Source organism: Musa acuminata, chromosome BXJ2-8 (genome assembly GCF_036884655.1).
Source record: "Musa acuminata AAA Group cultivar baxijiao chromosome BXJ2-8, Cavendish_Baxijiao_AAA, whole genome shotgun sequence".
In the NCBI taxonomy this organism is placed as follows: domain Eukaryota; kingdom Viridiplantae; phylum Streptophyta; class Magnoliopsida; order Zingiberales; family Musaceae; genus Musa; species Musa acuminata.
This window is the reverse complement of record NC_088345.1, coordinates 9,537,917-9,598,864: the sequence shown is the minus strand read 5'-3', so window position 1 is coordinate 9,598,864 and position 60,948 is coordinate 9,537,917. Positions and strand designations below refer to the sequence as shown.

The 60,948-nt window shown below is 41.8% G+C and overlaps 1 protein-coding gene and 2 long non-coding RNA genes across 3 annotated transcripts; all 3 read right to left on the bottom strand.

Moving 5' to 3' along the window:
• Positions 1–6,449: 6,449 nt before the first annotated feature.
• Positions 6,450–10,323, bottom strand: LOC135619110 (uncharacterized). The gene is made up of 2 exons (XR_010489313.1): positions 8,733–10,323; positions 6,450–6,752 (listed from the first exon to the last, which is right to left on the bottom strand). It is a non-coding gene; the product is annotated as an uncharacterized LOC135619110 (long non-coding RNA).
• A 5,977-nt stretch (positions 10,324–16,300) lies between these two features.
• Positions 16,301–17,260, bottom strand: LOC135620123 (uncharacterized). Its single transcript, XM_065122799.1, has one exon. It carries the CDS (start codon positions 17,258–17,260, stop codon positions 16,301–16,303), a length of 960 nt encoding a protein of 319 aa, XP_064978871.1.
• A 37,361-nt stretch (positions 17,261–54,621) lies between these two features.
• Positions 54,622–55,517, bottom strand: LOC135618364 (uncharacterized). Its single transcript, XR_010488987.1, has 2 exons — positions 55,382–55,517; positions 54,622–55,243 (listed from the first exon to the last, which is right to left on the bottom strand). It is a non-coding gene; the product is annotated as an uncharacterized LOC135618364 (long non-coding RNA).
• Positions 55,518–60,948: the final 5,431 nt, after the last annotated feature.

Genomic DNA, 60,948 nt, shown 5'->3' with positions numbered 1-60,948 from the left:
GCCTTTTAGATTAGTGGATCTCTATCCAATAATCTCTCATGGGCTCTTATTAGATCTCGTCCATGGGATCCAATAATTCAAGGGCTTATTGGATATCCAATAAGACAAGGGCTCCGTCGGATATCTCATATCCGAACCTCTACTCATCGCAATGCCTACCATATGTGTGTGACCCTCTAGGCCCAATATCGAGCTGGCCGTTAGTCATACCTGTCAGAACTCCTTCTAACTCAGTGAATTATTATCTCTGTAATAATTCACTCGACTCATCGACTACGGACATACTAGGCTACTACGCCGTAGTCCCCAGACGATACAAGGGAATCCAATCCATTAGACTTGTTTGTCCTCAATTACCATGTACCTATAGTCCCTCATCCATCTAATATCCCAGAGACTGTATATTGAGCTTGGTGCTGTCAGACCCATACGGTTTCTACTCGAGTCTCGCTCTAATTGGATTCTCTCAGAGAACTCTTTCTCTCTCAATCTGAATGACCTTGGCTAAGGATTTGTCTGAGTAAGAATACACGGGATATTCCTCTCATGATACCGAGAGCGGATGATCCTCTAACGACACTTAATAGCCCTCGTAAGGTTGGCTGCCACTCCCAATAACTGGTTGTATTAGATTTGAAACTTCTAAACTTATAAGTTCGGTATCAAAGAGTGGAGTACTCATACAGGACATCCTTGGTGTCTCAAGTCTAAGGACCAAATACCCTACCAGGACTACGGAATCACTATCTGACAATAAGGCATCAACCATTCGGTATTCTGTGAGTGAATCAATCAGTGAACTTATTCTCCAATGAGCACCTGCACTATATCCTTAGTGTCGCCACACGAGCAGCTATGAGATCGGTTCCCTCCATCATATGGATGGGTATATAGTACACCAATCTATCAAGTTATCTCGATATCCCACTCAAGTAACCTATGACTAGGATTATTTAAGGACTGTGTTTAAAGGCGAATCGGTCTCATTATCATGATATCATCATGATCCGATTTCGGTTACACAAATCTACGGACATCACAATATATATGCATATATGCAACAAGCAATATAAAGTGATAAAAATACCAAAATATAATAAATAAAAAGAATACTTATCATGTCACACGTGCAATCACTCACATGATTAGCTTTCAAAGCACCTATTGTTGGGAAATCATGGGGGCGACATCACATGCGCAACGGAAGAACAAGAAAACAAAATCCCCGATTCCCAAAAAGATGTTCGTCGTCGTGCGAAGATTGGTGCGCAAAAATCCGCAAAACATGAAACTGCGTATAGAGTAGATTGTGTTACCTAGGGAGATCGTATATCCCTGTTTCCTTGCATATCCTTAGGAGAGGGTGAAGGAGGTCAAGCGTCCTCCTCTCTAGCGGTGATCCACACAGCAGGGTTGCGACGACGCTCCTCAAGACTCCAGGCCTACTCTGAGGTGGAGAGGAAGAGGATAATAGGAAAGACAAGCAAAGGCTCTAGCCTATGAGGCTCTGAATCCCTCCTATTTATAGAGGTCCCCTGTCAAACCCTAATGGGTCCTCCCCTAGTGGGTATTGGATCTGCATCCAATAAGACAAGGGCTCCGTCGGATATCTCATATCCGAACCTCTACTCATCGCAATGCCTACCATATGTGTGTGACCCTCTAGGCCCAATATCGAGCTGGCCGTGAGTCATACCTGTCAGAACCCCTTCTAACTCAGTGAATTATTATCTCTGTAATAATTCACTTGACTCATCGACTACGGAAGTACTAGGCCACTACGCCGTAGTCCCCAGACGATACAGGAGAATCCAATCCATTGGACCTGTCTGTCCTCAGTTACCGTGTACATATAATCCCTCATCCATCTAATATCCCAGAGACCGTATATCGAGCATGGTGTTGTCAGACCCATACGGTTTCTACTCGAGTCTCGCTCTAAACGGATTCTCCCGGAGAACTCTTTCTCTCTCAACCCGAATGACCCTGGCCAGGGATTTGTCCGAGCAAGAACACATGGGATATTCCTCTCATGATGCCGAGAGTGGATGATCCTCTATCGACACTCAATAGCCCTCGTAAGGTCGACTACCACTCCCAATGACCAATTGTACTAGATCTGGGACATCCAAACCTATAAGTCTGGTATCAAAGAGTGGAGCACTCATACAGGACATCCTTGGTGTCTCAAGTCTAAGGACCAGATACACCACTAGGACTACGGAATCGCTGTCTGACAATAAGGCATCATCAACCATCCAGCATTTCGTAAGCGGATCAATCAGTGAACTCATTCTCTAATGAGCACCTGTACTGTATCCCTAGTGTCCCTACACGAGCAGCTATAAGACCAGCTGCATCCATCATATGGACGGGTATACAACACACCAGTCTATCCGGTTATCACGATGTCCCTCTCGAGTAACCTATGACCGGGATTATTTAGGATATGTGTTTAAAGGTGAATCGATCTTATTATCGTGATCTCATCACGATCTGATTCCCATTGCACAAATCCAAGGACATCACAATATATGTATGCATTTATGCATAAATAAATAAATTATTTCTTAAAAATATTTTCGTCTGTTATTGTGTTTTAGCCTATTGTAGTATTTTTAACTTGTTATAGTATTTTAGCCACCGTAATAAAAACACTATAAAAATTACTCGAAAACATCATAAATAATCTAAATGAACTCGTAACCTTAAAAAAACTAACTATAAGCCTAAAAATGTTATATTGTAATGATTTATAAATAATGACAATCAAAGAAATATAATATGATACCACTTGTAGTATTTTTCAATAATGTTTATAGCATTTTCAGTACCTTAATAAGATACTATAAATGAGCCAAATGAAAATACTGTAATAATAAAAAAATTGGTAGAAATTTTTTTAAAGATATTTTAGTTATTTTTTAAATTGTAGGTACTGTTTGAAAAAAACAAAAGAGGGAATATCTTTTCTGAAATACCCAACATATGAATATTTTTTAGAAAAATTATCCATATATATATATATACATACATATACACACACACATATATATATATATATATATATACATACATATATACATATATATATATACATATATATAATGTTTTGGTATTATCTTCTTCCTATGGATTCAAGAACATAGTGAATGTCATAGTTCTCTCTCTCTCTCTCTCTCTCTCTCTCTCTCTATAGGACATTGATCAAAAGATCCAGACATCCATTACATGTTGTTGTGAAGCTATCCATGACACAAAGTAAATACTTGAAAGCATTTGCTCTCTCCACCGAACAAATTTGACATATCCTATAGTGTAGTAGCAGATAACATTTAAGGGCAGTAGGGCTTTATGTGTGCTTACAAAGATCACCAAACATCCTTCGGTACTCATCGATCGATATCTAGTGGTGTGAATCTGCTGACATGCCCAGAGTGTGTGCACATCATACTTGTTGTTCTTAGCATTATTATTACTATTATTATCATTGGCATTCTTTTATAGCACCAAAAGGATAGCCAAATTATAGATCTACAACAGCTTTTCCCTTCTTCTCTCTAGTACTTTTGATGTTCTTCTTGATCTTCTCATTGCTCATTCTAAAGACAACTTTATTATCATCAAGCATGTAGCCCTTTCCCTTAACCCCTTGAAGAGAGAAATCCAAGAGATTCTACTCGAGCCTTCTACTTTTAACACTTGTTTTGGAGATGATCATGACCAAACCAAATGTGAGAATAAGTGCAAATGGGATCTTCATTGTTGATAACCTGCAACAAAACAAAAATTGACCATTTCAATACTAAGATCCTAATATATAAACAAATTTCAAGATATTTATAAGAAAAATAGGTTGGAAATCTTATAGTACCTTTCGATGATGCCCATATGTCTTATGAAACATAGGTTGCATAAGATAATTATCACACTAATTATATATGTCACATGCACCAATGAGACGGGGGAGGATAATAATTATGTCGCAGATGGACAAAATTAATTGCAATCGATACTACATTAATGTAACTATGTCTAACTTTTTATGTTTCTAAAAAAGTTAAGATATATGTTTCTCTCAAATTTCTTTTCGATAAAGATTATTGTCTAATTCTCTACTGACAAAATAATATCTATTTCTACAACTCTACTATCATTTGCCAATGTGCTCCATTAGTTTAGAGATGACCAAGAAAAACGACCCACCACAAGTATACTTATCTTGTAATCCAAATAGGAAAGCTTCTTTGGAAAAGAACAAAGACAATTAGCATGAACTTAGTCAATCTAAAATGATAATGATCAAAGGCTCCATTGTTCTATATACCATGAAAAAAATATCATGTGAAGTTCCTAACTAATAAAATGAACATAATTGTCCAATTATTACATTGTTGTTGTTCATTGCTTTGAATTAATGAAGCATCAAAGTAGTAAGCATAACCAAGCGTAAGTATATACATCATTATAATGATTAGGTTGGCTAAACTGGTGGCTGTCCAAAGATAAGGTCACATTGCTCGTGCAAGAGTCTACAATGAACCCCTCTAAAGACTTCAAGTCATGACTAACTTATAATTGTTTTTTAGCATACATTATGGACCATGCTTGGACTTGTTTTTGATGAATTAAATGATTTGTAAATCTAATTAATGGACAATCCCAATATTGCTTCGGTATTTGGCATAGAAAAACATCAAAACAATAAACCATAGAAGAACTATGGAGGAATCATTAGAAAGCAAACTATCTTGTTTCTTACGCCTTGATTAAGTTCATTATTTTATGTACTTGTTATGTGTTTTGCAAATGTTCTATGTTCTCATGCTCAACCTTTATTTGTATATCATGTTCGTGACATATGATTTATCTTTATGCTCATACATAACTCTCATGGTTCATAATAGCCATCAAACATCCTTCATCATAAGTCCATCCATAAGGTTATTTTGGTAAATAAAGACAAGGAGAGAGAGAGAGAGAGAGAGAGAGAGAGATATGCCCCAACATTGTTAGATAAATGTAGGGTTTGCCCCACAAAATAACTCTAGATTTTACATGTAACATATGCACAAAAAGAAACATTGCCTATAACATCATGTATACTGAATTAACTAGCTGCTACCTACTTGTGTATCATAGATTAGAAGACCGACAGGTGGTCTTCCTTTTGGCCATTTGCTCACAATTTTCATGTAAAAAATTGCAAGTGATTTGGAAAGGAGCGGTCTGACTTTGTAAAGGACCGACAACTAAAAATTTTAGTGAATGCCTCATAGCTATCTATCACTCTTAGGAATTGGTACTATGTGGACAGTACATAAAACAAGCCAAGCCAGCCATGGACATTTTATTTTATGTAGTAGTTGTTGTGGAAAACAACCGTATGCCGTGGCCTCGGGGCCGACACGGCTTGGTTCGGATCTGAATGCGCGGGGATCGGGCGTGGCGCTCCTCGATACAGTCGGGGTGGCTTGTCCGGCGGTCCGGATGGGACGTGGCGCGGGGGTGAAGTCTTACCGCTTCTTCGGGGAGGTGCGACCTCGCCTTCATTCCTGCACACAGGTCGGGTCGAAAGCTCGGCCCGACCCCTCCGATGATCAAGTTAGCGATGTGGAGAGGGTTTTGGAGCAAGAGATGCCTCCGTGCCAGTGTTGGGTGTCTGTCCCCCTTCCCCGCTTAGAACTCGGGAGTATTTATAGGGTAGTTTAGTGTTACCTGATGGTCCTGCCTGTGGGAGGCAGGATCGTACCTCTGATGGCGTCTGACATTTCTATTGACGTTGCGTGGGGAACCGACTCGCCGTAGGGTATGGGCGAGGGTCGGTCATTGTCCTCCTCTGCCTTCGTCCAGCGCGCGGGGTCAGACAGCGATGAAGTCATCGTCTGAGAGCGGATGACGTCAAGACGCGTCGAGTCATCATTATAGCTCTCTTCCTTGGGCAGAGTGGCTCCCAGGTGAGATCGACGTTGTGACACGTCATGTCACCATTATTACCCCTATCATATTTCCCCCCCGGAAGAAGCTATGCGTTGGTTTTGGCCATTGGGGGAGTCCGAGGCATGGCTTTGTCCCTTGGCGTTTGCGACATTCTCAGGTGGCATGAGGTCGGGCTCGTCTTGAGCGGGGGAGTGGGAGTGTAAAACCGAGGGCGACGTAGGCAGGGTGGCCGCGCCGGCATGTCTCGGGAAGCATTGGACCGAGGAGCTCGGCGTAGGCGGGCTGGCTGCGTAGGTGCGTTTTCGGGCATTATGCGGGTGAAGGTGTTGTCACGCCCCTCAAAATATCCATGATTTTTAAAATTTTCGTCACAGACCAATCCAGGATCCAAACTAACGTTTGAGGACACTGAAAACATTCTATTCATATTCACATCCATAAAACCTGTGCAGTTTATAATCATATATCACATCACTCGATAATTCACATTTATGACAACCCAAGCCAACTTGACAAACATGAACAACATTTATAAATCCACAAGCTAAATAAATTATACAATCAGAACTCCAACTATTCACCACAAGTTCATATCACCATAAATTAGACTTAACATTCTGAAATTCCAAATAAGAGAGATCTCCTAACACTTGGACACAGTATATCTATTTCGGTTCATCGACAACATTTCATTATATACAAGACATACTTATACAACAATATCGTAATAACCAACCAGACTTGCCCATTATTCTGAATAGCTATCCACTGCCTCAGCCCAAATCAAACATCTCGAAGAGTGACAAGCTGACCTGAAAGATTTATATAACAACGGAGTGAGCCAAAAACGGCTCAGCAAGTGACAAAGCATATTCAGAACAAAAGGAACGGTTTCAAACGAGTAAGGTATCATAATGCAAGGCAGAATACAAGAATTCTCAAGGATACCATCTCAATAGATACCAAATCATACGTATCATGTCATTCAAAACATATTTGATCCATAACGAATGGGGCATAGAGTAATTGGAACATATCAATGGCAGATAGGACATTTCAGAACATATCAGTTCATAGCAAATGGAGCACAGAGTAATTGGAACATATCAATGGCAGATAGGACATTTCAGAACATATCTGTTCATAGCAAATGGAGCACAGAGTAATTGGAACATATCAATGGCAGATAGGACATTTCAGAACATATCAGTTCATAGCAAATGGAGCACAGAGTAATTGGAGCATATCAATGGCATATGAAATGTTCCGGAGCATATCAACGGCATATGGAACATTTCGAAGCATATCATCAGTGAATGAAGCATTTCAGAGCATATCGAAAACAAATATCGTACAGAAGCTCAAATGTCGTCTTTGACGTTGCAAACATATCAATCTTATCCAAAGCATGTACAGAAACACATAACCAAAGCTCTGGATATCATATCAAACATACAGAAGGTGTAGTGGGATCTCAGTCAGAATGTGATTCATCCATTTCTGAATGACCACCTGACAAAAGTCTCCCACGTCTGGGAGCTCCATCCACCCACGTCTAGGTGAAGTCAAAGGGGCCGGCAGAGCATCGCAGGCTCTAAGCAATATCCCACAAAGCGGGGCCCCACAAAGCGGGCAAATAAGCGCATACCAGAATATCCCACAAAGCGGGACCCCACAAAGCGGGCAAATCAGCGCATACCCTTTACCATTTCTGGCAAAGGTCCAGACAATCCCACAAACACCAGAGTACAAAAGGGCAGTACGAACAATAAATAGCATATATCGGAAGCACACGCGGAACAACAAACGTACATGTGCCTTTACGAGTCAAATATGATGCAAGGAACAAATCTCTCACAAATGTATTCAGATTTGGAAACGAAATGAAAGCAAGAGCATTCAAGGATTCCAAACAATCATATATAGCTCAATTCAAATAAGAAGGTTAGATAAATTCAATGTCAAAATGAATGAACTGGAATAGGCACATATCGGGAGCAAATGCGGAACAATGGAATATACATGTGCCTATATGGGTCAATACGATATAGCATAAACGTTCCACAATGGTTTTCAAGAATGCAATAATTTTAAGGACAAGAGTATACAAGAACTCAAAGTAGTAATATAAAGCTCAATTGAATAAGAAAGCTAAAGGATATCAACTTCCAAAGGAATGAAACCAGAATATGAGAAATCGACCAAAGCTCGATTTCTGGCAGAATACAAGAGGCACATTGAACAAATGATTCAAACTATCAATCGTGCTCCAATTTACTCAGAAATAATCATTGGATAATACTTTCAGATAAGACAGGCTTCATAGGAATTGAACCGTCCAACAGAGAGAGTTACAAATAATTTGGTAAGCAAGTGTCGTAGAACAAAATCTCTGTTGGCAGAATTCATAATGTCAGATTCAACAGATAACTGGGCAGGTGTTTGGATTCCAAATCTTTCAATCCATATATCAAAGAAAGGTCTACGAGTCTAGTTTCCAATGAAATCAGTTTTGAACAAATCAGAGTTTCCAACAAAGACTTATAGGCAGCTCGGTATCAAAAGGTCAGAATCTCAAAAGTTGCACAGATTCGAATCGTTACGATTAAACAGGAGATATAACAAATGCAAGGCTAGAACAATTCAAAGTTCCTCATATTCAAAGCAAATGTAGAGATAAAAATGGCAGTGAGGAAGATCAGGATACTTGCAATAAGACATATCAGAGCAATTATAGGAGAAACGATCAGGGAACTTGCAATAGAAAGGATCGAAACAAGTGGGAAACTTGCCTTTCAAAGATTTCGATCCGAAGATCCAAAGAAGGTGCCAGCCCAAATCCTTCTACTTTTCCTCCGTGTCCTCTCTCTGTTTCGTTTTGTGCTCCCGTTTTCTTCCTTTCTTCGCAACTACACCACGTGTCGAACATCGAGGCACAGTCACCTGCTCTCTCTTACTCTCATTCCTTCTTTTTCTTTCCCAAACGCAGCTGCCACAGCCGCCGCCGTTGCCGCTGCTACAATCGCAGCCCCTTCCACCGCACTACCTTCCTTCCTCCCTTCTCTCGCAGACATAACTGCTGCATACGCAGTCGCTACCGCTGCGGCCGCAATCCCGTCCGCAGCCCCTTTTTCCCCTTTCCTTTCCTTTCTTTCCCAGCTGCAACTGCCGCAGTCGCAGTCGCAGCCATGGCCGCAGCCACCACAACCGCAGCCTCTTCTTCCTCTGCTACTCTATTTCCTCTCCTACTTCTCTTCCAACTGCAGCTGCCACTGCCGCAGCTGCCACCCCTTCTCCTCTTCCTCTCTTCTTCCTCTCCTTCCCTTTCTCTTCTTCTTCCTTTCCTTCTCTTTTTTCCCAGCCACAGCTGCAGCTGCCATCGCCGCAGCCGCAGCCCCTTCTCCTCTTCCTCTCTTCTTCCTCTCCTTCCCTTTCTCTTCTTCTTCCTTTCCTTTTTCTCTTCCTCTTTCCCTGCCATAGCTGCAGCTGCCACAACCGCAGCCGCAGCTACTTCTTTCCCTTCTCGTCTTCCTTCTCCTTCCTTTCTTCTTCTTCTCTCCCCGCTACAACTGCTGCAGTCGCGGCCGCAGCCACGGCCGCAATCCTCTCCCTCCTCCCCTGCTCATCTTCCTCTTCTTCTTCTCTTCCAGCTGCAGCTGCCATCGCCGCAGCTGCAGCCCCTTCTTCCCCGGCGTCACACACACCCTCTCCTCTGTTTCCTCTGCAGGAAACAGAGGTATCACACCTCTTTCTCTTCCTCTTCTTCTTCTTCTCCTCTTCCCCTCTTCCCTTTTCCTCCCCAAGGCCACACATCTCCTCGCTGCAGCCTTGCCGCAGCTATCTTCTTCTTCTTCTTCTTCTTCTTCTTCTTCCCTTTTCATCCTCAACGCCCCACACATCCTCTCCTCTGTTTCCACCTGCGGGAAACAGAGGTGCTGCAGCCCTGGCTGCTGCAGCTGCCTCTCTTTTCCCTCTTCTTCTCCTTCTCTTCTTCTCCTCTTCCCTTTTCCTCCCCAAAGCCACACACCTCCTCGCTGCAGCCTTGCCGCAGCTATCCTCCTCTCTTCTTCTTCTTCTTCTTCTTCTTCTTCTTCTTCTCTTCTCCCTCTTCTTCCTCTCTTCTTCTCCCCACGCCCCACAGCTCCTCGCTGCAGCCCTCGCTGCAGCCACCTCCTCTTCTTCTTCTTCTTCTCTTCTTCCTCTTCTTCCTCTCTTCTTCCTCCTCTCTTCTTTTCCCTCTTCTTCTTCTTTTCTTCACTCCTCATGCCCCACCGCTCCTCTCTGTTTCTCGAAGAAACAGAGAGTGCGTGGGAGGCGGTGGGATAAAACCGAAATTTTCGGTTTTTCTTTATTTACTTCTTTTTACAACTTAACAGTTTAGTCTTTGAAATTTCTATATTTACATATAGGTCCTCCGATTTATAAATAAATCTTTATTAATAATTTTTAAAAGCGAGGGATATTACAGGTGTGGCCTCGGGCATTATGCGGCCGAGGATGTGGCCTCGGGAGTTACGCGACCGAGGAGGTGGCCTCGGGCATCATGCGGCTGAGGATGTGGCATCGGGCGTTACACGACCGAGGAGGTGGTCTCGGGCATTATGCGGCCGAGGATGTGGTCTTGGGCGTTACGCGACCAAGGAGGTGGCCTCGGGCATTATGCGGCCGAGGAGGTGGCCTCGGGCATCATGCCGCCGAGGGGGTGGCCTCGGGCAACATGCAGCCGAGGAATGACTTTGTTCTGGCCAGCGATTGATCGTTTAATCGTGCGCGGGCGCGGGCGGCCGGGTTGCTTTTTCCTGGGGAAGGTCAAGGGGCCGCCCCTTTTGGGAGTCGCCGGCTTTCGAGGCTGATATGATTAGCGCCTCCGTACTTTGCACCGCGCTGTAGTTAGCTGCCACGTCAGGCTGCATTTATGGTGAAGTGACGTTTTCGTCTTCGCAGTGCACTTCGGGAAAGGAGGGGTTGCCGTTTTGGCGGGATGCAGCCTGTTTATAAGTAGCATGGGGCAAGCCCCTTGATGGTCTCATCTATTCCTACTCCGCTGCTTCGGACATCACTGTCTCGTTTGCGTCGATCGTTCTCCTCTTCTCACTAAAGGTCAGTAAGGATAGTGTCCTCTTCCTCCTCCTCTTCATTCTCTTCGACTAGAGTTGAAAAAATGGTGGTTGTGTCGAATCCAAGTTTGTCATCCGACGAAGAAGCGGCCCAGGCTCTCGAAGCCCTGATGTGGCCACACGACCACGACTCAACTGTGAGCAAGTCATTGCTTAGTCGCCTTCGGGATCTCTATAGCATCCCGGAGGAGTATGTTCTCCTGGCTCCTGAACCGGGCCAACAGTTGTACGATCCAATTCCGAGGGGTTTCGCCCTCACCATCGATGCTTTTGAGGCCGGGCTACGCCTCCCCCTGCACCCCCTCATAACCTCTTGTATTTCACGGTGGCGCATCTCACCGTCTCAGATGGCGCCCAACTCCTGGCGCTACATCGTGGCATTCCTGGGGGAATGCCACTATGCCAATATCACCCCGACCCTGTCCCTCTTTCTTTCCTGCTTTCGTCTTTCCAAAGGGTCGGGGGGCTATTATCTGTCCGCCCGAGTGGGCTTTCGAGTTAGTGGGGCTCCCTCCAGTAATAAGGGGTGGAAGGAGCGTTTCTTTTTCATCAGCCGCTCATAGGACTAGGGGTTCGGGGTCCGGTGGGCAGCGCGTACGATAGACAATGCTACCCCGGCTCTGGACGACGCGGAGCGCCGAGAGCTCCGAAGGCTTAAAGAAATCCTCCCATCCTCACAAGCTATCCGGAGTATGTCCGAGGGGTGGTTGGTCGAGGCGGGTCTTAGCCCGGTGCCTCGAGGTATGCCTTAAGGAGGGTAGTGGTTGGTCTTCATGTTTTTTGGCATTCTGACTGAGTTCCGTTTCTTCGCAGAGATGGTGAACCTTAATGCCGTGCGCGGGAGGAAGTCTTCATCGGTCGCGGCGAGGGTTGGCTCGAGGGAGACCCCGGTGGACGTCGAGGCCGGTCTCCCCCGGAAGAGGGCTAGGGTTTCCTCAGGAGAAGCCTCTGGAGAGATCGTGGTCCAAACGACGGAGGCCGTTACTGTGCCGGCGGGCCACGCCGGGGGAAGCTCTGAGGTGGGCACCAGTAGGGATGCCGCGATGGAGGCTCCTCGAGGGCCCTCCGTCCGTGACCTTTGTCGTCTGCCGACGGGGGGGGGAGGATGAACCCTACCAGATACGGGTGGTGGGCAGTCTCCCGCGAGGCGAGGCCTCCGATCCACTGGTGGCCCACTGGTAGGGCCTCACCTGAGGTAGCCGGGTGTGGGCCGAAGGGGATTCTGCCGCCGAGTTCATCCGCGGGGGGCTTCATCCCGACATAGCTTGGGACTTGTATACGTTGTCCTCCGAGGCCCTCCTCGGCAAGTCTGCGAAGTCACTGCTATGGGTGAGCGTTATCCCGCCCTTTTATTTACACGTGCCCGGATAGTTTTTTGACTCGTTTGTCTGCAGGGTAATCATTATGCCGCGGCGTTGATGGACCGCGTTCGCGATGTGGGGTGAGTCATCATCGCCCTGAGTAGCCGAAACGTCGAGCTCCGGAAGCAGGTGGTCGAGCTCTGCGCCGGGGGGGGTCCTGAGGCGGTCGCGGCAGCTGAGCAGCGTGCCGCAGATTCGGATGCGGAGGCAGTGCGCCTTCGTTCCGAGCTTCAGGTGTCCGAGGCGCGAAGCTCAGAGCTCCAGACGCACTTGAGGGCGGCTATTACCGAATCTCGCTCGGCGAGGGCAGATTCGTTGGAGTTGATCCGCCGCCTAGAAGAGGCGCGCGCGGAGGCGCAGGAGGCTTCCGTGGCCCTCGACGCCGAGGCCCGTCAGAGGTCGGCAAAGGATAAGAAATTGATCGAGGACTACAAAGGTTCCTCGGGCTTTCAACTTGGCCTTGTTCGGACTGGGCGGGTCTCGTACGAATACGGGATCCGGATTGCCCTTGCCCGCTTTAAGGGGCACTATCCTGACCTGGAGGTTGCGGAAGACCCCATCGACTCCTTTCCTGAGGACATGGGTGTCGACATGTCGGAAGAGGTGCCTTTTGACGACAGCCCCGATGCTCCTGAATAAGTTTTGTTTGCGTTTGTACTTTTTCTTTTTGTTGGAAGTTTTGTCATGTAATGGGTTTCTTGAATGAACGCGGTTTTCCTCCCTTTCTCCAATTTGTCTGCTCGTGTCTTCTGATGTTGCGATACAATTATGTCTCTTAGTCAAGTCTCTGCTTACGGAAAGAACTTTTTGAGGTTTTGCGCATTCCAAGTTCTTGGCAAGGGGCGGCCCATCATCGTCGCAAGTCGGAATGTACCTACCCTGACAACTTCGGTCACCCGGTAAGGGCCTTCCCAATTGGGAGCCAACTTGCCGCGCACCCGGGTCGGATCGCTAATCTCGGTCCTCCGTAGGACTAGGTCGCCCAGTTTGATGGGTCGGGGTCGTACCTTTCGGTTGTAGATCCTTGCGACGGCCCTTTTATAAGAGAGGGCCTTTATGTGTGCGTCGGCGCGTCGCTCCTCGAGCAGGTTGAGGCTGGCTCGAAGCCCTTCGTTCGAGACCTCCTCGTTATAGCCTCCTGTCCGGAGGGTGGCAAGGGCTACTTCGGGCGGTAGGACAGCTTCGGTTCCGAACGCGAGGCTATAAGGGGACTCTCCGGTCGCGGTCTTGGGAGTGGTGCGCAGCGACCACAAGACGCTCGGGAGTTCGTAAGTTCTATCGATCGGGCCGCGGGCACCCTTCTTTTGAGCCCGTCTAGGATGGACCGATTGGTTACCTCTGCCAGCCCGTTCGTCTGAGGGTAGGCCACCGAGCTGAACCGTAGCTGGATGCCGTGGTTGGCGCAGAACTCCCGGAACCTTTTACCGGCGAACTGAGGCCCGTTGTCGGTAATGATGGTTTTGGGCAATCCAAACCGAGTCACCAGGTTCCTCCATACGAATTTTTCTATTTGCCTCTCTGTGATCGTCGCCAATGGTTCTGCCTCAACCCACTTTGTGAAATAATCCACGCCCATGACGATGTATTTTCGTTGCCCCGAGGCCGGGGGGAAAGGGCCGAGGAGGTCCAAACCCCATTGCGCGAACGGCCATGCGCAGTCGATGGGGGTGAGCGGGACCGCGGGCTGTTGGGGTATGCGGGCGTGTTCTTGACACGAGCTGCACCGTTGCGCATGGGTCTTCGCGTCCCGGCGCATGGTCGGCTAGTAGTAGCCTTGGCGAAGTATTTTGTGTGCCAGGGTCCGCCCGCCAACGTGTTCCCCGCAGATCCCCTCATGGACCTCAGCCAGGACTGTCTGAGCTTCATCGGGTTCCAAGCATCGTAGGAAGGGGTATGAGAAAGACCGCTTGTAGAGCCGTTCGCCCACCTCGGTATACCACGCATGCGTGCGACGCATGCGCCGAGCCGACACTTTGTCGGGTGGAAGAGTTCCGTCCCGTTTGAAGCACAGCAATTCTTGTATCCAGGAGGTAGGCGTGTCACCCGAGGTCGCCGCTACGATTTCGATGGCGCGGGCAGGTAGCTCCTCGATCTCGGGCCGGACTTCGGAGGCTGGCTTCGATGCCAGTTTAGCTAGCGTGTCGGCATGCTCGTTTTCTCCCCTCGGGACGTTAGATAACGTAAAATGAGGGAACTTGGTGGCTAGGTTCTTTACCTGTGCCAGGTACTTCGCCATGGTCGGGTCACGAGCCTCGTATCCTCCGCCGAGTTGCTCGGCTACCAGCTGAGAGTCGGTGAGGACGCGGATGGCGATCACCTGCATCTCGAGGGCCAGCCTAAGTCCTGCTAGGAGCACCTCATATTCCGCCTCATTGTTGGTGGCCTGGAACTCGAAGCGGAGGGAACGCTCGAACGTCCGCCCGTTGGGAGCTTGCAGCACCAGCCCCGCGTCGGCGCCCTTTGAGTTGGCCAATCCGTCGACGTGCAGGACCCAGGCCTCGGGAGGTTGTTGGAGACCTTTGTCCTCGATCTGAGTTAGTTCTGCGATGAAGTCGGCCACGGATTGGGCCTTGATGGCGGCCCTGGGCACGTATTGTATGTCATGCTCACCGAGCTCCACCGCCCATTTGAGAAGACGTCTTGCAACATCAAATTTGGACAGAATTTGGCGAAGCAGTTGGTCAGTAACGACCTCCATCGGATGAGCCTAGAAGTATGGATGTAGCTTCCGTGCAGATAGCACGAGCACAAGCTGGCGCTTCTCGATTGGTGGGTATCGTTCCTCGGGCCCGTTCAGGACATGGCTGACATAGTAGACTGGAAGCTGCCCGCCAGAATTTTACTTGACCAGGACGGAGCTGACTGCGTGCTGGGAGGCGGCCAGGTAGATGCTAGCTTCTCCCCCGGAGAGACTGATGAGTGTCGGGGAAGGTCGGCCAAGTGCCGCTTCACTTGGTTGAGGGCTTCCTCGCATTCCCCCGTCCATTGGAAATTTTTCGGATTCTTCAATGCTCTGAAGAAGGGGAGGCAGCGATCACCTGTTCGGGCAAGGAAACGAGACATAGCGACAAGCCTCCCGTTAAGGCATTGTAGGTCTTTGATCGTCCGAGGCGACTGCATATTGATTATCGCCTGGACTTTCTCCGGGTTGGCATCGATTCCTCTTTCGTGTATGATGAATTCGAGGAACTTTCCCGACGTAACGCCGAAGGCGCGCTTCGCGAGGTTGAGCCTCATGCCATATCTGCGCAGCGTGGCGAACGCCTCGGCCATATCGGCCAGGTGGGCCCCCGCCTCTTGGCTTTTGACGATCATGTCGTCGACGTAGACTTCCATGTTCCGGCCGATCTGGTGGGCGAACATCTTGTTTATTGTTCTCTAGTATGTAGCCCCGACGTTCTTTAATCCGAAGGGCATGACCTTGTAGAAGTAGGCCCCTCGATCGGTGAGGAAGGTCGTGTGCTCTCGGTCTTCGGGTGCCATTTTGATCTGATTGTATCCCGAGAAGGCGTCCATGAACGAGAGGCGGGCGTGTCCTACCGTGGCGTCGACCAACTGGTCGACTTTTGGAAGGGAGTAGCAATCCTTCGGGCATGCATTGTTGAGGTAGGTGTAATCAACGCACATCCTCCAGCTTCCATTAGCTTTCTTGACGAGGACTACATTGGATAGCCACTGTGGGTATCTGGCCTCTTCTATGAAGTCCGCCCCCAGAAGTCGGCCCACTTCTTCCCGTATGGCCAACTGCCGATCGGGGGCTTTCCGTTTAGGTTTTTGTTTTACCGGGCGGGCGTCAGGTGAAATATTAAGGTGGTGCTGCGCTACCCCCGGGTCGACGCCCGTCATGTCAGAAGGCGACCAAGCAAAGACATCGACATTCTTCTATAGGAGGCCGACGAGCTGTCTTCGTTCTTGCTCGGGTAGCCCCGACCCGATCCTGACCGTCTGCTCCGGCCGGCCTTCTTGCAGCGGCACATCCACAGTGGACCCCCTCGGCTCAGGATGGGAGGCTGGCTTCTTCGCCTCTCGGGGGTCCGCCAACGGTGGTTCGACCCTGGCCCTCTTGTGTAGCGAGACGGCGGTCAGGTAGCAGTGCTTGGATTCTTGGGGACTTCCCACGACCTCTCCTGTTTTGGCGTGGGTCGGGAACTTCACGGTTTGATAGTAGGTCGAGACGACAACTCTGATTTTGTTGAGGGTCGGACGACCGAGGATGGCGTTATATGCAGCGGGGAGGTCGATTACCAGGAAGGTGGTCATCACCGTCTTTGACTTCGGCGGTGCTCCCAGGGTCAATGGTAAAGTGATCGCCCCCAGCGGTGAGATTGAATCACCGGGGAATCCGGTGAGTGCCGAGAGGATTGGCTTCATGCTATCTCCAAGCAAGCCGAGATTTTGGAAGGCGTCGAAGTAGAGTATGTCGGCCGAGCTCCCGGTATCGACCATGATCCTCCTTACTTGCGCGTTGGCTATTCTGGCCGATATCACGAGCGCGTCGTCATGCTCGGCTTGTTGGGGCACCTCGGCCGGGAAGGTGTCGTTGGGTTCAGGCCCACGCCCGGGAGCTTCGGCCGGAGCGGCTCTGACGTATGCCTTTCTTCCGGTCATGGAATCCCCGCCAGATGCGGGACCGCCCGTTATTACGTCGATGTGTCGTTCGATGGGACCCTCCGGGCGCGGTGACAGTTCTTTGTCCGGTCGGAGGTACCGACCAAGGTGTCCCCTACGAATGAGCTCCTCGATCTGCCTCTTTAGCTCCTGACACTGTTCGGTGTCGTGCCCATGTTGCCTGTGGAAGCGGCAGTACTTTGACTGGTCTGCCAGCGCCCGCGGATTCCTCATTGGGTAAGGCTCTTTGAGCAGTCCCTTTTCCCTTATGTGGAGGAATATTTCTGTTCGGGATGAGTTCAAGGCCAGGAGAGGGGGCCTCGATGTTGGCGGGTCGGATCTGTCCAACCTGCGCCGAGACGCAGCGGGTTACTGCTGCCGGGGCGGCTCCGCCTTGACCCTCTTGTGCTCTTCGTGCTTCCCGGCCATCCATGTCTCCGTGGCAACGAACTGGCTCGCCCGCTGGAGCATCTCGGGAACCGTCATGGGGGGGCGCTCCACCAGAGACCAGAAGAACCTGGAGGGCCGCAGGCGTATCATAAACGCCTGCATCAATAGAGAAGGGTGAGTGTTTGAGAGTCCTCGGATCTGCATCGTAAAACGGTTTACGAAGTAGGAGAGGGGCTCGTCCTCCCTTTGGTGGAGCCCGAGGAGCAACGCCACGGACGGGCGTAGGCCAAGAAGTTGAGCTCGAAGTCTCGGGCGAGCTGGTCGAAGGAAGAGATGGTCCTTGTCTTCAGGCCACTGTACCATGCGCGGGCTGGTCCCCTTAAGGTCGTTGGGAATGCCCTGCACATCAAGGCATCAGAGGTCCCGTACAGCGCCATTTGAGCATGAAACGCGACCATGTGATCCGCGGGGTCAGCGGCGCTATCATAGGCGTCGAGGGATGGGAGCCGAAAGTGTGGTGGAATCACTTGATCCTGTATTTCGGGTGCGAACGATGATCCTTGGTATCTGTCTGCCCCGAGCTCCCCCTTTGACCTGCGAACCTCTTGCTGTACTTCGTTGAGGCGTCGATTGAAGAGGCGCAACTGGGCTCGCAGGGCGTTCGTCGAGTCCGCGGGCCATACCTCAGGCTCTGGGCGGCTCGACATGTCTTCCGCCTCTCGGTCTACGAGCTGGGTCGTTCGGTTTCGAGGCGAGACTGGGGGCTCACGCTGTTGCAAAGGCTGGGTTACCTACGGGGGCGTCGGCTGTGAGACGAGCGGGATGATAGTCTGCATCACGCCCGCCAGCGCTCGGACTTGGCGAGCAAGATCGTTGAAGGCTTCGGGCGAAACGGGTGAGGTGCCAATGGGGGTGTCGGCTGGCGACAAGCCCGGGTCGTTGAACAGCCGCCAATAGCGCTCCGATGTCACGAAAGGGCGCCCATCACGGGGTCCATCCCTGAGGGGATGTTCTTTTGGGGTGTTGACCGGGCGCGACCCCATGGCTGCAGGTTCGCCAGAGTGGATTTGCTGATTGTTTGACATTTGGGTCCTCCTTCTAGCGCCAAAATGTTGTGGGAAACAACTGTATGCTGTGGCCTTAGGGGCGACACGGCTTGGTTCGGGTCCGAATGCGCGGGGATCCGACGTGGCGCTCCTCGGTACAGCCGGGGTGGCCTATCCGGCGGTCCGGATGGGGCATGGAGTGGGGGTGAGGTCTTACCGCTTCTTTGGGGAGGTGCGACCTCGCCTTCGTTCCTGCACACAGGTCGGGTCGGAAGCTCGGCCCGACCCCTCCGATGATCAAGTTAGCGATGTGGAGAGGGTTTTGGAGGAAGAGATGCCTCCGTGCCAGTGTTGGGTGTCCGTCCCCCTTCCCCACTTAGAACTCGGGAGTATTTATAGGGTAGTTTAGTGTTACCTGATGGTCCTACCTGTGGGAGGCAGGATCGTACCTCTGATGGCGTCTGACATTGCTATTGACGTTGCGTGGGGAACCGACTCGCCGCAGGGTATGGGCGAGGGTCGGTCGTCGTCCTCCTCTACCTTCGTCCAGCGCGCGGGGTCAGACAGCGATGAAGTCGTCGTCCGAGAGCGGATGACGTCAGGACGTGTCGAGTCATCATTATAGCTCTCTTCCTTGGGCAGAGTGGCTCCCAGGTGAGATCGACGTCGTGACACGTCATGTCGCCATTATTACCCCTATCAGTAGTAGTTCAGTACATTGACAGAAAAGCCCCAGCCATCCATGACATAATGATCTAAGCTATACATGGCAGCAAGTACTTGAAAGCATTTGCCCCATATACTGAGCAAATCTTACACATCCTATATACTATTGTAGCAGATAGCAGTTCATGGCAGCAGCATAGTCTTAAGGGCAGTTAGCAGAACCACATAAGCAGTGGTGTGGTAATTTGTCCGTGCGTTGAGTGCATGCCATAGTACTAACATCAAACATATTGTCATTCTCGGCATCCTTCGTGGCACCAAAGGAATTGTCAACTGATGCCTCTGCAGCAGCCATTACAAATTGTTTAACATTGTTGTTTTGAGAACTGATTCTTAACTTAGATATTTTGGTTTGACAAAATTTCAATGTGCCCAGATGGAATGTTGCCTTTAGGGTTGGATAGAACTGAGAAATCCCTTTTTCTTTTTTTGCCTTTGGTGTTGTGTTTTTTATGTGCTCCTCAGATGTTCTATATGTTGGGCTGATAGCCCATATTCAGCTCATGTGGGCTATCATCCGACAAGCCGATAGCCTATATTCTCCCCCATGTGGGGTGTGGGCTGTGGGCTCATGTGGGCTTATGTGGGCTGATAGCCCATATTCTCCCCCAAGCCGAAGACATCCACAGCGGCATGCACTTAGGATTCAAGATGTGGATTAAGTGTGAGATAAATAGATTTCCATTTCCATGAAGAAAAACTCGAGTCTATGAACCTCTCTGATCTGTCCTGCTCCATTTATCCTATAGAAGACGATCATCATAGGATAAGCTCCTTGTTTTGCTGACAAGACTGTCATCTTATAGCATGATTAGGAAGGTATTCCAGCTACCATCCGACAACCTAGTTTGTCAGCTAAATACCATCGCATCACGGACGGAGCTATCTCACTTGTCATTTTTTCAGCCACCAAATGATGGAGCCATATCTTTCTCAGACAGAAGCAGTAGATTTGCTTTCCTATGCTTCTGTCTGTTCTTAGTCAAAAGCAGATGATCTACTCTGCCGGTTTCAGCAATGACTACCATCAGAAGCAAAACAACATTTGGAGCGTTCCAGTCCTCTCAGAAGGAAAGTTGTAGAGTCTCAAGACAAGTGGAGTAGAGAACATGACAAGAAACAGGAGATAAGTTTCTGTTGAACTCAAGGAAGTCTTGCATGCACAGGATTCACTGTCTAGAATCTTGAAGACTGCTATCATTTGTGAAGGTATCTGAAAGCTTATTTATACAGAGGAGACCAGAAAGCAAATTGAAGTGGTATTGATTAAAATATTAAGGGCCTTCCACTCAAGTCAAAATCATAAGATGGTGGGTGGTTATACATTACCAAAGAAGCATGTTTTAATAGCAATAATTGATTAGTGCCAAGATCTTGAAGGCACTGAGCAAGCCTCTCAAACACGTATCTACCAGCTTGCTAATTTAGGGGCTATCAGAAATCAGTCACCAGATATCCTCAACCTTGCCTGATGCAATTTGCAACATGAGTGGCCTTTAGGAAAGGCAGGATTCCACAAAAGGAAAGGCATAAAGATGACCACCTTTGGTGTATTATTTAATTATCTTCCTCTGCTGCTTAGGTTGTTCTCTTATTGGTACAATAAAAAAATCAATTTGTATAAAGGAACATGAAGGATGCTACAAGTTTGGAGACAATACCAGAACTAGTACCATTGTAAGCCATAGGTACTAATACAACAACAACTGCATTCACCATAACTATAAAATTCATGTTACTACTCTTCTGTCTTAAAGCTTCTTGAATAAGCAGATAGTGTAAAAAAGTCAAGGAGAAGCATGTGAAAAAAGATTATTTTGAAAAAAAAACAAGAAGGAAGAATTTACATACTAACCTCAAATTGACCACACTGTTTCTATGGATAACTCAGAATGTAGAACGCTGAGCAATCCTTCAAACCAGGACAATTACTAAATCAACTTGGAAATACACTTGAAACATGAAATTTGTGAGATCAGCATTCTCTAATGGTATACATGCATAATAACATGGTAAATGAAATACATGAAGAATATATATATATATATATATATATATATATATATATATATATATATATATATATATATATATATATATATATATATATATATAATTTATATATGTCTTTTATGATACACAGGTAGCTAGCAGCTAGTTAGTTGAATGTACATGATATTATAGGCAATATTTCTTGTTATGCATGTGTTACATGTAACGTCTGGAGTCTCTTTGTGGGGCAAACCCTACATTTATGCTAACATAGTTGGGACATCTCTCTCTCTCTCTCTCTCTCTCATAGAGGATGAACACGGTATCCAAATAAAGGCTGAGCGTGAGAACATGGAACATTTGCAAAACACATAACAAGTACATAAAATAATGAACTTAATCAAGCCCTAAGAACCAAGGCAGTTTGCTTTCAAATAATTCATATGTAGTTCTTCTAGGGTTTAGGGTTTTGATAATTTGCTATGCCAAATACCTAAGAAAATAATGGGATTTTCAAGTATAATTAACAGTCAACACTGAAGTTTTGGTCAAAAAGTTCTATCCATGTGCCGATACCCCTCCTAGCAGACTAAGTGCAACACTGTATATGAATATATGGAATTTTTTGTCAAAAATAAATATCTAAGCATAAGTTTTACTTATTCAAACAAGCCGTTAATTAGCTTTTCTATTCATTCAATTCATCAAAAACAGGCCAAAGCATGGATCATGACTTGATGTCTTTAAAGAAGTTCCTTGTAGACCTTATCTTTTGGATAGCCACCGGTTTAGCCAACCTAACCTGCATAATGATGTCTATACTTATGCTTGGCTATGCTTAAGACTTTGATGCTTCATTAATTCAAAGCAATGAACTACAGCAACAATAATTAATAATTGAACAATTATATTCATTTTACAAGTATGGAATTTAACATGATTTTTTTTTCTTCATGATATATAGAATGATTGAGCTTTTGATCATTATCATTTTAGATTGACTAAGTTCATTCTAATTGTCTTTGTTCTTTTCTTAAGAAGCTTTCCTATTTGGATTATAAGATAAGTATACTTATGCTTGGTCATTTTTCCTGGTCATCTCTCAAGAAATAGACCACATTGGCAAATAATGCTGATAGCAGAGTTGTAGAAGCAGATATTATTTTTATCATTAGAGAATTAGGCAATAATCTTTGTCCAAAAGAGATTTGAGCACAACATATATCTCAATTTTTTTATGGGCATAAAAAGTTGGACATATTTATATTAATTCGGTCTCAATTTCAATCATTTTGTCTATCGGCAACACGATTATTATTCTCCAATATCTCATTGGTGCCCTTATCGTTAAATTGTCAGGGATTCAATGCATATGACAGCACCATAATTTATGTTTGTGCGTTTGCAAAAATATGCATGACCCTCAGATAAATCAACTCCTCCAAGAAAGGCACCAGCATATGTGGAGAATCTTATTTGGCATTGCAAATTATCACGATGCTGCTTACTAGAATGCAAGGAATGCTTGTATCTTTTGTTGTAGTTCATACTTCCATCAGTAATTATACATATATTTTTCTGATGGACTTGGTAAGAATAGAAACTATTCCATGCAGGAATACTAGCCATCAAATAATGCTCATTGTTACAACATTAACAGTTCATGTTTGGACCGAGAGAAATAGAGTCCTACAATGAATCTTGCACTATATCAACTGAGGGAGAAGACCTGAGGCCCCATATTGGGTTCTTATTTGCATATTTTGATGGATATACGCATGCATGGAATAGTTTTTGTAATGATAAAAAACCATAAGAGTTATGATTACGAGCAGAAGCTTGTGAACTAGGATTAGATGTATAGTGATGGGGATATAAAGAGGAATAACCTTTGTATATGAACAAATACTAGAAGACCATAATACGCAGCGAAATTAAATAGAAACACAATCAAACAGAACATCAAGATATACGTGGAAAACCCCTTCAATATGAAAGGTAAAAATCACGGGGCAAATTAGAGATAATTCACTATGAGAATAATGAATATACAAATCTCAATCTCTTGCCCTAAACCCTAGCAACAACCACAAGAGAATAACTGGGATACAAGGATCATGTCACTGCCCACAATATCTAAAACCTCCCCAAGTAATCACAGCAAGAGTTTACTGTAGATTTGATCTAACCTGAGATGAGAACACTACTAGATGATTGAGAACAGTCTCTCTGCATTGTCCTTGTCTTCTTCCCTTTTTTTCTTTTTCTTTTCTGCCTTATTCTCCTTCTTCTCTTTGGAATCCCGTGGCACTCAAGATCTGCCTCGTTGCTGCCTTTTTATAGCCTTTTTCTGCTTCTAAAACACAGCCACCACACCCCCTAATCTTAATTAGGGTTAGGTTAAGAGGGGGTGTGGGCTGTGGGCTGCCCTAGCCCACATGGGCTGAATATGGGCTATCAGCCCAACAACCTCCCCCTTCAGCCCATAAGGGAGGCTGTCCCATGACTCCTCAATGTGAAGCCATGTCGACCAGCTGTCGGCATATCTCCTGTCTTTCTTTTGGTAAGGTCTTCATCAACATGTCTGCTCCATTGTCATCTGTATGAATTTTCTGAAGCTGCAACTGCTTCTCTTCAAATACATTTCGAATCCAGTGGTATCTGACATCTATATGCTTTGATTTGGAATGAAACATTGGGTTCTTACACAAATAGATGGCACTCTGGCTGTCATAATGCACTACATAATTTTCCTATTTCAGCCCTAATTCTTGTAAGAATTCTTTCATCCATAACATTTCTTTGCATACCTCTGTAGCAGCAATATATTCTGCTTCTGTGGTAGAGAGAGCAATACACCTTTGCAACCTGGATTGTCATGACATAGCTCCCCCTACAAAAGTAAGTACATAACCTGAAGTAGACTTTCTCGTATCTATATCTCTTGCCATATCTACATCTGTGTAACCTATCAACACATGTGGTCCACCTCCAAAGCTTAAACAAACCTTAGAGCTCCCTCTGAGATATCTAAAAATCCACTTCACTGTTGCCCAGTGCTCTTTGCCTGGATTTGCAAGAAATCTGCTAGTAACACCCACTGCATATGCGATGTCCGGCCTCGTACATGCCATTGCATACATTAAACTTCCAACTGCTGAAGCATAAGGAACCTTTTGCATTTTCTCCTTCTCCTCATCACTTGACGAACTCTATTTTGAGCACAACTTGAAGTGACCTGCAAGAGGAGAACCAACTGGTTTTGCGTTGCTCATACTGAATCTTTCCAATACCTTCTCGATGTATTTCTCCTGTGACAACCAAATCTTCTTGTTTTTCCTGTCATGGGAAATCTGCATGCCTAGTATTTGCTTTGTTGGCCTCATGTCCTTCATTGTAAAAGACTCACTCAGTCCCTTCTTCAACCTGTTAATTTTAGACATATCTTTCCCAAGAATAAGCATGTCATCAACATAAAGAAAGAGAATAATAAAATCCTCACCAAACCATTTGATGTACACACAATAATCTGAAGCCGTTCTTTTGTATCCATTTTCTATCATAAATGAATCAAACTTTCTGTACCACTGTCTTGGAGCTCGCTTTAGCCCATACAAGCTCTTCTTCAACTTGCAGATAAAATTATCTTTACCTTTGACTTTGAAGCCTTCTGGTTGCTCCATATAAATTTCCTCCTCCAAATCACCATGAAGGAAAGCTGTCTTCACATCTAACTGCTCAACCTCCAAGTCCTGGCTAGCAGCAATACCAAGAGCAACATGAATAGAAGACATTTTAACAACAGGAGAGAAAATCTCTTCAAAGTCAATACCTTTCTTTTGACCAAAGCCTTTCACAACCAATCTAGCTTTGTACTTTGGTTGAGAATAATATTCTTGAGTCTTCAACCTAAAAACCCACTTGTTCTTCAAGGCCTTCATTCCATTTGGTAGCAGCACCAAATTATAAGTGTGGTTCTTCTGAAGAGCATCCATCTCTTCCTGCATAGCAACTAACCACTTCTCTTTCTACTCACTTTCAACTGCTTCCTGGTAACTCTCTAGTTCACCTGCATCAGTAAGCATCACATACTCATCTGTAGAGTATCTTCTGGAAGGTTGACGTTGTCTAGAAGATCTGTTGGGAAATCATAGGGGGCGACATCATATGCGCAGCGGAAGAACAAGAAAACAAAAATCCCCGATTCCCAAAAAGATGTTCATCGTCGTGCGAAGATTGGTGCGCAAAATCCGCAAAAACACAAAACTGCGTATAAAGATTGTGTTACCTAGGGAGATCGTATATCCCTGTTTCCTTGCAGATCCTTAGAAGAGGGTGAAGGAGGTCAAGCGTCCTCCTCTCTAGCGGTGATCCACACAGCAGGGTTGCGACGACGCTCCTCAAAACTCCAGGCCTACTCTGAGGGGGAGAGGGAGAGGAGAATAGGAAGGGCAAGCAAAGACTCTAGCCTATGAGGCTGTGAATCCCTCCTATTTATAGAGATCCCGTGTCAAAACCCTAATGGGTCCTTTCCCTAGTGGGTATTGGATCTGCATCCAATAAGACAAGGGCTCCGTCGGATATCTCATATCCGAACCTCTACTCATCGCAATGCCTACCATATGTGTGTGACCCTCTAGGCCCAATATCGAGCTGGCCGTGAGTCATACCTGTCAGAACTCCTTCTAACTCAGTGAATTATTATCTCTGTAATAATTCACTCGACTCATCGACTACGGAAGTACTAGGCCACTACGCCGTAGTCCCCAGACGATACAGGGGAATCCAATCCATTGGACCTGTTTGTCCTCAGTTACCATGTACCTATAGTCCCTCATCCATCTAATATCCCAGAGACCGTATATCGAGCATGGTGCTGTCAGACCCATACGGTTTCTACTCGAGTCTCGCTCTAATCGGATTCTCCCGGAGAACTCTTTCTCTCTCAACCCGAATGACCCTGGCCAGGGATTTGTCTGAGCAAGAACACATGGGATATTCCTCTCATGATACCGAGAGTGGATGATCCTCTATCGACACTCAATAGCCCTCGTAAGGTCGACTACCACTCCCAATGACCAGCTGTACTAGATCTGGGAACAGCCAAACCTATAAGTCTGGTATCAAAGAGTGGAGCACTCATACAGGACATCCTTGGTGTCTCAAGTCTAAGAACCAGATACACCACTAGGACTACGGAATCGTTGTCTGACAATAAGGCATCATCAACCATCCAGCATTCCATAAGCGGATCAATCAGTGAACTCATTCTCCAATGAGCACCTGTACTGTATCCCTAGTGTCCCTACACGAGCAGCTATGAGACCAGCTGCATCCATCATATGGACGGGTATACAGCACACCAGTCTATCCGGTTATCACGATGTCCCTCTCGAGTAACCTATGACCGGGATTATTTAGGATATGTGTTTAAAGGTGAATCGGTCTCATTATCGTGATCTCATCACGATCCGATTCCCATTGCACAAATCCAAGGACATCACAATATATATGCATTTATGCAATAGTTATAAAGTGATATACGCCAAAATATAATAAGCAAAAAGATTCTGTATCAAGTCACACGTGCCATCACTCACGTGATTGGCTTGCTGGGCACTTATGACTAGCAATCTCCCACTTGACCTAAAGCCAATCACCTATGTGTCTGATCCCCATCAGACCCCTGTGACGCTCAAAGACAATCTGAGACAACGGCTTTGTCAGTGGATCTGCAATGTTATCTTCGGATGGAACTCTTTCCACTGCTACATCTCCTCGGGTTACGATCTCTCTTATAAGCTGGAACCTCCTCAGAACACTTCTGATAAGACCCGGGTTCCCTTATTTGAGTAATCACCCCATAGTGGTCGCAATATAAGGAAGTCGACTTGTCGCTATCTGTATCGACTCCCAAATCTGTGATGAACTTCTTCACCCAGACTCCCTCCTTTGTTGCATCTAATGCAGCAATGTACTCCGCCTCTATGGTTGAGTCAGCAGTAGTATCTTGCTTGGAACTCTTCCAGCACACTGCTCCTCCATTCAAGGTGTACACATACCCTGAATTCGACTTGCTATCATCGACATCAGACTGAAAACTTGAGTCAGTGTAGCCTTCAACCTTAAGGCTATTACCTCCATATACTAGTAAAAGATCCTTAGTCCTTCTCAAGTACTTAAGGATACACTTTACTGCTTTCCAGTGCTCCAAGCCTGGATCCGCCTGATACCTGCTCGTGACACTCAGAGCATGCGCTATATCAGGCCTAGTACATAGCATGACATACATGATAGACCCTATTGCTGAGGCATAAGGTATCATATTCATGTTTGCCCTTTCTTGGAATTTTTCATGCCAAACATTTTGACAATGATTTCTATGTACCTGGACTGGGACAAGCCAAGCATCCTCTTGGATCTATCTCTATAGATTCTAATCCCCAAGATATAGGATGCTTCCCCTAAGTCCTTTATGGAGAAGTGTCTAGATAACCAAGTCTTTACTGTGGATAGCATTCCTACGTCATTCCCAATGATGAGAATGTCATCCACATATAACACCAAAAAGGTGATAGCGCTCCCACTTACCTTTCTGTATACACAAGGCTCATCTTCGTTCTTAACGAAGTCATACGATCTGATTGCCTCATCAAATCTTATGTTCCAACTTCGGGAAGCTTGCTTTAGTCCATAAATGGATCTAAGCAACCTACACACCTTATCTGGGCAGTTCTTGGACACGAATCCCTCAGGTTGCATCATATACACCTCCTCCTCCAGGTTCCCGTTGAGGAATGCGGTTTTCACATCCATCTGCCAGATCTCATAATCATAGTGTGCTGCAATAGCCAATGGAATTCTGATGGATTTTAGCATTGCTACGGGTGAGAAAGTTTCGTCGTAGTCAACACCTTGCCTTTGACGATACCCCTTAGCCACTAGCCTTGCTTTATAGGTCTCTACCTTTCCATCTACTCCGATCTTTTTCTTAAAGATCTATTTGCAACCGATGGGTACAATACCTTCGGGCGCATCAACTAGGTTCCAAACCTTATTGGAGTACATAGAATCCATCTCAGAATTCATGGCTTCTTGCCACTTCCCGGAGTCTATACTCATAATAGCCTCCTCGTAGGTCTGAGGATCAATATCCTCTACATCATCTGCTCTAATATGTCCCACATATCTCTCAGGAGGATGGGATACTCTATCAGACCTGCGTAAAGTTGAAACTTGTGTATTAGATACCTGAACAGACTCGGGCTGTAGAGTGGTGCTTGAGCTTGGTTCTCCAACCTCGCTCAATTCTATCATTCTCCCACTGTCTCCGTCAAGAATGTGTTCCTTCTCAAGGAACACTGCTCTCTTAGCTACAAAGATCTTTTGGTCCTCGAGATGATAGAAATAATACCCACAAGTTTCCTTGGGGTATCCCACAAATTTGCATCGCTCTGTCCTTGATTCTAACTTATCGGGGTTGTGTCTTTTAACATGGGCAGAGCAGCCCCAAATCTTAACAACCTTAAGATCAGGCTTCTTCCCTTTCCATATCTCATATGGTGTAGACACTACCGACTTAGTTGGAACTCTGTTCAGAAGGTAAGCTGCGGTTTCTAGGGCATATCCCCAGAATGAGATGGGTAGGTCAGCGAAACTCATCATGGACCGTACCATATCTAATAATGTACGATTTCTCCTTTCAGAGACACCATTGAGCTGAGGTGTATAAGGAGGTGTCCATTGGGATAATATCCCATGGTCCTTGAGGAAGTGAGTAAACTCTGTACTTAAGTACTCACCTCCTCGATCTGATCGAAGAGTTTTGATACTCTTTCCAGTCTGGTTCTCCACCTCATTCTTATACTCTCTGAATTTCTCAAAGGCCTCGGACTTGTACTTCATTAAGTACACATATCCATACCTTGAGAAATCATCAGTAAATGTAATGAAGTAGGAGTAACCTCCAATGGCATGAGTTGACATGGGTCCACATACATCACTATGTATGAGTTCCAACAACTCAGTGGCTCTCTCTCCAGTTCCACTAAATGGAGAGTTGGTCAGTTTTCCACGAATGCAAGGCTCACAAGTTGCATATGACACATAGTCGAATGGATCTAGATATCCATCATTTAGCAACTTTTGAATCCTTCTTTCATGGATGTGACCTAGCCTACAATGCCACAGGTATGCACTGTTCAACTCATCTCGTTTCCTTTTGGACACATGTATATTCATGATATGTGGAGTGGTGTCTAACATAAATAAACCATTATGCAATGTTCCTTTCGTGATGATCTTATCATCTAATAATATCGAACAACCATTGTTCTCAAAAACAAATTTATATCCACTAACTGTTAAACATGAAATGGAGATAATGTTTTTGATAATAGAAGGAACAAAATAACATGCATCTAATGCAATAAAAGCTCCACTAGGCAGATGTAGGGCGACCTCGCCAACAGCTAATACAGTAACTTTTGCTCCATTACCCATCTTGAGATCCATCTCGCCTCTCTCTAGTCTCCTAGGCCTTGCCAGAACCTGCAACGAATTGCATATATGATAAGCACTACCGGTATCTAATACCCATGTGTTATCATAAGAGTCTGACAAATGGAGACTGATCATGAATGTACCTGAAGCTTCATCAAGCTTTTGTTTCGCCCTTTCTGCAAGGTACTCTTTTGCAGTTTCTCTTCCAGTGCCCATCTTTACCACAGTGGAAGCACTGGCCTTTGTCCTTTGTTGGGTCTTTCTTAGCAACCTTTGCTTTACCTTGTTTGCCCTTGCCCTTTCCCTTCTTAAGGGACCTTTCTGCTTTCCTTTTCTTTCTGGTCTCACCAGTGTAGAGAACTGGCTTCTCTTTCTTAATAGTACTCTCTGCCTCCCTCAACATATTGAGGAGCTCTGGGAGAGTCACCTGAAGCTTGTTCATATTAAAGTTCATTATGAACTGTGAAAATGAATCTGGTAGGGACTGAAGCACAATGTCCACACACAAGTTATCCTCTAGGACCATTCCTAGACCTGTGAGTTTCTCTATCCACTCAATCATCTTTAGGACATGGTTCTGAACCGGTGTCCCCTCAGTCATCCTAGCGCGGAAAAGGCTCTTGGATATCTCATATCGTTGAGTCCTTCCCTGTTCCTCAAACAATTTACGGACATGTAGAAGAATGGATCTGGCATCCATCTTTTCATGTTGTCTCTGTAACTCTGGAGTCATAGAGCCCAACATATAGCACTGAGCAAGAGTGGAGTCATCAATGTACTTCACGTAGCGAGCGATCTCATCCTCGCTTGCCCCTTCTTCGGGCGTAGGCATCACTGTATCAAGGACGTACACGATTTTCTCCGCTGTGAGAACAATTCTCAAGTTACGGAGCCAATCCGTATAATTTGGACCAGTGAGGCGGTTGACATCAAGTATGCCACGTAAGGGATTTGAAAACGACATTTTCTGAAAATAAAGATGTAGTAAAAATGAATAACATGCAGATTTTGCAAGAAATAAACTATCAAGATATGGACTTCTATCTTAATATGCTCCCACTATTTTACTAACGAGTCACGCGACACCCTCAACACGTGAAACGGAAGTCTCCGGCAGACTTCTAGTAGGGATCAGGATCCAATCAGCGTCTTAGTGTAACCTCGAGGGACTCGACCAATCACACTAAGCCTAAAAGGTAGACAACTCTTGCCGATCACAACTCTTTATGATTCCCGTCCTGTTCGGCCTCCGAATCACCATGGCCTCGAGGGACTCGACCAACCATGATGCTCGGTTAAGTCAACACCTTCGTTACAAGATGAGTCTGATTTGATGATATACCCTCGAGGGACTCGACCAAGCATATCATGCCCTCAGGTCACCGGTGACATCTCTATGTCGTAAGCAAGATAGCGAATCGCGATATAGGTGAGTCTCGAGGGACTCGACCAACTCAACCTACACCGGGATTCGGTTCCTACTCATAACGATGGAAGGCCACGTGGGTCAATCTAATTGCCTCACGTTTACCGACTTAATATTATCGAGAGATGTTTCTATGATTTGGTCTCCTAATATAACATGTCACACATATGCATATTTAATATATATCTACATCGCATGCAAATATATATACATATCTAGTATGTGTATAAGCAATCACACCAGATGATCATGGACCACAACCTAATATGATTAGGCCCGAGCCAGTAGGCCTAATCACTCACATCAAGATCTATGTGTGCAACAGTGCATCTCCATGCCTTGTGATCGTCCATCTCGTCCTCGTCGGTTCCGTCGACATCTTGATGCATCACGATCGTCCGTCTCGTGGGTCCCGCTATGGCTTCCACGCTCCCGCTGCGCCTCCTCATGTGATTACAACTTAATCATAAGCACGCAGGCCCGACAATAAACGAGAAATATAATGGAGGTTCGCAGACCTCAATAATAATAATCACAAGTACACACATCACACGGTCCATGATCATCCGTCCACTCATCATACATCACATGTATAAATAATCATCATCATGTAGGACTACTAGATAATAATAAAAATAATAATCAACTAAACCTTTTAATTAATTAATATTTTCTGAAATCAGGGATATATAGGGAATTTCTCAATTCCTAAGGGTATTTTCGTAATTTGGACAAAAGACAGAAACTGGAATTTCTCAAATTCCGAGGGGCAAAACTATCTTTTGCGCAGAAAACCCTAATACCCTTTCCCCCTTGCTGCTGCGCCACCGCCGCCGCCACCCTGCTGGCGGCGGCCTGTGCGGCGAGGGCGAGGGCACTGCCCTCGCCTGCAGGTGGCACGCCCGCTGGGGTCGCTGCCGCTGCAGGTGGGCGCCCCCGCGGGCGCCGCCGCCTCCGCGGGCAGTTCTGCCGGCGAGGCAGCGCCCGCAGGCGGTGCTGCCTCGCTGGCGGCCGCCCCTGCGGGGTGTTTGCCCGTGGGAGCAGCGGCCACAGGCGCCGCTGCCCTGCGGTGCCTCAGCCCGCGCTGCTGCCCCGCGGCGCCTCTACCCGCGGGCTCAGCGGCCGCAGGCGCCTCTACCCGCGGGCTGCCAGCCCCGCCGGCCGCAAGCCTGCTGCAAGCAGACCGCCGGCCGGCTGCTGCAGACGCAGCCCCTGCGCTGCCCGCCTTCGGCTGCGCTGCACGCACGCAGATCGAGGGCAGCAACTGTTGCTGCCCTTTCTCGCTTTTGCGTCAACGATTTTGACGTCAAAATTCTTCCTAAACACAATACACGCAGTTCAAAAATCAATCATTCGCACGAACAACCTGGCTCTGATACCACTGTTGGGAAATCATAGGGGGCGACATCATATGCGCAGCGGAAGAACAAGAAAACAAAAATCCCCGATTCCCAAAAAGATGTTCATCGTCGTGCGAAGATTGGTGCGCAAAATCCGCAAAAACACAAAACTGCGTATAAAGATTGTGTTACCTAGGGAGATCGTATATCCCTGTTTCCTTGCAGATCCTTAGGAGAGGGTAAAGGAGGTCAAGCGTCCTCCTCTCTAGCGGTGATCCACACAGCAGGGTTGCGACGACGCTCCTCAAAACTCCAGGCCTACTCTGAGGGGGAGAGGGAGAGGAGAATAGGAAGGGCAAGCAAAGACTCTAGCCTATGAGGCTGTGAATCCCTCCTATTTATAGAGATCCCGTGTCAAAACCCTAATGGGTCCTTTCCCTAGTGGGTATTGGATCTGCATCCAATAAGACAAGGGCTCCGTCGGATATCTCATATCCGAACCTCTACTCATCGCAATGCCTACCATATGTGTGTGACCCTCTAGGCCCAATATCGAGCTGGCCGTGAGTCATACCTGTCAGAACTCCTTCTAACTCAGTGAATTATTATCTCTGTAATAATTCACTCGACTCATCGACTACGGAAGTACTAGGCCACTACGCCGTAGTCCCCAAACGATACAGGGGAATCCAATCCATTGGACCTGTTTGTCCTCAGTTACCATGTACCTATAGTCCCTCATCCATCTAATATCCCAGAGACCGTATATCGAGCATGGTGCTGTCAGACCCATACGGTTTCTACTCGAGTCTCGCTCTAATCGGATTCTCCCGGAGAACTCTTTCTCTCTCAACCCGAATGACCCTGGCCAGGGATTTGTCTGAGCAAGAACACATGGGATATTCCTCTCATGATACCGAGAGTGGATGATCCTCTATCGACACTCAATAGCCCTCGTAAGGTCGACTACCACTCCCAATGACCAGCTGTACTAGATCTGGGAACAGCCAAACCTATAAGTCTGGTATCAAAGAGTGGAGCACTCATACAGGACATCCTTGGTGTCTCAAGTCTAAGAACCAGATACACCACTAGGACTACGGAATCGTTGTCTGACAATAAGGCATCATCAACCATCCAGCATTCCATAAGCGGATCAATCAGTGAACTCATTCTCCAATGAGCACCTGTACTGTATCCCTAGTGTCCCTACACGAGCAGCTATGAGACCAGCTGCATCCATCATATGGACGGGTATACAGCACACCAGTCTATCCGGTTATCACGATGTCCCTCTCGAGTAACCTATGACCGGGATTATTTAGGATATGTGTTTAAAGGTGAATCGGTCTCATTATCGTGATCTCATCACGATCCGATTCCCATTGCACAAATCCAAGGACATCACAATATATATGCATTTATGCAATAGTTATAAAGTGATATACGCCAAAATATAATAAGCAAAAAGATTCTGTATCAAGTCACACGTGCCATCACTCACGTGATTGGCTTGCTGGGCACTTATGACTAGCAAGATCTTCTCAATTGAGGTTCTGTTGGAACTTGCTCTCCTACTTCTTCTTGCTCAACATGTCCTGCAGGTAGATCAACATCAGGCTCTACACTATCTTCCTGCACATCTCCCCCATCACCATGATATACTAGAGGAATAACTGGGTCACAATCTGTTAATCCTTCTGCAGAAGTCTTGGCCTGTGTCTTCTTCTTTAAATCTTCAAAGGTTTGATCCTCAAAGAAGACTACATCTCTATTTCTGAATACCTTCTACTTTTCTAGATCCCAAAGTCTGTAACCAAAATGATCATGTGAGTAACCAAGAAAAATACATTCTTTAGACTTACCATCCAACTTAGACCTCTCATTGTCTGGAATATGTGCAAATGCGCGACAACCAAATACTCTCAAATGCTTGTAGGAAACATCTTTCTCTAACCATACATCCTCTGCAACATCACCATCTAGGGCTGTACATGGTGATAAGTTGATCACATCAACTGCAGTCCTCAAAGCCTCATCCCAAAACCTTTTGGGTAGCTTAGCCTGTGAAAGCATACATCTATTTTTTTCTATGATGGTGCGGTTCATCCTCTCTGCAATTGCATTATGCTGAGGTGTACCAGGAACTGACATCTCATGTTGGATCCCATGTGACTTGCAATAGTCATTAAACAATCCTGTATACTCACCACCATTATCTGATCTTATGCATTTCAATTTCCTTTCTGTCTCCCTTTCAACCCTGGCATGAAACTCTTTGAAGACATTAATAACCTGATCTTTGGTCTTCAAAGCATAGGCCCAAATTTTCCTGGAAAAATTATCTATAAAAGTGACAAAATAAAGTGCACCACTTATACCAAGAACATCAATAGATCCACCAAGAGTTTTTATCCTCAAAGGACCACATACATCTGTATAAACACGGTCTAAGACATGCATTTTTCTAGACAAAGCAGCACTAGCAAATGAAACTCTATGTTGTTTACCAGCCAAACAATCAATACAAGGGTTCAGATATATACCTCTGAGATCTAGTAATACCTCTCTCTTGGAAAGAGCTTGCAGCCCCTTCTCGCTCATGTGTCTCAATCTCTTATGCCACAACTCTATACTGAAGTCTTTCTCTATAGCATTTAACTGCTCACCATAAGCTTTAGCCTGCAACCTGTACAAAGTATGACATTTCTTTCCACTAGCTATAACAAGAGAATCCTTATTGAGCTTCCATTGCCCTCTGTGAAATCTGCTTTCATAGTCTTCATCATCTAGTCTTCCAACTGAAATTAAATTCAACCTCAAGTCAATCACATGCCTCACATCCTTAAGCACCAACTTGCAGCCAAGGTTGGTCTTTAAATAGATATCACCCATGCCAATGATGTCTACTGTGTCATAGTTGCCCATCTTGACAACACCAAAGTTTCCAGACCTGTATATAGCAAAAAACTTCCTCCGTGGTGTAGCATGATAAGAAGCACTTGTGTCAATCACCCACTCATCCTGACACACACAAGAAAAAATATCATCAGAAGGAGACAAAATCAAATAATCACCACCCTGCACTATAGATGTAGTATTATCTTTTGACTTTGTAGACTCCACTTCTTTTCCCTTTTTCTTGTTCTTCTTAGGTTGCTTACATTGGTTCTTGTAATGTCCTTTCTCACCACAGTTATAGCAAACAATATCTTTTCTTGATCTTGACTTGCTCCTACCCATACGTGAACTGCTTCTAGACTTTGACATTCCTCTGTTCTCTAAGATAAGTGCCTGTGAATCATTCTGAGATGTTGCTGAACTCTTTCTTCTCAACTCCTCATTCAACAAACTGCTTGTTACTTGACTCATAGTGACAATACCATCTGGTGTAGAATTACTAAGGGAAACCACCAGTGTCTCCCAACTTTCTGGTAATGAACTAAAAAGTAATAATGCCTGCAACTCATTATCAAGAGACATTTTCATAGAGGATAACTGGTTAGTAATACTCTGTATTTCATTCAAATGCTCAGCAATAGAAGCACCCTCTCTATATTTTAGGTTCACAAGTTTTCTGATAAAAAAAGCTTTGTTGCCAGCTATTTTTCTTTCATAGAGACTTTCCAATTTTTTGCAAAGAGAATATGTAGAAATTTCAGTAGAAACATGGTGAAAGACACTATCATCAAGCCACTGTCTAATAAACCCAATTGTTTTTCGATCTAACCTCTTCCACTCATCATCTGTCATAGTTGTAGGTTTTGCACTATCCCCCAGCAAAGGTCCATACAAATCTTTGCAATGCAAGAGATCTTCCATTCTTGGTTTCCATATCATCCAATTATTTCCATTCAAACTAATCATGCGAGAAATATTACTGGCCTCCATGTTCAAATACAAAAATTAAATCACCAAAACCCCGCTCTGATACTAGTTGATAGGGATATAAAGAGGAATAACCTTTGTATATGAACAAATACTAGAATACCATAATATGCAGCGAAATTAAATAGAAACACAATCAAACAGAACACCAAGATATACGTGGAAAACCCCTTCAATGTGAAGGGTAAAAACCACGGGGCAAACTAGAGATAATCCACTATGAGAATAATGATTATACAAATCTCAATCTCTTGCCCTAAACCCTAGCAACAACCACAAGAGAAAAACTAGGATACAAGGATCACGTCACTGCCCACAATATCTAAAACCTCCCCAAGTAATCACAGCAAGAGTCTACTGTAGATTTGATCTAACCTGAGATGAGAACATTGCTAAATGATTGAGAACAGTCTCTCTACGTTGTCCTTGTCTTCTTCCCTTTCTTTCTCTTCCTTTTCTGCCTTGTTCTCCTTCTTCTCTTTGGAATCCCGTGGCACTCAAGATCTGCCTCGTTGCTGCCTTTTTATAGTCTTTTTCTGCTTCTAAAACGCAGCCACCACACCCCCCTAATTTTAATTAGGGTTAGGTTAAGAGGGGGTGTGGGCTGTGGGCTGCCCTAGCTCATATGATGGGCTGTACCAAGCCCGCTCTTCGCCTACATGCTTCAAGCTTCTCCTTAGGCAAAGACTTTGTCAACATATCTGAACCATTATCATTGGTATGCACATTTTCCAACTGTAATTCTTTCATCTCAAGCACATCATGAATCCAGTGATATCTCACATCAATATGCTTGGATCTAGAATGGTATGTTGAATTCTTGGAGAGGTGAATAGCGCTCTGACTGTCACAGTAAACAGTATATCCTTCCTGTTTCAAGCCCAATTCCTATAGAAACTTTTTCATCCATAAAGCTTCCTTGCAGGTTTCAGTAATTGCTATGTATTCTATTTCTGTGGTTGATAGAGCAACACACTTCTGTAACTTAGACTACCAAGAGACTGCTCCTCCTGCAAATGTCATCAAGAATCCCGAAATGGACTTCCTGGAATCAGTATCACCTGCCATGTCTACATCTGTGTACCCTTCTAACACAGGTTCATCATCACCAAAACATAAACACAACCTGGAAGTACCTCTTAGATATCTTAATATCCATTTCACTACTGCCCAATGTTCCTTTCCAGGATTTGAGAGAAATGGGCTAACAACTCCAACTGCATGAGCTATATCTGACCTAGTACAAACCATAGCATACATCAAACTGCCTACTGTAGATGAGTAAGGTACTCTGGATATTTCTTCTTTTTCTTTCTCACTTGTAGGACATTGTTTTGAACTTAGCTTGAAATGACCTGTAAGTGGAGAACAAACTGCTTTGGCTTTACTCATGTTGAATTTTTCAAGAACCTTTTCAATGTAAGTCTCCTGAGATAGCCAAATCTTCCTTTTCTTCCTATCACGAAGAATCTTCATGCCAAGTATTTGTCTCACCGATCCTAAGTCTTTCATGGCAAAAGACTTACTTAGCTCTCTTTTAAGCTTTTCAATTTTTCCAACATCATGGTCAATAATCAACATATCATCAACATATAGCAGTAAAATAATAAAATCATCATCTGAAAATTTCTTCATAAACACACAATGATCAGATGTGGTTCTATCATACCCTTGGCTCATCATAAAGGAATCAAACTTCTTGTACCACTGTCTAGGTGCCTATTTGAGTCCATATAATCTTTTCCTAAGCTTACATACCAGATTTTCTTTTCCCTTGACTTTGAAACCTTCTGGTTGCTCCATGTAAATTTCTTCTTCTAAGTCACCATGAAGAAATGCTGTTTTTACATCAAGTTGCTCAACTTCTAAATTCAAGCGGGCAACCAAACCAAGAACAACTCGGATAGAGGACATTTTCACAACAGGAGAAAATATTTCTTCAAAGTCAATACCTTTCTTCTGACTGAATCCTTTCACAACTAGTCGTGCCTTGTATCTTTGTTGTGAGCTATTATTTTCAGTCTTCAATTTATAAACCCACTTATTCTTAAGAGCTTTCTTCTCTTTCGGCAGCTTTACCAAGTCATAGGTGTGGTTCTCAAGCAAGGATCTCATCTCTTCTTGCATGACTTTAACCCACTCACTCTTATTCTCATGTAGAATAGCTTCTTGGTAAGTTTCTGGCTCTCCCCTGTCAGTAAGCATAACATACTCATGTGGAGGATATCTGGTAGAGGGTTGTCGCTCTCTAGTGGATCTTCTAAATGGAATCTCAACTAGTGGTGGAGGTGCTTGTTCATTTAGTTCAACATCATCAACTGTAGGTGTATCATCATTAGTATTCTCACCACAATCTTCTTGTTCATCTCCCCCATGATCATCATGAACTATAGGTGAAGGAATTGGACCCAAACTCCAAGGAATATAAACAGAGGTTTCTGGCTTCTCAACATTATCACCATCATCAAACAATTGGTCTTCAAGAAACACAACATCTCTGCTTCTAATAATCTTCTTGTTCACTGGATCCTATAATCTGTACCCAAACTCTTCATGACCATATCCCAAGAAGATACATGCTTTTGCCTTATTATCAAGCTTGGACCTCTCATCTTTGGGAATATGAACAAATGCTTTACACCCAAAGACTCTCAAATGATTATAAGATATATCTTTTCCTCTCCATATTCTCTCTGGAACATCACCTTGCAGAGGAACTGATGGAGAAAGATTTATCAGGTCAACTGTAGTTCTCATAGCCTCCCCCCAAAATGACTTTGGTAACTTGGCGTGGGAAAGCATACACCTAATCCTTTCTTCAATGGTTCTGTTCATCCTTTCTGCCACACCGTTCTGCTGAGGAGTTTTAGGAACTGTTTTCTCAAGCCTGATACCATGGAACCTGCAATAATTCTCAAAAGGACCCCTATACTCGCCACCATTATCTGATCGAACACACTTTAGCTTTCTGCCAGATTCTCTTTCAACATTGACATGAAACTCCTTGAAAGCATCGAGTACCTGGTTTTTAGATTTCAAAGCAAAAGCCCAAACTTTTCTAGAATGGTCATCAATAAAAGTAACAAAATAAAGAGCACCTCCAAGAGTTCTAGTTTGCATAGTACAAACATCAGTATGAACTAAATCAATAACATCAGATCTTCTAGATGATGGATATATCTGAAATGCAACTCTATGTGTTTTTCCAACTAAGCAATGATCACAAGATTTAAGAGATGTACCTTGCAACTCTGGTAAGAACAGCTTTCTAGCAAGAGTTTGAAGTCCCTTCTCGCTGATATGTCCAAGCCTCTTATGCCAAAGATCTATACTTTCACCTTTTCAAATTGCATTAATCTCTCCTTTGTGTAGCTTAGCTTCCATGACACAAAAAGAGTTAATCTTCTTTCCTTTTGCCACAATTAGAGAACCTTTAGTGAGTTTCCATTTACTTTCACCAAAATAATGTGCAAAGCCCTCATCATCAAGTCTACCTGTAGATATCAAGTTAAGACGAATATCTGGAACATGCCTTACATCTTTGAGTATCAATTTGCTCCCAATACTGGTCGCCAAGCAAATATCTCCAATACCCACAATCTTAGATGTACCATTGTTTCCCATTCTGACATTACCAAAATCACCAGCACTGTAAGATCTAAAGAAATCACCATGAGAAGTAACATGAAATGAAGCACCAGAGTCAATTACCCAATTACTGTCCTAAGCTACAAGGCTAACACAACCTTCATCACAGACAATAGTGATATTACCTTCAGCAGCAACTGTATTGATCTCTTTCTCATTTTTCTTCATTTCATTCTGTTCTCGCTTCCAAAACCTACACTCTTTCTTCATGTGACCTGGCCTATTACAGTGAAAACATTTGATATCTCTTCTAGACTTGATCTTCCTCTATAACCATATAGATTTCTACTATGACTTCTTCCACGTCTTTCTTGTTTTTCAGTAACAAATGCACCAGAAGAAGATTCACCCTGTTCTTTCCTTCTTGCATCTTCATTTAGCAAACTGTCTTTAACCATATCTTTGGTTAGAGTCTCCTCTGGCGTGGAGTTACAAATAGTCACCACATACGTTTCCCAACTTTCTGGTAAAGAGCTGAGAAGTAATAATCCCTGCATCTCATCATCTATATTCGTTTTCATAGCAACCAACTTGTTTGCAAGACTCTGAAATAGGCTTATGTGCTCAACAATGTTACCACCATCTTTATACTTCAAATTTACAAGCCTTATGAGGAGAGAAATTCTATTTCCCATTGTCTTTTTCACAAAGAGATTTTCTAACCTTTGCCAAACAACATCAGCTCTGATTTCATCTGAAATATGCTCATGCAAATTTATATCCATCCATCTTCTAATATAGGCAATAGCTTTTCTATGTTGAACGTCCCATTCTTCATCATCCATAATAGAAGGTTTATCTTTAACCTTGATAGGCTTATACAAATCTTTGCAATAGAGCAAATCTTCCATCAGACGTCTCCAAGTGGAATAATTTGATGAGTTCAATTTAATCATACCATCTGACTGCTCCATTTCAATCACACAAGAAAACTAGCACCAAACAACCTGATGCTCTGATACCACTTGTTGGGAAGAAACCTGTTAATGCGGAATAATTCTTTTCCCTCTTTGTGTATCAAAATAGGTTCCTCATCAAAATACCAACTTGATATCAAAATGCTAATATCAATCAGCATAGCATAAATAATAGAGCAATAAATCAATCACACAGTGAAACCAAATCTTTTTAATGTGGAAAATCCAATGTGGGAAAAACCACGGGACCGTAGTCCACCTCAAACTTCCACTATCAATAATAATGATAACAAGTTTACAGTAGGTCTTCTCTAGAATAACTAGAGGATCAAAATAACATCAAGAACATAGATCTTGGCTTAAGAATAGCATATCTTCAGCACATAGGTGGATCTCCTCCAAAGAGAATTCTAGGTCTCACAAAATGGATATCGCAGGAAAGTACCTTAGAGAGGGTAAACTGCAGATCAACACCGTTAGGATTGTAGAGTTTGCTGTAAGGATTCTCCACATAAAATTTGGGCCGAAACTAACAACGTTTGACCACTGATCGTCAAGCAAAAAAACTCAGAAACCTTACTTTCTCTCTCATCTTTTCTCTACACACTGCACGCTCTTACTCTAATCTCACCCTAATTTCGTTCTCTCTGATCTCCAATTAATTGATTTGAGCTTATAGCCCAAATTGTCCAAACCCTCGTATGTACTGGACCCAACAGATGTGACAATAGAAGAACAAAGGAGAATGAAATAGTAGATGCAAATAATTGCTGCTCTTGGAGCTGCACCGGTGACATGCTAACAGTTCCTGGTGGTTCACACAAGGTTCACACAAGGAGGTCAGAAAGTGTGCTAGCATAAGATAGTTGGTATGGTGATACTACCTCGCTGATCCAGCAAGCGAGCCAACGACTTCATAGTCGATGCATTCATTCTGTTCGATATGGCCAGAACGAGATTTGTTGGATGTATAATTCGTCTCGGCACCAAAGTAATAGCTCAAATTAAACACATAGAACCTGATTACATGGTGAGAAAGGCCTTCGGCCTGACACCATGTCGGAGTTTAAATTGCTGCCGATTCATTTGTAAGTTTAGTACATGAGAAATGATTCACTACTTTGTATTATGACACTTACTGTTGTGCTTGTTGACGTTATGGATGAATGCAATAGTTATCTCAGATGATGATAATGTTTCCATTTCGTCATATGATGGCATATGCTTTGCTTGCATTCAGGTTGGATGGAAGTTGAATAAAGAAATGAGTGCAATTTTTTCTCCCACAAGTACATGAAATACTTTGAAGGAGTAGATTTTAACTCATAAAATGCAATCTTAAAGTGTAGTTTGTATCAGCTAAGGTTGTGTGAAGTCCAGATGTATCAAGTACTTGCTATGCATTGTAAGATCAATAAGAATAGCTTTGATCAGATCTCATGCTTGAAGGAAAAGGAAACCGAAAGCTTAAACTAAACTTTAGAAGTTGCAAATAATATCACATCTAGTGGAGAATTGCATGCGAAGTTATAGTCAATCATCACTGAATTCACTATTTTCTTGTGTTAATCATTCAATAAAATACATCTTTCAACGCCAGATCGCTATCAAGAATTTGTCAATACAAACCAAGATTTTGAGGAGAAACGATCTCGAGAAAAGACAGATATATGCATTTTTGCTTGATGATGCTTGTAAATAGTTAATTCAGCATGATAGTTTCAACTTCTTTTCCTTCGTATTATTAACTTCTTTCTACAAACCTTGACCTCCGTGTGTCTGTGTAGAGAGAGAGAGAGAGAGAGAGAGAGACTGTTCTCATATTACGGAAGGGCGTAAGGTTCACAGAGCAGGGGTTGACATCCATGCGTGGTCTACGCACCTGTAACCTATTCATGTACTCTTAGCACATATGGCATCGCACATGCTGCTTAGTAAAGCCAACCGTAGTTTCAGGAACCATGGTTTCATCCTGTACCACTGACATTTCCGCCATCTCCCGGCAAGTACCCTGGACTATTCACCCAGTTGTTGTACTGATCTCTGGGTATGGCGTGATGGTTATTGGTGTCGGCATCAGAATAGCCAAACCTTTCCACTCCTTGCTCTCCCTCATCAGCTTGGCCTCCTCCATGGATGTCGTCTTCCAACAACACCTTCCTTGGCATCACTGAGCATGAGTTCATCACTAGAGCTCCAAGCAAGAGAATCCCCACCAACTTCATCCTTTCTTTGGCTAACCTGAGAGAATGATTGATGTAGGCTGAATCACAACAATATACCTTACTTGAGAGACCTGAAAGCATAAGATAAATCTCACCAACACAAGAGAGAAAGCTTCAGACAGTATTGGGGCTGGTGGTTCAGTGAGTATTGGGGCTGCTTTTATAGGCAAGAAATGTTACTGCCTCCTTTTTTTTCCCTTCTTCGTCTGAAGAAGAAGATATGTTACTGTTAAGAGTTGATATTCCATAGACTTTTCCTTCATGGATTCTCCACCGATTAAAGACAATATCAAGTGGGCACACAAATTAAACGGCAAAATGATGGGTTAATGGAAAGTGTCTTTTGCCTAAATCCCGTGGCATTGTCGGCAGGTCTGAGAGGAATTACTTGTTCAGATTTCGTTTGCTTATATGTGAATTCAATGTCGGGACAGTTAATTGTGAAAGAAGAATCCATAGTTAACAGTGTTTACTGTTAATGCAGTAAGAGTCAAGCAAATGACATGCAAAATGAATTCTGTTCGACGTGAAGTCCTTGTCCAGCATCCGTGGCTGACAATTTGATGTAGGATGACGGTGCACACAACAGAACCCTAATTTATGGAATCAGTAAAACATATCATTTTTCTAGGAAAAGGAGTCATGCTTACAAGAAGAACAAACGCCTTTGTAGAGGTTTCCCGTCCTTCTCTACAGGAACAAGGAAACACTCGATATTTTCTGGCCTAAATTCCAACCAAATGAAGCTTTATTTTCTGACTAATCAAATTTGAAAGCAAATAGAACAAAGGAATCAAATCTCATACAACTATAAATTAAAAAAATTACATACACATAAATAGAAAATGATGAATTTTTTTGTTTGGTGCCATATGATGCATGCATAAAAAATGTATCACTCTATGAGCAAACTATATAAGAAAACTAAGTGTTTCAAAGGAATTGAAACTATGTATGCTGATGAAAAGAAATAGCTTGTTAGCAATGATTACCATGCCTTGTTTCAGTTCACTCGACTGGTAATTGTCACTTCACTGTCTTGTTAAACTGGTTGTGTTCTTATGTACCTTCCATACGACTCCCTGTCATCTTCTATCCGTTTCTGAATCATTTGCATCTGGATGTTGATTGTTAGATGTGTCTACTTGGAGAGGTTTCAGGATTCTGTGCTGCTGATGGATTTGGTCATCTCTAGATCTGACTTTTCATGTCAACTATTGAGTAGCTAATCAACACTAACACTGGGCATTACATGCCTCATCAGCAACCCCCTGAGTTCATTATACTCCATGTTCCACTTCCATCCATGCATATTTAGATCTCGTCGTCCAGTTCTTGTATATGCCTCGATGTTTTCTTGGTCCAAGTCCTTGTATCCACGATCTGATTCTTGATCCATGCGAGCTTACAAATCTAGTATCATGTTGTAGATATCATCAACCGAGGAATAAGAACTCTTAACATGGCCTGCTCTCTTTCTGGCCCATTAATGGGCGATCTCTAGCTATATCCATCCATCTCCTCATCGAGTGACAATGTGTTTATGGATATCTATCATGGTTTTATATAAATGCACAACATATGAGTGTGGCATCATTGATATAAATGTTCCCTGAAGTGAATCTAGTGTTTTATTTTGCCATACAGTATTTTTTACCATTATCTGGCATGTTTTGAAAACACTATACAGTATTTTTATTTTGAAAACACTATACAGTATATTATAGTGTTTTCGAAATAAAAAATAATATATAGTATTTTTGAACTAGCATTATAATGTTTTTGAATTCAAAACATTTTACAGTAATTTTAAAATAAAAACCCTATACAATATTTTTAAAGCACAATACAATTTGGATGAATTTTTTTTTTTTACTTTAGGCAGAAAATTGCATGGCAACTTTTGAGGGTATTTAATATTTTTAAAATAAGATATCACTGTTTGAGAATTTTAAAAAGACGTACTATTTAAAAAAATTGTAAAGTTTTTTTTTCCAGACAATCACCCAATCATTATTTACCATTTCATTAACATAATCCAAAACCTAGGGTTTCATGCAGGTGCGAGAACGCACTTGGCAGCTGACATCATAGCCATGCATCTGCTTTCTGATGTAACCTCTTGAGTAAACCCTAAAGTTCTAACAAGCATACCAAAGTAGAGTTCTTGCTGGAAGACAAGATGAACTTTGTTCGTGATGAAAACTAGGCTTCGATGTCTTCATGAGGAACATATGCCAGATAAATTTATGCAAGGATATAATGGAGGTGTTTGGCTTGCAAGATCGAAATAGTTTTTGGTTCTCCCCGAGAGAGGGGTTTCTTCTTCCATGAAACACGTACACATGGTCGCAAATGGAGATTCCTTGACGCTTTAAAGTGCGACGCGTCTTGGAATCTGAACCAGATCAGACAAGTTCTATGATTGATGTCTGAAGAGTGAAAGTTTTGAGATAATCTCATCTTACATACATATGTAGCTTCGTATATCAGTTTCAATATTATATATATATATATATATATATATATATGTGTGTGTGTGTGTGTGTGTGTGTATGAACTTGAGGAGGGACATTAACAAATATCTTGACAGAATCAGATTTGAGACACTACTCAACACCAAAATTTCTTTTCCTTTGCTTGCGTTTAGATCAAATTTATCACCTAACCAAATTCATTTACCAGTTCATTGACATGATTCAAGTCTTGAGAGGTTCTTGTGGGTCCGCCAAGAACAAACCTGACATAGCCATGTTTTCCTGTTCCGATAGGAACATCATTGCCATGTTAGTAAAGCAAGTTATAGGACGAGTACTGTCCTTGCGAGTCGTCAACTATTTCTCTTTTGGCTTGACAAACTGTTTCGGGTTAGGGTAAGAGTCCAAATAGCACGTACCATAACCTTTCAAGAAAACTCATGCTACGAGAGATCCACACGGAATGAGTAAGATTGTGTGAGAAATATATAACACAATACCCTCCATCTGCATCAAGAAAGCCTCACTGCATGAAATCTTCCAATATCTATCACCATGATTAGCGTACTACTTGATATAGCAATTTTCTCAAAATAATAACATGAGAAATGCTCACATATTGTGAGAATGCGATTGAGCATTAACTCACATAAGGTGTACCTGAGAGAGGAGGAAGATGAGAAGGCATTGGGCGTGTGCAACCAAAAGAGAGACAGTACATGACTGATGAAGTCAGTACTTGTCTCATTTGACAAGGCTATGATGACATGCATGGCTATGATGTCAGCTGTCAAGTATTCTCGTTAGGCCTGCACGAAACCCAATGCTTCGGATTATGTTAATGAAATGGTAAGTAATGATCTTTGGTTGGGGATTAATATTATTATTTTGTTCGAATTCTCTTTTCTGAGATCCAAGTCAAGAATTTTCTCAGATCCAAGAAAACTAAGTGAAGAAGATGATGTGCATTTTTTGGTGTGATATTGGTATCTGTCTACTCATTAGATATTATTCATCTACGTCAACAGAAGCTCAAGTCTGCCATAAAACAATAGTTATTCTAGTAGATAAGAGAGATTATGTATTTTGCCTCTCGTTTAACTTCATACATAAAGCTTTTGATTTCTGTCGATCAAAATAAGCCTACAAGGGTTTAATAAGTGTATTACTATCAACTTCAAGTTAACTCCACTTTTGATGTAGAACTAATCGGGATATTATAATTTCTCCATTTAAAGGTTTAACGTACTCTTCAAGGTTTGACATAGCGCAGGTCAAACCCTAACATCATGCATATGAGGCATAGCTTAGTGATCGATCTATATCGTGATGAGTACTCCATCCACGATACTGAATATCATAACTTGAGCATGATAGGCTAATTAGCTCATCAATTTTGTTTGACCTAAATCATTAGTCAAAATACTTAAGCTAAAATTGATAACAAGTAATACACTCATTAGATCTTTATAAGTCAATCTTAATCTTACCCACATGAGACAAATTGAGGTGTTATAGTAGACAACACTAAGTAAATGGAAGACAACGACACACTTCAATACAACATATACATGAGTAATAGATAGGGAGATCCTTCCAGTAGCTCCATTTTCTATATGCACTATGGGCTTTGTTACACATAGTTTTTGATGCTGCGTATAACACGAGATCCTTGTTTACGCTTAATTTTTGGGATGGATAGGGAGATAGAAAACTCAAATATGCTAGATTAAAATAGATAAAAGCTTATCACTCAAGTCCTACAACTCTTAAGAGATACAGAAAACATCACCCAAAGGAATCATAAAACTCAACTCTAAGGACTCAATAAGCTTTCCAATGATATAATGTTTGCCTCATAATTTTTTTAAAGTTCATCTTGATATTAATTCAATCTCAACACTAAGATTCTTTCATGGATAACGAAAAAGCTAATGTAAGCACTTTAAATTTTTTAAAGTCATTGTATAGAGATACTCCTGTTTCAATTTCTCCTAGATGAAAAAGATTCATCCTCAAATCGCTATGATAAAGGGATAGGTAAGCAACATTGGAAGTATTTAAGATACCATAGCTATTCGATAAATCAATCTTGTATGCATTTTCACCAATATGTTGAAGGACATTGAAAGGATCATTAGCTTTGCAATGTTTTATGCACATCCTTATATCTTTTTACATTTTTTGCCAATAAATTTTTTTACATGAGCGTCAAAGTTTTATCTCTTCTAAAGTGTCATCCGAGCACACTAGCATGAGCCGTTATCATGATAGAGTCTCTTAAAGAACATGGAGAAACACATAGACGATTGGTCTCGAAGAAATATCCATCATGAAGCAAACAATGATCATGGAAATAATAATATTTTAAATATCAGATTTATGCTTGATGGTAAAATCATAGGCTTGTAAAAATTCAACCCATGTAGTAAACTTTATCAAAGTTTGGCAAAGAAAGAATATGAGCTTCAGTTACCTTGCTTTTGATTAAATTGAACCTCTTTTTTGCTTCATTTGTCTATTTGAAATTGGTTACTTTTAAGTCTTCAGTGATATGCACCATAATTGAACTACAAAATTGAAAAAAAAAGAAAAGAAATACCTCTTTGGAAAAATTCAAAAAGTAAGATTTTTCTTGATAATTTCCTCATCCAAATGTACAACTATAAAATTATACTATGTTTGAAAGGGTATATAAATAATATCATTATTGAGGGATAGATATCTATATATGAACGTGCAAAAGAAATGGTTAAAAGTTTATACCCGTAGAAAATTGTAGTTTCAAAGAGATCTTATAAATAACAATTATATTAAGGTTGTTATGCCTCAAAGACAGGAATTTATTGACTTATGTGTGTCTCTTAATATGATGATACTGTTTCTATAAACTAGGAATAAGAAAAATTTAGCTTCTACACAATGCATTTTGATTACACCACAAAGAAGGGGATGGCAAGTGTCAGTCAGCCATCGATGAAGAAGTAATACATGACACGGAACATCTCTACATATGTTTGGCCATAGGCTCACAAACCCTAACATCTCTATAGATATATATGAAGAAGCTACATGGGTAGGTAAAATGATATGGTCCTCACACTTTAATTAGCACTGCAGGCATCAATCATAGAGCTTGTCTCATCTGGTTCAGATTCCATGACGAGCCGCATGCCTCGACATCAGCGCACTTTAAAGCGTCAAGGAATCCTCCATTTAATCATTACGACCCACGTGTACATGTTTTATCGAGGAAGAAACCCCTCTCTCTCAAGAAGAACCAAACCTATTGCGATCTTCCAACTTAAACACCTCCATTCCCTTGCATTAATTAATCTACATGTCTTCTTCATGGAGGCAGCAAATTAGCATAGTTTTCTTGACTAGGTTTTCTTGATGGGAGTATTAGGGTTTATACTGCTGAAAGAAAAACTCTTTATGGTTTTACATGTGGCTACAGAACTTTTATGGTCTATCCTAGAAGATATGGTAAGATCAAAGGATGACAAGATAGAATTATTTCATGTGATTTGGGAAGTAGTGGTCTAACTTTGCAAACGAACTAGAGATAGAATGTTTTGGTACTATTTTCTTCCTATGGATTCAAGAACATAGCGAATGCCATAGCTCTCTCTCTCTCTCTCTTAGGAGCTGGGATTGAGTACATAGAAAATATAATAAGTCAAGCCAGTCATTACATCTTATTATATTTAGCAGTGTAGGACATTAATCTAAAGATCCAGACATCCATTACATGTTGTGGAGCTATCCATGACACAAAGTACTTTAAAGCATTTGCTCTTTACACCGAGCAAATTTGACATATCCTATAGTGCAGTAGCAGATAACAGTTAAGGGCAACAGGGCTTCATGGGTGCTTAGGAAGATCACCAAACATCCTTCGATATTTATCGATCGATATCTGGTGGTGTGAATCTGCTGACATACCCAGAGTGTGTGCAAAAGGATCACCATCATACTTGTTGTTCTTGGCATTGCTATTTCTATTATTATCATTGGCATTCTTTGGAACTCCAAAGGGATAGCCAAATGATGGATCTACAGTAGCTTTTCCCTTCTTCTCTCCCATACTTTTAATGTTCTTCTTGATCTTCTCATTGTTTCTTCCACCAATAGTGGAGCCAAAGACAACTTTATTATGATCGAGCATGTAGTCCTTTCCCTTAACTCCTTGAAGAGAGAAATCCAAGGGATTCTCCTCAAGCCTTCTACAATCAACACTTGTTTTGGAGATGATCATGACCAAACCAATTGTGAGAACAAGTGCAAATGGGATCTTCATTGTTGATAAGCTGCAACAAAGCAAAAATTGACCATTTCAATACTAAGATCCTAATATATAACAGTCAAATTTTGAGCTTTGATACATTCATCATCTAAATGTAATAATACAGCTATGTAAATTGCTAAAACTAGTATGAGCCTTAGTGTTTACCTTGAATTCGCTCCCTCCGAGACAAGTTTGAGATACTGGATATGAGACACAATATTTATAAGGAAAATTTTAAGCTTAAACAAGTTAATAAAAATTAACAAGATAAACATTAGGAATCTTATGATGCCTTTCGATCATGCCCACATATCCTATGAAACATAGATTGCATAAGATAATTATTATGCTAATTATATATGTCACTAGTGAGATAGTGGAGAATAATAATCGTGTCATCGATGGACAAAATGATTGCAGTTTAGACTACATTAGTTTAACTATGTCTAACTCTTTATGCTTGTTAAAAAGTTGAGATCTTTTGGACAAAGATTATTGCCTAATTCTCTAATGATAAAATAATATATACTTCTAGAACTCTACTATCAGCATTATTTGCCAATGTGCCCCATCAATTTAGAGATGAGCAGGAAAAATAACCCACCACAAGTATACTTATATTGTAATCCAAATAGGAAAGCTTCGTCAGAAAAGAACAAAGACAATTAGCATGAACTTAGTCAATCTAAAATGATAATAATCAAAAGCTCAATTGTTCTATATATCATGAAAAGAAAATTCATTTTGAGTTCCTAACTAATAAAATGAACATAATTGTTCAATTATTACATAGTTGTTGTTGTTCATTGCTTTGAATTAATGAAGCATCAAAGTCGTAACCATAACCAAGCATAAGTGTAGATATCATTATGCTGATTAGGATGGCTAAAGTGGTGGCTGTCCAAAGATAAGGTCACATTGCTTGTGCAAGAGTCTACAATGAACCCCTTTAAAGACTTCAAGTCATGATTAACTTATAATGGTTTTTTAGCATACATTATGGACCATGCTTTGACTTGTTTTTGATGAATTAAATGATTTTTAAATCTAATTAATGGACAATCCCAATATATTTTTCAGTATTTGGCATAGCAAAACATCAAAACCCTAAACCCTAGAAGAATCATGGAGGAACCATTTGCAAGCAAACTACCTTGTTTCTTAGGCCTTGATTAAGTTCACTATTTTATGTACTTGTTATGTGTTTTGCAAATGTTCTATGTTCTCATGCTCAACCGTTATTTGTATATCATGTTTATGATTTGTTTTTATGCTCATACATAACAATCATGGTTCATAATAGCCATCAAACATCCGTCATCATGAGTCCATCCCTTAGGTTGTTTTGGTAAATAAAGACAAGGAGAGAGAGAGGGAGATATGTCCCAACATTGTTAGCATAAATATAGGGTTTACCCCACACAAAAAACTCTAGATTTTACATGTAACATATGCACAACAAGAAATAATGCCTATAACATCATGCATACTGAATTAACTAGCTGCTACCTACCTGTGTATCATAGATCAGAAGACCGACAAGTGCTCTTCCTCGTAAAAAATTGCAAGTGATTTGGAAAGGAGCGGTCTGACTTTGTAAAGGACCAACAACTGGAAATTTTAGTGAATGCCTCATAGCTATCTATTACTCTTCGGAATTGGTGCTATGTGGACAGTACATATAACAAGCCAAGCTAGTCATGGACATTTTATTTTATGCAGTAGTAGTTCAGTACATTGACAGAAAAGCCCCAGCCATCCATGACATAATGATCTAGAGCTATACATGGCAATAAGTACTTGAAAGCATTTGCCCCATATACTGAGCAAATCTCACACATCCTATATACTACTGTAGAAGATAGCAGTTCATGGTAGCAGCATAGTCTTAAGGGCGTTTAGCAGAATCCCTTAAGTTGTGGTGCGGTAAATTGTCCGTGGGTCGAGTGCGTGACATGGTACTAACATCAAACATCTTGTTCTCGGCATCCTTCGTGGCACTAAAGCGATAGCCAGGTGATGCATCTTTAACAGCTTTTACCTTCATCTCTCCAGGAGTACTGTTGATGTCCTTCTTGGCCTCCTCGTTGTTGCTTCCACCAGCACTACTGGAGCTAAACACAACTTTGTTATCAGCAAGCACGTATTCCTTTCCCTGAACTCCTCGAAGAGACTGATCCAAGGGATTCTCCTCGAGCCTTCTGCCTTCCACACTAGTTTTGGAGAGGATGATGGCCAAACCAAATGTAAAAACAAGCACAAATGACATTTTCGTTGTTGATAAGCTACAACAAAGCAAAAAAATCACTATTTCAATACTAAGATATCCTATATGTAACAATTAATTTTGAGCTTTGATATATTCAACAGATACATGTACTAATATTGTTAAGTAAATAGCTAAAACTAGTATGAGTCTTGAAACTTACCTTGAACTCAGTTCCTCCAAGTTTGAGATACTTGATAGGAGACATGATATTTACAAGGGAACCTTCAAGGATGAGAAAAATAGAGAAAGTAACAAGATAAACATTAGGAATCTTGTTGTGCGTATCGGTCATATGCGCATATTATACGGCATAGCATGCCTAAGGTATTTATTGTGCAAATTACGTCACACGCACCAATGAGATAGTGGAGAATAATAATCATTTCGTCGATGGATGAAATCGATTGCAATTGACACTCCATTGATTGTCATATGTCTAACTTTGTATGCTAGTCAAAAGGTTCAAATAGGCACTTCACTCAACCCTAGAAATATCTATTTCTTCACTTATACTATCAACATTGTTTGTCAATTTGCCGATTACTCCACCATATGTATACTTGACTTGTAATGCAAATAGAAGAACTTCTTTGTAAACAAGAGCAAAGACAATTAGTATGAACTTAGTCAAGTTAAACCAACCAAAAGAATCATGTTAAATTCCTAACTACTGAAATGGATATAATTTTTCAGTTATTTTACATATCATAAGAAGTATCATGTTCAAGTCTTGACTATTAGTGTGAATATAATTGCACAATTACTATACTTTGAATGAAGCATCATAGTCATAAGCATAAGAATAGCCAAACCTATGTAAACCTACATCTGCCCAAAAACACAGATTTAATATTAGCACATCCATTGTCTATTTAACAAGTTGTATAAGTTATTAAAATACCATCACAATTTGTTTAACATTGTTGTTTTGAGGACTGATTCTTAACTTACACTAATCCTAGTTATATACATCTAATCCTAGTTCACATGCTTAATTAAATTTCATTTGTTTACCTTTGCATGATTATTCTTCTGCTCTTAATCATAACTCTTATGGCTTTCATCAGATCAATAACTATTCCATGCATGCATATATTCATCAATTTTATATTGAAACAAGAACCCAATACTCGATGGCATTCTCACAATTTGTGAGCAATATATGAGCATTTCTCATGTTATTATTTTGAGAGAATTGCTATATCAAATAATATACTAATCATGGTGATAGATATTTGAAGGTTTGATCGAGACTCCAGTCCAGAAAGAGACTGTCTTGAGGCAGATGGAGGGTAATAGAACATTGTGTTATATATTTCTCACACAATCTCTCGCATTCTGTGTGGATCTCTCAAGGAATAAGTTATCTTGAAAGGTTTTTTGGTGCGTGCTATTTGGACTCTTACCCTAACCCTAAACAGTTTGTCAAGCCAAATGAGAAATAGTTGATGACCCGCAAGGACCGTACTCGTCCTATAACTTGTTTTACTAACAGGGCAATGATGTTCCTATTGGAACAAGAAAACATGGCCATGATTTCGCCCGTCAGGTTTGTTCTTCTCAGACCCTCAAGAACCTCTCAAGACTTGAATCATGTCAATGAACTGGTAAATGAATTTGGTTAGGTGATAAATTTGATCTAAACGCAAGGAAAGGAAAGAAATTTTTGTCTTAGAGTAGTGTCTGAAATCTGATTCTGTCAAAATATTTGTTAATGTCCCTCCTCGAGTTCATACACATATATATAAATAATATTGAAACTGGTATACGAAGCTACATATGTATGTAAGAAGAGGTGATCTCGAAACTTTCACTCTTCAGACATCAATCATAGAACTTGTCTGATCTGATTCAGATTCCAAGGAATCTCCATTCAATAATTGCTACCCATGTGTACGAGTTCATGGAAGAACCAAAAACTATTTCGATCTTGCAAGCCAAACACCTCCATTATATGCTTGCATAAAGTCATCTGGCAAGGTTCTTCATGAAGACATCGAAGCCTAGTTTTCATCACGAACAAAGTTCATCTTGTCTTCCAGCAAGAACTCTACTTTGGTGTGCTTGTTAGAACTTTAGGGTTTACTCCACCCAGCAAGAAAAACTTTAGGGTTTACATGTAACAGATGCATAGCTGGTAATATTGCCTAACAAAGCTAATAATTAATGTCTTCAAGCAAGAACTCAACTTTGATGTGCTTGTTAAATCTATGGGGTTTACAAACAACAGATGCTTCAGTAGAAATATTGCCTCTAACATCATTTACACTAAATTAACTAGGTAGCTACCTACATATCTATTGTAGAAGATAGAATGATGAGACATACATGAGTAGAAGTTTGTGAAGGACCAAGAGCCACAATATCTAGTCAAATCTTCCCTCTAGAAATCATTAAAAATAATAGTGAGAGCCATAGCTTTGTCTCTCTTAGGAGGTTGTATTGTGTGGATATAATGTAGCAAGCCAAGCTAGCCATGGACATTTTATTTTACTTAGTAGTTTAGTACATTGACCAGGAGGCCTCAGTCATCCATGACACAACCTAAGGACATATGCAGCACATATTACTTGAAACCATTTTGCTCTATATACTGAGCAAATTTGCTTCACACATACACTACTAGTAAGAGTCAACAGTGCCAGGCTGCAAGGCTTTAAGGGTGCTTACGAATATTACGATACATCCTTCGGTAGTCATCGATCGATATCTCATGGTGTGTGTCCATGGACATGCCTTGGGTTTGTGCAATAGGATCACCATCACACTTGTTGTTGTTGTCCTTGCCATGGTTTTTGCTTTTGGCTTTATTGGTGACAAGTGATGGATTTCCGATATCTTTTCCTTTCATTTCTCCAAGATTGTTGATGTCCATCTTAGTTTCTTCATTTCTCTTTCCACCAACACTAGAACTGAAGACAGATTTATCATCATGAACCATGTTTTCCTTTCCCTTATCTCTGTGAAGAGAGAAACTCAAGGGATTCTCGATGTATTCACCTTCCACACTATTGTTGGAGAAGATCATGATCAAACCAAATATTAAAACAAGCACAAATGAGATCTTCATTGTTGATAAGCTGCATCAAAACGAAAATGATGATCTCAATAGTTAGATACTATACCAATTAATTTTGAGCTTTGATGTTTTCATTAACTTGATCGTGTGCTAACATGGTTAAATATATGACTAAAGTAATAGGAATCTTGGAAGTTACCTTGAATTGACTTCCTCCGGGACAAGTTTGGGATGCTCTTGTATGAGGGCACGGTATTTATAGGCAGATATTCAAGCTTAGATGAACTGATGTAAATTGACAAGATAAGCATTGGGAATCCTGTGGTGCTTTTCGATCATGCCCATATTTTCTATGAACATAGCATGGATAAGATAATTATTGCGCTAATTACATCATGCACACTGATGAGGTAGTGGAGAATAAAAATCATGTCGCCAATGGAACAAAATTAATAGCAATTTAGGCTACATTAGTTTTACATAGGTCTAATAGGTTATGCTCCTCAAGTTGTAAAAATATACATACATCACTCAGACCTACATTAGACAAATTAAAGATGTCTTTACCCAATTCTCCAAAGTTGCACAATATCTAACTAGACAACTATACTATCAGTATTTGTTTGCCTATGTGCTCCACTAGTATCGATATGACATGGAAAAAAGACCAAATCATTTATGTATTTGACTTCAATTGTAAATGAAAAGCATTTGGTATGAACTTAGTCTAGACTTATAGTTATTGAAATTTATGATACCACCTTAATTTATGTTTGTGTGTTTGCAAAAATATGCATGACACTCAGATAAATCAACTCCTCCGAGGGAGGCATCAGCTTATGAAGAGTACTATTAGACCAAAACCTCAAAAGAGAATCTTAGTTGGCATTGCAAATGATCACAATGCTGTTTACTAGAATGCAAGGAATGCTTGTATCTTTTGTTGTAGTTCATACTTCCAAGAGCAATTGTGTATGATTTTTCTGATGGACACGGTGAGAATAGAAACTATTCCATGCAGGAATACTAGCCATCAAGACATGCTCATTGTTACTCCATTAACTGTTCATGTTTGGACCGAGAGAAATAGAGTCCTACGATGAATCTTGCACTATATCTATGGTGGGAGAAGACTTAAGGCCCCATATTGGATTCTTATTTGCATATTTTGATGGATATAATGTATAAATGGAATAGTTTTTGTTCTGATCAAAAACCACAAGAGTTATGATTATGAGCAGAAGCATTGAACTAGGATTAGATGTAGAACATCTAAGAAGCACATAGAAAGCACAATGCTAAAGGCAAAAAAAAAAAAAAAAGGGATTTCTCAGTTCTATCCAACCCTAAAGGCAACATTCCAATTGAGCATGTTGAAATTTTGTCAAAATTAAATGTCTAAGTATAAGTTAAGAATCAGTTCTCAAAACAACAATGTTAAACAAATTGCGATGGCATTTTACTAACTTATACAACTTGTTAAATAGAAAATGGATGTGTTACTAATCAATATGTATTTTTGAGCAGATACAGGTTTGCATATGTTTCATTATGCTTAGGACTATGATGCTTCATTCAAAGACACGAACAACGACAACGATATAATAATTGAAAAATTATATTCATACAAATAATTAGGACTTGAACATGATACATTTCCAGATATGTATAATAACTGAAAAATTATATCCATTTCAGTAGTTAGGAATTTAACATGATTCTTTTGGTGTTTAACTTGACTAAGTTCATACTGATTGTCTTTGCTCTTGTTTATAAAGAAGTTCTTATAGTTGCATCACAAGTCAAGTATAGATATGGTGGAGTAATGAGCAAATTGGCAAACAATGTTGATAGTATGGTGTAGAAGTAGATATTTCTTATCATTAGAGAACTAAGGAAATTAATACTTGTGTGATATAGGGTTTAGTGAGATGCATATTTGAACCTTTTGACTAGAATGCTAAGTTAGACATATGACAATCAATGGAGTGTCGATTTCATCAATCGTGAAATCGGATACAATTATTACTCTCCACTATCTCATCGGTTTACATGATGTAATTTGCACAATAAATATCTTTGGCACACTATGTTCTAGGAAATGTGCACATGACCAATAAGCACAATAAGATTCTCAATGTTTATCTTATTATTTTCTATATTCTTCTAATCTTGAAAGTTATCTTTAAATATCATATCTCCAAGTATCTCAAACTCAAGGAAGTAAGTTTAAAGTAATTAATTTTTATTAATTATATATATAATTAAGTCTCGTATGATGTCTCATATCAAGTATATATATATATATATATATATATATATATATATATATATATACTCACGGCCCGTCCAATGACCCACACCACGTCACGCCTTGTAAGTATCTACGGAAGTGTGCCTATTCTCGTAAACGTACTTAAAACTATGCTGCTGCCATGCACTGCTATCTGCTAGTGTAGTATATAGGATGTGTGAGACTTTCTCGGTATATGGAGCAAATGCTTTCATGTACTGATCATCTACATAAAATAGGATGTCCATGACTGGCTTGGCATGTTCTTTGTACTGTCCACATAATACCAGCAATAGACTTTCGAGTTGTTGGTCTTTGTTATGATCATCTCTCTCTCTCTCTTTCCTTATTTACCAAAATAACCTAAGGATAGACTCATGATGATGGATGAGTCATGGGTATTATGAACTATGAGAGTTATGTATGAACATAAAGATCAATCATATAGGGTGAACACGGTATACAAATTAAGGCTGAGCTTGAGAACATGGAACATTTGCAGAACACATAACAAGTGTATAAAATAATGAACTTAATCAAGACCTAAGAACCAAGGTAGTTTGCTTTTAAATAATTCATATGTAGTTCTTCTAGGGTTTAGGGTTTTGATAATTTGCTATGCCAAATACGGAAGAAAATAATGAGATTTTCAAGTATAGTTAATAGTCAACACTGAAGTTTTGGTCTAAAAGTTCTATCGATGTGCCGAAGCCCCTTCTAGTAGACTAAGTGCAACACCGTATATGAATATATAGAATTTTTTGTCAAAAATAAATATCTAAGCATTATTTTTACTAATTTAAACAAGCCATTAATTAGCTTTGCAATTCATTCAATTAATAAAAAACAGGCCAAAGCACGGATCATGACTTGATGTCTTTAAAGAAGTACCTTGTAGACCTTATCTTTTGGATAGCCACCAGTTTAGCCAACCTAATCTGCATAATGATGACTATACTAATGCTTGGCTATGCTTAAGACTTTGTTGATTCATTAATTCAAAGCAATGAACTATAGCAACAACAATTAATAATTGAACAATTATATTCATTTTATAAGTATGGAACTTAACATGATTTTTTTTTTCATGATATATAGTATGATTGAGCTTTTGATCATTATCATTTTAGATTGACTAAGTTCATGCTATTTTTCTTTTTTCTTTTCTAAAGAAGCTTTCCTATTAAGATTACAAGATAAGTATACTTGTGCTTGGTCATTTTTCCTCGTCATCTCTAAAGTGATAGACCACATTGGTAAATAATGCTGATGGTAGAGTTGTAGAAGAAGATATTATTTTTGTCATTAGAGAATTAGGCAATAATCTTTGTCGAAAAGAGATTTGAGCAAAACATATATCTCAACATTTTGACGAACATAAAAAGTTGGACATATTTATATTAATGCGGTCTCAATTGCAATCAGTTTTGTCCATCGGCAACACAATTATTATTCTCCAATATCTCATTGGTTTCCTTATGGCTAAAGAGTTGGGGATTCAATGCATATGATACCACCATAATTTATGTTTGTGCGTTTGCAAAAATATGCATGACCCTCAGATAAATCAACTCCTCCGAGAGAGGCACCAGCATATGTAGAGAATCTTATTTGGCATTGCAAATTATCACGATGCTGCTTACTAGAATGCAAGGAATGCCTATATCTTTTGTTGTAGTTCATACTTCCATCAGTAATTGTGTATATATTTTTCTGATGGACTTGGTAAGAATAGAAACTATTCCATGCCGGAATACTAGCCATCAAAGCATGCTCATTGTTACTCCATTAACAGTTCATGTTTCGACCGAGAGAAATAGAGTCCTACACTGAATCTTGCACTATATCAACAGAGGGAGAAGACCTGAGGCCCCATATTGGGTTCTTATTTGCATATTTTGATGGATATACGCATGCATGGAATAGTTTTTGTCTTGATGACAAACCATGAGAGTTATGATTATGAGCAGAAGCATGTGAACTAGGATTAGATGTATAGAACATCTGAGGAGCACATAGAAAACACAACACCAAAGGCAAAAAAAGAAAAAGGGATTTCTCAGTTCTATCCAACCCTAAAGGCAACATTCCATCTGGGCACATTGAAATTTTGTCAAACCAAAATATCAATGTTAAGAATCAGTTCTCAAAACAACAATGTTAAACAATTTGTAATGGCATTTTACTAACTTATACAACTTGTTAAATAGAAAATGAATGTGCTAATATTAAATCTGTGTTTTTGAGGAGATGTAGGTTCACATATGTTTGGTTATGCTTATGACTATGATGCTTCATTCGAAGACATGAACAACAACAACAATATAATAATTGAACAATTATATTCATATTAATAGTCATGAATTCAACATGATACTTCTCACAATGCATGTATAATAAACTGAAAAATTATATCCATTTCAGTAGCTAGGAATTTAGCATGATTCTTTTGGTTGGTTTAACTTGACTAAGTTCATACTAAGTGTCCCTGCACTAGTTTACAAAGAAATTCTTCTATTTGCATCACAAGTCAAGTGTACATAAAATTGACAAACAATGTTGATAGTATAGGTGTAGAAGTAGATATTTCTTATCGTTAGAGAACTAGGGAAACTAATAGTTGTCCAATATAGGGTTGAGTGAAGTGCCTATTTGAACCTTTTGACTAGCATACGAAGTTAGATATATGACACTCAATGGAGTGTCAATTGCAATCGATTTCATCCATCGGCGACATAATTATTATTCTCCACTATCTCGTTGGTGCGCACGACATAATTCACACAATAAATTCTTAGGCACGCAAAGTCTTATGATATGCGTGCATGACCGATACGCACAATAAGATTCCAAATATTTATCTTGTTACTTTCTCTATTTGTTCCAACCTTGAAGGTTCCCTTATAAATATCGTGTGTCATATCAAGTATCTCAAACGTGGAGGATTTGAGTTCAAGGTAAGTTCTAAGACATCCTAGTTTTAGCTATTTACTTAACCATATTAGCACATGTATCTGTTGAATATATCAAAGCTCGAAATTAATTGTTACATATAGGATATCTTAGTATTGAAATGTGAAATTTTCACTTTGTTGTAGCTGATCAACAATGAAGATGTCATTTGTGCTCGTTTTTACATTTGGTTTGGTCATCATCCTCTCCAAAACTGGTGTGGAAGGGAGAAGGCTTGAGGAGAATCCCTTGGATAGCTCTCTTCGAGGAGTTCAGGGAAAGGAATACGTGCATGCTGATACCAAAGTTGTGTTTAGCTCCAGTAGTACTGGTGGAAGCAACGACGAGGAGGCCAAGAAAGACATCAACAGTATTCCCGGAGAGAAGAAGGTAAAAGCTGCTGCAGATGCATCACTTGGCTATTCCTTTGGTGCCACGAAGGATGCCGAGAACGACAAGATGTTTGATGCTAGTCGTATGGCACGCACTCGACCCACGGACAATTTACCACACCACGGCTT

Excerpts from the sequence above, each read along its gene's own strand:
- LOC135620123 (XM_065122799.1), bottom strand. The coding sequence starts at position 17,260 with ATGAGGAATCCGCGGGCGCTGGCAGACCAGTCAAAGTACTGCCGCTTC.